This window comes from Panicum virgatum, chromosome 6K, assembly GCF_016808335.1.
Source record: "Panicum virgatum strain AP13 chromosome 6K, P.virgatum_v5, whole genome shotgun sequence".
NCBI lineage: Eukaryota > Viridiplantae > Streptophyta > Magnoliopsida > Poales > Poaceae > Panicum > Panicum virgatum.
The window spans coordinates 20342669-20414757 of NC_053141.1; the positions used below are offsets into that span (position 1 = coordinate 20342669).

Below are 72089 nucleotides of genomic sequence, written 5' to 3' on the forward strand. Positions count from 1 at the left end.
GGTCCAATCTGCAGTAGTGAATTAATTGGTCCAAACTTGGCTGTAGAAGAGTGCTTCAGCCGTGGATTCGGCACCTCCCACGACTTCCCCTCACTTTCTCCCAATTTTTAAACTTTACATAGCCAGCACCAAGCTTCTAAGGAGCCTCCAACTTAATGGTGAGAAGAGTGAATGTGGGATGTGTCTCCATTTTAGCCCCCCTTCTACTATTTATAGAAGGAAGCCATGGGGTGCTCGGTCGAGGAATGGAGTGCATTCACCTTGAACCGCCCTTGAAAGCCAATAAGGAAGGAATACGTGGAATGGGAAGGTCGGTGGCGCCAAGAACCAGTTGGCTGACCGGGTTCTATGGCCAACTGACCTTAGCTTTTGCTGAGTGGCCGCCATGTGGACCCTCATGTCAGTTCTGGATGAATGGGCACTTGCACGTGTCGGTTTCCTGCTCTGAAGGGCCCACAGATCCTCGCGCTTGCGCCTGATTGGTCAAGAAGGTGTTGCCTCGGATCGATGACGTGTCACCCTACTGACGGGTTGGGTTTCCTTCTCATGTGAGGCTGTCAAGTGGGCCCTTTTATCCTTGTGCTTGCTTGTCATTGGTTGGGCATTTATACCTTGGATCATACTTGCTAGTTTCCTGCATTTTTTCCCAAATTCGCCTACACACATTTTCAGACCAGCATCTACAGAATTTGTTAATAAATCAACCTATTCTAACATTTATTCCCTTTGATCCTCGTATTTGCGCGATATTTGACGGTAAAAATGGGTCAAAATAGACCGTCAAAAGAGGAGAGCCACGGGCGCCGATAGCGAGATGGGCATACAGAGCGGGAGGGAGGCACATTCGAGAGTCTGGGGCCTTGGGATGGGATTATAGGAGGCGCTCCATTAGGTTTTGGAGCTGAGGTGTTTGGCTAGAAAATTGTTTGGAGTTGGTGGAGCGTAGCTCCAAAGCCATGCCATATATTCTTAGGTGCACAGCGTCGAGCTCTTTCGGATGCAAATCTGCTTTATTTATTCATGTGCTACTGTTAGTACTTTGTAACATCATGAATAAAATCTGCAAGCGCACGGATACGGTAGCTTTCACCCAAAAGTATTCCAGGGTATCGTAGCCACTGGGGAATATGAGTACACTATCTACGGGTTCAGGCTCATCCAAGGACACACACTAGTGCAGGAGGGATAGGACAGAGAGGACATCCTAAGATTTAGAATCTATGTTTAGAGGAAGAGATAATTCGCCGTTGTACTTCGAGCTAATGGTTTCGACCAGCTTAAACAAGCCGATAGCCCCAATAATAATGCTCTATCCAATATCCGAACGTGGAGGATTACTAGGGCTCGAACAGTGCTGTCACCACCTGCCGGCTACCTCTACAAACCGTGGGACTACCAGACAACTGAGTGGTATAGTCTAGCTTAGACACCACGTCTATGCTATTCCCTACTAATTCTAGCCCTGGCCAAGACTACCCTTTTCTATCCAGGGTCTTAAGCTAGGATCAAATGCTTTGTCCTTGCGTCTTGCTCTATAAAAAAAATGAGAGGAATTGCCATGCTGACAACATTGAGTCTTCATCAACAAAACGTCATGGTAAGTACTCTCAATGTCTTACTTTTGACATTAAACAAAGCCCTGGCAGGAGGTCGCCCGAGGATCACCAGGTTCATACTCATGTTTGCCCTTGTTTGAATAAAACTCAATCATGCTTCCATGCTTCCTTTATCTATTTTTCCTATATACTCTAGTTTGAATGTGTGTTGTGAAACACATTCATAGGCGTTTCAAATTAAGCATGGTGTTTGGGTTAAAATGTCCTCTTCAGTCAAACTAGACCTTGTGTCAAGTTTGATTGATGTTCTGGAGTTAATACTTGTATAGATATTGGTTGCATATGTGGACTAACCTTTGCAGGAAATTCATCAATTCCAAATGGGTGAGTCGTTGAGCTGAATTCAAATGGAAAGGTAAGACAAGGTTTTGGATTAATGTTGCACAACATACTCATGTTGATGCAATCTTAGTTCCACCTTGCTTGAGTAAGTATCTTGGTGAGATTAAATTTTAGTTTCAATAAATTTTTAGGAACTCTCTGGTTCTTAAAACCAGTAGAGCCATTAGTTTGTTTCCGTATTTTTGTTTTTGAATAAGTACCAGGTACAAGAATAAGTGCGGGGGAGATCTCTCGGAACTTTCAAGCATATACACTCGAGATCTCCCACAACACGTGCACAACACCGAACGAACCAGAATGCAAAAGGCCAAGACGAATCAAAGCTAGTATTTGGTAGTGGAACCTCAGATTTGGCTGACTAGCACTAGCCCCGTTCGTTCTTCATTGCGACGGTTTGTTCACTCTACCCCTCGTTCTCTCCACAACCTATGAGTTTAAATGGAAGCCATTGCTTAATCATTAAAATTAAACTCAAGGTATCCTCTGGTTCTGTGCTTCTCACTGATTGGCTTGCATACTTTTTATTCTTTGCTAAGCCCGAGCTTGTGAATCATATCTTAGGGAACCCATAATTGTTAAGTTGTGGACTAGTGAGATATGATTTGATGGAAGAATCTTTGCTTTCTCTGCTTATATGTCTGGGATTTTTTATCAAAAAAACCTCCATAGCTTTACAACTCCACGTGTTTGTCCTACCAAAGCAATATGTTGACCTTCGTGACACAAAACTTTATACATATGTGCCTTGTTGTTTGCATTGAGCTTCATCAAACTTTGTGACCCTAGTGAGATGTCTTTCATGCTTGTTTAATCAAGATCACATGCACTCCAACAGCTAAACTTCTACACTTGAAGTTAGCTATGCCATTTCATCCATCCACAAAATAAAACTCTATGTTTAATGATCTCCCTATCTAGTATCATTGAAATGAGGCATGGGATATTTTTTTTAAAAAAAGATGGCATGCCCAAGAAGCATGACCCAAAAAAAATTGGACACATGAAGGTCCAAGAAACAAAAAGAATATATACAGGAATATAGCCATGTCCTCATCCAAATAAAAGGAAAGCGATCCATAAAAGGAGTATTCCATTTCCACCATCCACCTTCCACACATGTGTACAATCTTGATCAACTTGTTTGATTTGTCATCTCCATGGATCCGTTGTCTGATTTTGCAATATATGTGACACAAGTGCATGCTTCCATTTCTTCTACTATGAGCTCCACATAAGACATCTTTAGAAGTAGAATGAAAAGAGGCAATGCCTTGGTGAGGATATATTCACACACTGAGCGACATGAGAGATCCTATGGAGAAGTAAAGCTATGGGTGGTCTTTGCAAAAATATTTTCAAAACCCCAGTCATATAGCAGGAAAGTGGAGGAGACTGAAGTCAATATCGTTCCGCTCTTCAACTGCCCAAACCTTTATGGTAGACACATCAAAATTCATAGGTAAAGGTAATGCTTAGAATAATTTGTATGCAGGTGCCACATCATATGATGTTGGGTCCGCCTTAGTTCTAGCCTTTACACGAGGACGAGCAAAGAACTAAGTGTGGGGGATCTTGTTGACGGTCTCTATTGATCCATTTTGACAGTCAACTATCGTGCAAAAGTCGAGCATCGGAAGGAATAAATACTAGCATAGGGTTATTTATTGACAGATGCTGGTCTGAGAATGTGTGTAGGTGAATTTGGGCAAAAAATGCATGACACTAGCAAGAATTATTCATAGCGTAAGCCCCGACCTCCAGCAAAAGCAAGTCCAAGGGCCAAAAGGGCCCATTTGCCAGCCTCACATGAGAAAGAGACGCAGCCCATGAGCAATACCATGTTAGCAATCCGAGGCAAACTCCTCTCGACCAATCAGATGTAGGCACGAGACTCCATGGACCCAAATACAGCAGCTAAACCGACTTATCAGAAGCAATACCACATGCTAAAGACCAAGGAACCCACGTGTCAACACCTGGACGAAAGCTGAAGGCGGTTGGCAGCTCGGCCTGGTCGGCCGACCGCACTGGTCGGCCGACGGCCCAGTGGACCCCACTGCCTCAAGCTTCGACGTGGCGCTTCCTCATTGGTGGAGATCATCGGTTTGGGAAGGATTGGCTGTAGCACGGCGATGCAAGGCCCCTGGCTCCCTCCTATATATATGAAAGGAGGGGGAAAGAAATGGATACACACACCACACACAACCCAACTCACCTCTCTTCCTTTGGAGCTTGGAGGTCCTCATCCTAGATGCTTTAGGCAGCCTAGGAGGTGAAAGGTTAGGAGGAGAGTGAGGAGGAGTCGGGGGAAGTGCCGGGTTTGTCGGCACTCTTCTCAGCGTACCTCGACAGATGCTTATTCGCTTATAAGTGTTTCGTTGCAAGTTATTATTTCTGCCTTATATAAGTTGAGTGTATGCTTACTGTAATATTTGATCCTAGCTTAAGACTCCGGATAGAGAAGGATAATCTTGGCCAGGGTTAGGATTAGTACGAAATAGCGTAGATGTGGTGTCTAGGCTAGATTATACCACTCAGTTGTCTGATAGTCCCACGGTTTGTTGAGGTAGCCGGCAGGTGGTGACAGCCCTGTCCGAGCCCTAGTAACCCTCCAAGTCTGGATATTGGATAGGGCATTACGACTGGAGCTATTGGCTTGTATAAGCCAGTTGAAACCGGTAGCTCGAAGTATAACAGCGAAGTATCTCTTCATCTGAACATAGATTCTAAATCTTAGGAAGTCCTCTCTATCCTATCCCTCCTACACCAGTGTGTGTGTCCTTGGATGAGCCTGAACCCGTAGATAGTGTACTCACATTCTTCAGTGGATACGATACCCTGGAATACTCCCGGGTGAAAGCTACAGCGGTATCCGTGCGCTTCGGATTTTATTCTTGACGTTACAAAGTACCAACAATGATGACGTCTTCTTCTTCTTGCGCCACACTTGGTCTTCTTTGGTGGTGTAGATGGCGCAGGAGTAGGATCCTCGGGTGTAGGATTCACTCTACTAATGGTGTGAAAACCAATCCAAAATCACACCAAACCATTTCATTATTAATATACTTCAGAAACCAAACCAAGTTCATCCACTTGCTATTCCACCCAAGCCAATCCAAACTAATTCCTATTTACTCCCGAAGCAAACCAAACCAATAGTTTCAATCCAAACAAACCGGTTTCGAACTACTGTATCTAATTCTCTCGAACTAGTTTAGTGCCTCCGCTCTTGACATGGGGCCCATGTGTAGTTTTAGCCACACTGCTTTGCACAGAGTAGCTACCAGCCATACTGAGTCATCTCCAACAAGTTTCAGTCAATTTCGATAAAATTTTATAGTGTGAACGCGAGGTTTTATTTCCAGGGTCCGACTCTTGACGTGGGGCCCACATGTAGGTTTAGCAAAACTGCTTTTCACGGAGTAGCTGCCAGTCATACTGAGTCATCTCCAACAAATTTCAGTCAATTTCGATAAAATTTTATAGTGTGAACGCGAGGTTTTATTTCTAAGGTCCGACTCTTGACGTGAGGCCCACGTGTAGTTTTAGTCACACTACTTTGCACAGAGTAGGTGCCAGTCATACTAAGTCATCTCCAACAAGTTTCAGTCAATTCCGATAAAATTTTATAGTGTGAACACGAGGTTTTATTTCCAGGGTCCGACTCTTGACGTGGGGCCCACGTGTAGTTTTAGCCATATAGCTTTGCACAGAGTAGCTGCCAGTCATAATGAGTCATCTCCAATAAGTTTCAGTCAATTGCGATAAAATTTTATAGTGTGAATGCGAGGTTTTATTTCCAGAGTCCGGCTCTTTGCGTAGGGCCCACGTATAGATCTAACCGCACTGCCTTACAAAAGTATCTGCGAGTCATACTGAGTCATCTCCAATAAGTTTTAGTCAATTTCGATAAAATTTTATAGTGTGAACATGAGGTTTTATAGTGTGAACGTGGGGCCAATACACGAATGCACTAGATCACGCAGTGAGCGACGGCACAGTTGCATCGCCGATGCTCAGACCGGTTAGACCGGGTAGGGTAACCGGTCAGACCGGTTCGTCGATGTTGTTGACGATCCTTAAGTCAGAAATAAAGCTGTCAACTCCTGCATCTTTTCTTAACATTCAAACCACCAAAAGTAGTTATAGGGCTTATTGCTAACCATTTCCACATGTTTTGGTAATTCTTGGATTGCAAGCACCCATACACGGAATAAGACAAAAACATATAAAAGACGCGACACAAATGCACAGAATATCTAATCCTGCGTCACACTTACAAAGAAGGGCCCACAAGTCAGAGAAAACCAATGAACAAAGCCCCGACACCGACGTAATACTCAAGAGGGCCCACCTAGCAGTCACTCATCCAAAGGCAGCAAAGAAAGGCGGCCAGGTGGGGCCGGCCGAACCCCTGATTCGGCTGAACCTGGACGGGTTCCCGGCCCCCTCAGCCTTGGAAGGAAGGTCTCCACCGCCATCCCAACGTCGGTTATCAACGTTCCCGTGCTTATCTCAACCAGAAACCGACGTCTTCACACTATATAAGGGCCTCCACTCACCCTCTCAATGTATCCATTCTCTCTCATTCTCATACACAATGAGGAAAAGTAGTAGTAGTGCTCGACTTGTATCATTAGAGTAGGGAGTGTGCGAGGTGGAGGATTGGAGAAGAGCCGGACGTGTCGGCCTCTCTTCATCTTGTACTTCAACGGATACGAGCATTTGAGTAAGTATCCGGAGTTCATCTTCTGTTAAGTTCTTGGTTTAGTATTCTTAAGTTATTCTTTCGTTTACGGGTTCATCATCCATTCTCGTAACAGATACTCTAGTAGAGGGCCCATGATAAAGACGGGTAAACCCTGCGCAACGCTAGAGTAAGTGATCGAAGGCTTAAGCATGGTGTTTAGGCTCTAGATTACCTTTGTTCACCTCATGCTCCACAGTATTGCGGGGTAGACTGCGGGTGGTGACAGCCCGTCGGTCCACTATGAAGCTGCTTCGTAGTTAGTGCACTCCCACCTGTCCGGGTACGGCGTAGAGCAACAAGCCAGAGAGCCCTAACATACCTGGGTCAGACCGGTGCCGAAAGTAAACGAGTGACGAACCTAAGTCTACCTTACCTTGATTCTTATCCTTAGATAAACCATACTACCCGAAGCTCTTCTACTTCTCGTTCTCCTGGGTTATTCTATCTAGAAGATCAGTGCACCTCCATTCCCTGTGAAATTATGATACCCTGAATACTCTCTGGGTGAAGTGCTACAACGGTATCTTCTGTGCGCTTGCGGATCTTATCTGTGAACGTTAAGAAATACCAACAAGCATTTCTGGCGCTGTTGCCGGGGAACGGTTGCTGTAGTTATCTTCGAACCTAGTTTGCCCATGTGTCTTTTCTTTTACCTTTTCTTTTCTTTTATCCTTTCTTTTATTTTATCCTTATACCATGTCATCCTCTGCTATCCACCAACTCTCTACCTCCGAGGATGAGTTCTCAGAGCCATCAACCTCTCCGAGGCCTTTCACGACTTCTGGCTATGAACTCCATCCTCGCGTCATTGCCATGGTTCGGGCACAAACCATCTCTGGTTTAAAAATCGAAGATCCCGACCTTCATTTGCAAGTGTTCAAGGAACTGTGTTTGTGCTTGGTAATACCAGGCATGTCACAAGAAACCTTGAGCTGGAAATTGTTCCCTTTATCTCTCATGGGGAAGGCGGAACAATGGTACACTCACAACGTGAGGGGTATGATCCAAGATTGGGGAGAGCTTTGAGATGACTTCTGCCTCTCGTTCTCTTCTTCATCCCATGAAGCCTCTCTTTGAAGTGAAATCCTTGCATTTGAACAATTAGAGAAGGAGTCCATAGGTGCAGCATGGGCGAGATTCTCATGCCTTTTAGCTTCATGCCCAGACTGGTCTATACCTGATGATGTATCCTTGCACATCTTTTACTCGGGTTTAGACATGGACTCATCCGACGATCTCGATATCGCCGCTGGAGGATCGTTTGCACGTAGAACTCCAACAGAAGGAAGGGAAATCCTAGATCGCATTTTAAGAAACTCTTCTATTCTTTCCTATCCTTGCAAGCCCCAACAAGAGTTCCAGTTGCACCATGAGAGTCCCTCATCAGCCGAATCCAACCCTTCACCTTCTACATCCCTAGATTCATTTGTTGAGCCCTCTCCCGAACCACGAACATCGAAGGAAAAAGAAACTCACCCTTCGAAGTTCTCTTCCAAATTCGAGGATTATCTTTATGAAATTCTTACAAACACCTCGATTTACAACGAGTTCCTAACCACAAATGAGGAATGGTTGGAGGCAGTGAAACGCCCTTCTGAAGCATTTCGAATTAGCTCACCTTCCACAACCAGTTCTTGTTCAATAAGAGGAACTACCATAGAAGCCCTTCATGATCACACTGCCGAGGCTTGCATCATGTCCAAATTTCTCGCAGAAACCTTCATAGGAAGCATGCCTCTAGCCCTGACCGACAGACTCTTTCGAAGTCCTTCAGGACTATTCTTTGAATGTCGGGGGATCGCACGGGCAGTGCCGGTCAAGATAGACAAAATCGAGGTTCGCTTAGACTTCCATGTCTACCCGATCGTCGATTTCGAACTTCTTATAGGCGCCCCTTTAGAAAACCTTCTCCAAGAAAAACCATCACAAGGGAGCCTTAGTTATGAATCCGGGGAAACTTCTCCTATCTCTTACCCAGAAAATGCAATGGCAGAGCATCATGATGATTGCAACCCATTAGAAAAGATGATGCTTGTGTCACCATTCATCTCTCCAAACATTGCTTCTCCTCCCAATCCTCTCAATGACGCACTTCTCAAAGAGGACATCAGGGAGGAATTGTCAAATAGAATAATAGACTTTTCTGAAGCAGTTTGGATTGAGTCACCCTCCACGATCATTCCATGTTTCATAAGGGGAATCGCCATAGAAGCCCAGCTTATCCCCAACATGGAGGGTAATATCATGCCATGGCACTTGGCACACACTTTCTTAGGTAATGTTTCGCTAAAGCCATCCGGCAAACTCTTGAAAAGTTGTCCCTTTGGACACATTCTTGAGTGCCGAGGGATCGCAAGTGTCGTGCCAATTACTATAGACAAAGTCGAGGTCAACCTTGACTTTCACATCTTTGATGTCCTTGATTTTGATCTTCTCATAGGCTGCCCTCAGTACAACCTTCATCATACACCTCTAGGGAGCCTACATGAGTAGCTTGGGAAAATGACTTCTGCCACACCTTGCTTAGAAAATCCTTTGGCGAAGCCTTTCCCAAACAGAACCCGCTCAAGATGATGGTGCAAACGTCATCATCCTTGATCGAGATTGATCCTCTTCCTTCTAGCCACATTATGTTGTTCTCGATCATGATCGGGATACAACCGCAATCTTCCACGACGAACCTCTTGTGATAGAGAATCCTTGGGCTAAGGAATTTAGTGAGGCACTATCTGTGGAGTGCGAAGAAAAAGATTCCATAGACGAGCATGGTAGCTTCATCCTTGAAACACCACCACCATGCTCTGTTAGCACCCCTCCAGAGAGAGCCACTTGTTATACCACAAATGCTTTCGCGAGCTGCAACCTCCTAACTTTCTCTAGCAAAATGTTTAGAAGGATGGTTGTAGACACCTTTGTTTATCATAAGCATTGTAAATTTCATGGTTGCATTATCACACTAACCTTGCAGCTTAAGCATAATCGACGGATGGTGGTGAAGGCGGGGGCTACATCACCAATTGTTAGCTGCAGGAAGAAGCCCCCGCGGTCGAGCTCGTGACCTTAAACGAAGCGCTGCCGGGAGACAACCCGAATTATCAAAAAGAAAATAAAGAATATAATATATATATGTTCTCTATTTAGCACCCAGTGTGCTGAATAAGTTATTCAGCGCCCCTCCCCCAACTCCGAAACCGGAAAAATGTGATTCCAAAACCGGAAAATTCTTCTTTAAACCGGAAAAAAATAAGCATCCATTCCGCAACCGAAAAATTAGGAGGTTCAAACCGGAAATTGTTCTGTGTGACCGGAAAATTTAGCTCATCCATTCCACAACCGAAAAATTAGGAGGTTCAAACCAGAAATTGTTCTGTTTGACCGAAAAATTTAGCTGAGTCATGGCCATCCATTCTGCAACCGAAAAATGAAGCTCCTAAAGTCGACTGCCAAGTTCAAACAAACCTACGAGAAATAAACGACGGCATTAGAAGACATCAACATGAACCTTGACAAATAATCATTCGTTTCCACCTTATTTTGTTTTCTTGTTGCAAAAAAGTCAACATTCTTCTATCCATGTTGTCAGTTTAAATAACTTATCTAGCCTCAATGTGATCCCACACCCAACGTGCTTGATATATTCATAATCTTTTTGTTAGAAATTTTGATTTTCTGACCACGGCCGATACTCTTTTCGAGGCAAATGGATTTCTTATGTAGTCCAACATGCTTGATATATTCATAATTTTCTTGTTACAAATTTTAATTTTTCGGTTACAATAGCACGTTTACGGTTATTGAATCTTTATTTTCCTGTTTCAGCCTATTTCGAGTAATTTTTTGGGTAAAGCTCAATTTTCTAGTCTAAGAAATACATTTTCTGGTTTCAGATCCCTCAATAAAGGTGTGTCATGTTATTTTTCGGTTAACATTACAAGTTTCCGGTTTTGAGATTCCATTTTCCGGTTCCAAACCCCTATTCATGTATTTTTCTGGTTGAACAAAGAATTTTCCGGTTCCAAATCCCTGTTTATGTATTTCCCCGGTTGAACAAAGAATTTTCCGGTTTTGAGATTCCATTTTCTAGTTTCGGGATTCGATTTTCCGGTTTGGGGGGGGGGGGCACTGGATAATAATCCAACACCCAGCGCTCTAAATAGCTCCCCCCATATTATATATATATATATATATATATATATATATATATATATATATATATATATATATATATATATATATATATATATATATATTAAAAACTTCCTTCCTCATAATAATAAGCATGAACATGTTTTCAGTTTAGTATGCACCTTCGGGTATTCTTGGCCCTAACTATGCAGGTTAAGATTAAGAAGAATAGGGACATACGATGGCCAGAAACATAGGGATTGCACCAACACTTCGGTACATCTGCGATGGAGCACACTCTGAAGGAGGCACCAACACCGCACACTTGATTTAGTGTCATATGACACAATCCAAGTGTGGGGGAGATTGGTAATCACCCCGCGATAAGATCCATCCGTACCAAGGTTGGTACTAGCCTACTCTCCTAAAGAATAAAAAAAGAGAGAGATGAAGAAAAAGAAGGAAAATAAAAAAAAGTGAGTGAAAAAAAGAGAAAAAAAATGAAGAAAAGAAAGAGAGAGAAAAATAAGAAAGAGAGAAAAAAAGAGGGTATATACAAAAAATGGGAGTGAGAAAGGAAGGGAGTGAGAGTGAGCCAGCTAGCTCTACACACATCAAAGGCTGTCCTGTGTGCACGCCTTCAAGATGTGGCATTACACTTCAGCAGAAAAATGTTTTACCGCCTAGCTCCACCCAACCTTGCTCTCACGCGCTTGCAGAACTTGCCATAACTCCCATCAACTGCTAGCTTTGCATAGCGTCGCTAGCGGCCCCAATGCACGCAAAGAAGAGGAATGTTCCTCTTACGATCCGGGGCTTTGTTACTCCACCCCATTTGGCACACGCTCATATTGCAAAGAAGGGAGACGTACTTTGCACCTCCAATCCCAAAGCATTGTGCCAACGGATCATGCCACCAAGGTCTATGGTTTCTACACACTAGCCATGTGTACGACCTGACCTTGATTATTCACCTGAGTTGGCATGGTGCCCTCCTCCGTTTCGGCCCGCATCAAAAGGGAGGAGCCATTGACAACCAGATGCGACCATGCCACCACTGCAGCAACTCCAAGACATTACATCCATATATGCTGTGGTAAGTATGCTCAAGTATGTGCTAAGGTAAGTGAATGTTCATCAATCCTTCACTCATATTTATCTCCTTTTGAATGTAGCTTGATTTTACAAAATGCATGCAACCTTTGCCTATTTTTTGGTATGCTCTGGTTTTAGCCTAGTGCTTGGGATCTTTTGATTAAATGAGACTTCATGTCAAATTTGATTAATGAACCACTAGAGTTCATACTTTCATATGCATTGGATGTATATATATTGCGGACTAACCCTTGCAGGGAAAACTTCAAACAGATAGGGAAGTCCTGAAGCTAAATTCATACTGGAGGTAAATCAAGGCTCGAGATGTATGTTGACGGCTCTTAAGTACAAAATTTAGGCCGTCAACTCCTGCATAAACACATGAAATGCAAACATCAACATAGTGGTAGGGGTTTATTACTGACCATTTCCACGAGTGTTGGTAATTATTTGTATGTAGGTGAAATAAGGCTGAAAACACACTTCATGAGCAGGGAAACACACTTCTTAGTTCAAGGCAAAAGGCGCAACCAATCAGAGCATGAGATTCAAGCTGAAACGGATCAAAACAAGCCCAAATACCCAAGCAAACAAGTGTAGGACGGGCCATGCCCCATGGGTTTAGGACAAGGGACACCAGGACAGCCCAAATGTCAAGTTTGGGGGCGGTTGGAGACTCGGGCAGGCCGACCGACCTACCAGGTCGGCCCCACCGCCTCACCCTTGACGGATGGCAGCTACTCACTGGCTCCCTAGGTCAGTTCCAAGGGGTAGTGCTACAATCCTCGGCTGAAGAGGCCATGACTCCCTCCTATATATATGAGGGGAGGGGTTCCATTTGAGACACACCACCAAGTGGAGTTTCACACCCATCCAAGTTCTCTCTCAAGCCTTCTCTTGGTTTAGAGTTTTCTTAGAGTAGGGAGAGGGTAGAGGTACTTAGGAGGGGCACCGGTCTTTGGCACTCTTCTCCATTGTTGTACCTCTACGAGAGTGAGGGAGTAATTCGGGAGAAGTGCCGGGGTGTCGGCTCTCTGCTCCCAGCTTGTACATCTACGAATGTTGCTACATTCTTTAGTATTTAGTAAGTATTCGTGGTTCCTATCTCTAGTATTTTACTTGGTATAATAGATGCTAGTAGTGCTTGTAGTTGAGTGAGATCAGTTCTCTTACTCGCGGGATCGTCGCTCTGTATTCGTATAAAGTGTTGTAGTTTGCTACGGCTCGAGATACGTAGTTAGACTGCAGTAGTAATCAATAGCGTAGACGTGGTGTCTAGGCTAGGGGTTATCCTTCGTTTGCCTTATATCCCAGGGTTTGTTAGAGGTGGACCGTAGGTGGTGACAACCCTATTGGTCCTTTGTAATTCTCCACGTTCGGATATAGTGTAGAGCTGTTGGCCGGAGTCGACTAGCAGACCAGTTGTAAGCCAGTGCCCGAAGCGAGTATTGTGCCCGAGATATCGACCTTTAACTCAGCAGTAGTGCTATCTTAGGAAATCTCTCTTCCCTTCTACCTATCTTGGTGTGTCCTTGGACCGATTAGAATAGAAGAGAGTGCACACACATTCCCTGTGGATTCGATAACCCTTGGAATACTCTGAGGTGAAAGCTACAACGGTATCTGCGCACTTGCGGATTTATTCGTGACGCTAAAATACCCAACAATGTACTTCAAAAGAAAAAAAATGCACAACGTACAAAGGAGTCACAAATCACCTTTCATGGTGCACCGTGAGTATTTTGACAAAATGCTCCTTTACGCTCATGCAGTTTTATCCTAGCCTTGTTTGAGTTTTGCTAAAAAGATCAAAATTTAGTGAACAGCAATAAATACCCTTGAAAAAATAGTATATCTCTCTCTTGAAAAAAAATGATGAAATAAAATAATGGCAAACAATCTGGGATCCGTGGCTTTTGAACCTTTAGATCTGATTTTCCTTAAAGCATGGAAGTGATCAACTAATCTCAAGGCAATAATGAAATCCGTTCAAAACTTCTTTAAACATGTCTTGAGTATTTGTTGTTTACTAACCTTTTGCAGGGAATAAAAAGAAAATAACCTTCGAGCAACATGCGACAACCCAACACTCATACAATGCTACTTGGTTCCATGGAGGACATATGCACGAGGAACTGAGCAGAACAAAATGCAAAGCTTTGCTTTACAAAAGCTTAGCTATTGCATTATCGTTCATGCTTGGTAAGTTCTATCAGGTAAGTAATCTCACAACTCGTGCATCCTCATGCCATGCTTTCATCCTGCTAAGTTACCCATCATGCCTAGTTTGCCAAAAAAATAATAATAAATAAATAAAAAAAGTAAAATAAAAGAGATTTAGGCATTCTTGTTCAATAAAAGTTTAGACTCCCCGGTATTTACAACCGGCAGAGTCCTTGCTTGTTTCCACCTTTTGTTCTTTTGTTGAATAAAGGCAGGTATAAGAATAAGTGTGGGGGAGATTTCTCAAAAGCACAAGGAGCAAACTCACTTGAGATAACTCCCCCAACATCACGCACGTCCAAGACAGAACCTGACGGCCCATAAAAGGAATTGACGGACCCCAGGGTCCACCGAACTCCCAATGAGGGTTGTACAACCTCGCTTCATCCATCATGCTGGTTTGCATCCTAAACTCACACCTCCCTGTTCAAATAAATTTTGATCCAAAATTTCAACTCCAAATAAAATGCAAAGAAGGGCCTTGCACTCCATGCGCTTTCATGAATAAACATGCATACTCTTTATTCCTTGCATTCTCTCTGGTTCTTGTGAGCAATAGTCTTCATAGGGAACCCATGCTATCTAAGTAATTGACTAATGTGATATGATTGGATCAATGGAACCATGCTCTTTCTTGCAAAGTACCCAGGATTTCTTGTCAAAAATATATACCAAAAAAATGCAATGGCTTGTCTCCTCAATTTACAAGTTCCTACCAAGGCCAAAGTTAGATTTTCATGATCAAACCCTCATATGCAGTTTGACTTTGCTTTGAGTTTTGTCAAATTCTTTGACCCTTGTTAGAGACTTGTCATACTTTCATGATCAAGATCACGTACACGTCCACCCACATGCTATACTTCTACCACTGGAAGATAGCAATCATTTCCATCCACTCACAAATTAAAACTCCAAGTTCTATCATGTCTCTCTCTCTCCAAGGTTACCATCAAGGATATGGGCTATACAAAAAGAAATAAAAGATGCATACCCAAAGAAGGTATGCCACATGCCCAAAAGGCATGACAAAGAAAAAAAGAGAAAAGATGCATACCAAAGAAGGTATGCCACATGTCCACAAGACATGTCAAAAAAAAGAGAAGAAAAAATATATAAATATAGCCTATGTCCAAGAAAAAAATACAAGGAGAGAGATAGATCATGCAAAGGAGTTCATCCACTATCCACCAAAAATATTCCACACACTTGCACCTCTTGATCAAGTTGTATGACTCATTTCTGCTTGGATCTTGTTTTTGGCTTAACAACATAAGCAAAGCAAACATGCCTCTTTAACCCTACCCTAAGCTCCACATAAGCCTGATTAGATGGTAGGAGAAAACAAGGCAACAACTTTGCCTTGGTGAGGATCCGAAATAAAAAGAGTGATTCGAGAGAATAATTTGAGGAGCAAGTCTATGCTTTTGCTTTCAAAAATAAAAACCCAAGTTTATGAGCAGGAAGAGCTAGGAACCTGAAGTCTGCTTCTTTCCGTTCTTCAATTACCCAAGAAAGCATGGTAGCCACTTAAAAATTCACAGAAAATGGAAGAAGCTTGGAATAACTTTTATGCAGGTTATGTTCAAGGAGTGGCATCCACCTTGGTCCTCGCCTCTTCAATCGAGGATGAGCAAAGGCTAAGTGTGGGGGTGTTGATGACGATCCTTACGTCAGAAATAAAGTCGGCAACTCCTGCATTATTCTTAACATTCAAACCACCAAAAGTAGTTATAGGGCTTATTGCTAACCATTTCCACAAGTTTTGGTGATTCTTGGATTGCAGGCACCCATACACGGAATAAGACAAAAACATATAAAAGACGCGAAACAAATGCATAGAATATCTAATCCTGCATCACACTTACAAAGAAGGGCCCACAAGTCAGAGAAACCAATGAACAAAGCCCCGGCACCGACGTAATACTCAAGAGGGCCCACCTAGCAGTCACTCATCCAAAGGCGGCAGAGAAAGGCGGCCAGGTGGGGCCGGCCGAACCTGGACGGGTTCCCGGCCCCCTCAGCCTTGGAAGGAAGGTCGCCACCGCCATCCCAACATCGGTTATCAACGTTCCAGTGCTTATCTCAACCAGAAACCGACCTCTTCACACTATATAAGGGCCTCCACACACCCTCTCAATGTATCCATTCTCTCTCATTCTCATACACAAGGAAGAAAAGTAGTAGTAGTGCTCCACTTGTATCATTAGAGTAGGGAGTGTGCGAGGTGGAGGATTAGAGAAGAACCAGCGTGTCAGCCTCTCTTCATCTTGTACTTCAACGGATACGAGCATTTGAGTAAGTATTCGGAGTTCATCTTCTGTTAAGTTCTTGGTTTAGTATTCTTAAATTATTCTTTCGTTTACGGGTTCATCGTCCGTTCTCGTAACAGATACTCTAGTAGAGGGCCCCTAATAAAGATGGGTAAACCCTGCGCAACGCTAGAGTAAGTAATCGAAGGCTTAAGCGTGGTGTTTAGGCTCTAGATTACTTTTGTTTTCCTCATGCTCCACAGTATTGCAGGGTAGACTGCGGGTGGTGACAGCCCCGTCGGTCCTCTACGAAGCTGCTTCGTGGTTAGTTCACTCCCCCCTGTCCAGGTACGGCGTAGAGCAACAAGCCGGAGGGCCCTAACATACCTGGGTCAGACCGATGCCCGAAGTAAACGAGTGATGAACCTAAGTCTACCTTACCTTGATTCTTATACTTAGATAAACCACACTACCCGAAGCTCTCCTACTTCTCGTTCTCCTGGGTTATTCTAGCTAGAAGATCAGTGCACCTCCGTTCCCTGTGAAATTATGATACCCTGAATACTCTCCGGGGGAAGTGCTACAACAGTATCTTTCGTGCGCTTGCGGATCTTATCTGTGAACGTTAAGAAATACCAACAGATGTAGAACTGCGAAGTTCGACGAACGCTCGCCCGGGAGGGACCCCGTCAGGGCAAGCGCACGTAGGGTTTTTCTAGGATCGGCAGACCACCTAGAACGCTTTCAGATGCCGTGGAGACGAAGGAAGAATAGCAGATGAGGGTTGGAAGAGCTAGGGTTTGGAGATGAAAGTAAATGCAATAAAAGATAACGAAAAGTAATGTATTATTCTATTTTTGATCTATTGGATACCCTCAATCGGCTGTGACCCTTTATATTTATAGGGTGGGATAGACTTATCCCACAAGAAATTCTGTTTACAGATCTAAATATATAAAAATCTCTACTTGTTCTTAGACTCTGCTTGGATCGGTCAGACCCACCGGTCAGACCGGTTGGTCGTGCCAGACCGGCTACAGCACCACAGACCGGTCAGACCGCCTGGGATGACCAGTCAGACCGGTTGGTCTGGTCTGCTGCCAATTTTGATTGTGAACAGATTATATCATTAACTTCTTCTATTTGTATACCTTGTGCTTCCGATGCATTCTCAGTTTAAGCTTCTTGTGCAGGCTCTTCAATTTCATTGCCATCTCCTCCTTCTACAGTACCATTGGTCTGTTCTTGCCCAGAAACAGCACTGAAAAATCTCTTTATGCTTACAACTGGAAACACTAAATGATATCAAAATTTGCAAATATTGTATAGCAACATGTGCAATATGGTATGGATTGTCCAATTCCATAATCCAACTCTCACCTTTTAATTTTTTCTCAATCCTGCTGCCATTTGAAATTGGGCATCGCTGACTGTTACAGACAGCTGCAGCACCATTAGGATGAGGGCCTTGAGGAGGATTAGACGGCTCCCCATCAGGCTCCATCACGCGCTGCGGCGCTAGCCGCTGGCCCTGCTTGGTAGATTGGCTCTGCTCTCCGAGCCTCCATGACTCCGTCCGTGCAGGCTCTGGCCTCTGGGCGAGTGGGCGAGGAACTGGCGATGGCGAGTGGCAACTAGCCGCTGACGAGGAGAGGAACTGAGGCAACGAGACTAGAGATGGAGGCGGAAAAGAAGATCGAGGGACGCGCGACACGCCGCCGCCTCCGAGTGTGACGTTTCGTCTTCATTGAATCGTTATCTTCTTCCTTGGTTCCTCAAGAGTTGGACTGATGAGCTCACGAACAGGCTCCATGGCTCCAGGGAGCGGGGGGGTCGTCGCCGGCGAGGTATGGTGGCCGCCATAGCTCGCCATACTGGTGGCTCTGCCACTGAGCATTCCCTAGCATTTATTAGTGGGGTTTTAATTTTTTAGTTGTAAATGAAATAAAATGGGATAAGCCCATAAATTCAAACAAAAATGACTGCTCCAGGCCGGAGTCGAGCTTTCCTTTGCAAATAATTGAACTCAACCAACAATGCAAAATGTCAAAACCTGTCTCAATGCTGAACATACAGGCTATAGTTTCGCTTTATTAATTTGTTGACATTATAATTAACTAAGCAATTATGCCCGTAAGTTGCAACAGACAAAATTAGTATAAGTATCTGATACCTATTAGTATCTGTGCGTTAATTTGTAGGGATCCACATGATAGAGTCGTGGACGGAGGGGGCTGGTCCAACTCGCATACAGGATGGACTAATACTCATCTGTCAATGACACGAGACGAACCAAACCAAAAATTTAGGTGGAAGCCTTACTCGCATTAGATATAGATATAGATATAGATATATATTGGTGGAATTGCACTAAATGCTACTAGATCTATGCTGATAAAGTTTGCTTCCTCATGAGGATATGTCGAGAGTGTTGCGTACACATGCACATGTAGACTCCACCCTATAATGCTGCTGGTTCTGTGTGGGCATGCTATCTTTGTTCACTCTTTACACTTGTACTAAGTTACTGTTAGCAGCATTTTTATTTGTGGATACAGTTAGACGTATTTGTAGACTTTTCTGCTTCTAATTTCTGCTAAACTCAAAAACATATGAAAGCTGAATAATAGGTACCCGGTGATTGTGGTAAGCATCGATCGTTGATCACTAGTCTTTCCATGACCGAACGAATGACAAGAGTTATAAAGCACAATAAATACGTTCACTCCTGAGTCCTGAGAATATATATTATGCAATGTTTACAAGATTGGTACTGTATGCTTGGTGTGATTAATTACATGATCCTATATGTTTATATGAATGCTTAACATTGGATTGCTGGTTGGTTTATATATGGCAGTCGGCATATCTTCAAAGAGTGTCGAAAGGTCAGTAAAGTGGTGCCCGCTGTTACAAATCTATACCGACGGCACTTACGGCAAGTTAAATTTTTGTGTCGGTATAACTCAAAGCTGACGGATCACTACTAGAAAAATGAGCTTTCATCCTTTTGATTAGTACCCGTTAACTTTTGGTCCAATACTAATGTTGTCCGAAGCCATTTTAGTATGGGGCCAAGACACCGGCCGATACTAAATGCCGAATTTCAGTACATGTTGGTATTTTGGATTGGTACTAAAATGGCGCAGCCATTTAGTACCGGTCAATGATAACAGTCGGGACTAAATAATGACATTTAGTACCAGCCGGTCTTTTGGTCTGGTACTAAATGGTTCACCACGAGTTACTTCAAAAGAAATGCATCTCCTACCAGCCACATGTGATGCATAAGTTGGATGGTAAGAAAGCTACACGTGAGGCCGGAGATTGAGTTCAAATTCTCATGACCAGGCACGCGTATTTACGCTTGAAAAATTAGCGTGACTTGTGACCGGTGCTAACTGCGCCATATGACCGGTACTAACTGCGCCATATGACCGGTACTAATGCTCGTTTTTCTAGCTATGGATTTTGTGTTGGTATAGTGAAAAGAGTTATAAAGCACTTTAAGTATGCCTAATTACCCCCTCCTAAAAAACAGAGCTCCAGATATCAAAATTTGTGTCATGGAAGTATTTTTTTTCTTATTGTAGCAAAACTCTAACATCATTTGCACGTACCCAAACCATGTCGAAATTATATTCATGAAGAGTTGAAAATAATGAGGTGAAGTGCATATATAATTCATATTTTCCCAAAACAATAAAAGAAAAGAACATGTAACCGTATACACAATTACAATTTTTTTCTAATTTGAGGGAGATGTCGTCCTTTGTTTCGTAGCTCATGTGCTAAACCGAGTGACATATGACTTGTCCAATCTAACACTGGTTCTATTTGTTGCCAATAAATATGTTTTATCAATACGTGTTTCATTAAGTGCATGATCTAGAAATCCTAATTATTACCTGTTTGTAAGCAGCTTCTGTAAATTGAGTTGGCTCTGTAAAAATTGAAAAACTGGGCTGACATATTGATTCAACAGCCGCTCTATTCAACTCCATTCGGTATCAGGCTCCCATTTCGGCTGCCTTCACTAGCTTTCTTTCGCGAGCACCGCGGCACGCCATTGATATCCCTCCTGTGCCATAGCGCCGATCCACTGAATGTGTTCACCACACCACAGCAGGGTCGCGGCGGGAGAAGGCGGCGCGAGGCCCGGCGGCGGGAGGTCCGGACCAGCGGCACGAGGCCAGGACGGGAGGCGCCGGCCGCGCCAGAAGCAGGCCAGGCGCGTGCCGCCGGCAGGAATCGGTGGAGCGAGGCCGTGTGGAGGGAGGTGCGGGCCGGCGGCGCAAGGCTAGGGGTAGGAGGCACCGGGTCGCGGCAGACGGAGGCCGGGCACATGCCGCGCGGCAGGAACTGGCGGTGCGAGGCCGCGCAGGGCGCGGGCTGTGGAGGGAGGCTCGGGCCGTGGTTGGAGTCCGCGGGAGGCGCAGATTGGCGGCAGAATGCGCTGGCCGGTGAGCGAGGTTTTGCGGGGGAGGGGAGGGGAAGGAGGCAAAGGAAGGAGGAGCGGTGGGGGGAGACCGTTGGATTTTGGCCTGAAAAACAGGATGCGTGTGACAGAGAATGATGGGGGAGGGGATCGGGGGGGGGGGGGGAGTGACATATGACTTGTCCAATCTAACACTGGTTCTATTTGTTGCCAATAAATATGTTTTATCAACCCGTGTTTCATTAAGTGCATGATCTAGAAATCCTAATTATTACCTGTTTGTAAGCAGCTTCTGTAAATTGAGTTGGCTCTGTAAAATTGAAAAACTGGGCTGACATATTGATTCAACAGCCGCTCTATTCAACTCCATTCGTTATCAGGCTCCCATTTCGGCTGCCTTCAGTAGCTTTCTTTCGCGAGCACCGTGGCACGCCATTGATATCCCTCCTGTGCCATAGCGCCGATCCACTGAATGTGTTCACCACACCACAGCAGGGTTGCGGCGGGAGAAGGTGGCACGAGGCCCGGCGGCGGGAGGTGCGGACCAGCGGCACGAGGCCCGGACGGGAGGCGCCGGCTGCGCCAGAAGCAGGCCAGGCGCGTGCCGCCGGCAGGAATCGGTGGAGCGAGGCCGTGTGGAGGGAGGTGCGGGCCGGCGGCGCAAGGCTAGGGGCAGGAGGAACCGGGTCGCGGCAGACGGAGGCCGGGCACATGCCGCGCGGCAGGAACTGGCGGTGCGAGGCCGCGCAGGGCGCGGGCTGTGGAGGGAGGCTCGGGCCGTGGTTGGAGTCCGCGGGAGGCGCATATTGGCGCAGAATGCGCTGGCCGGTGAGCGAGGTTTTGCGGGGGAGGGGAGGGGAAGGAGGCAAAGGAAGGAGGAGCGGTGGGGGGAGACCGTTGGATTTTGGCGTGAAAAACAGAATGCGTGTGCAGAGAATGATGGGGGAGGGGATCGGGGGGGGGAGTGACATATGACTTGTCCAATCTAACACTGGTTCTATTTGTTGCCAATAAATATGTTTTATCAACACGTGTTTCATTAAGTGCATGATCTAGAAATCCTAATTTTTACCTGTTTGTAAGCAGCTTCTGTAAATTGAGTTGGCTCTGTAAAAATTGAAAAACTGGGCTGACATATTGATTCAACAGCCGCTCTATTCAACTCCATTCGTTATCAGGCTCCCATTTCGGCTGCCTTCACTAGCTTTCTTTCGCGAGCACCGCGGCACGCCATTGATAACCCTCCTGTGCCATAGCGCCGATCCACTGAATGTGTTCACCACACCACAGCAGGGTCGCGGCGGGAGAAGGTGGCGCGAGGCCCGGCGGCGGGAGGTGCGGACCAGCGGCACGAGGCCAGGACGGGAGGCGCGGGCCGCGCCAGAAGCAGGCCAGGCGCGTGCCGCCGGCAGGAATCGGTGGAGCGAGGCCGTGTGGAGGGAGGTGCGGGCCGGCGGCGCAAGGCTAGGGGCAGGAGGCACCAGGTCGCGGCAGACGGAGGCCGGGCACATGCCGCGCGGCAGGAACTGGGGGTGCGAGGCCGCGCAGGGCACGGGCGGTGGAGGGAGGCTCGGGCCGTGGTTGGAGTCCGCGGGAGGCGCAGATTGGCGGCAGAATGCGCTGGCCGGTGAGCGAGGTTTTGCGGGGGAGGGGAGGGGAAGGAGGCAAAGGAAGGAGGAGCGGTGGGGGGAGACCGTTGGATTTTGGCGTGAAAAACAGGATGCGTGTGCAGAGAATGATGGGGAAGGGGATCCGGGGGGGAGTGACATATGACTTGTCCAATCTAACACTGGTTCTATTTGTTGCCAATAAATATGTTTTATCAACACGTGTTTCATTAAGTGCATGATCTAGAAATCCTAATTATTACCTGTTTGTAAGCAGCTTCTGTAAATTGAGTTGGCTCTGTAAAAATTGAAAAACTGGGCTGACATATTGATTCAACAACCGCTCTATTCAACTCCATTCGTTATCAGGCTCCCATTTCGGCTGCCTTCACTAGCTTTCTTTCGCGAGCACCGCGGCACGCCATTGATAACCCTCCTGTGCCATAGTGCCGATCCACTGAATGTGTTCACCACACCACAGCAGGGTCGCGGCGGGAGAAGGTGGCGCGAGGCCCGGCAGCGGGAGGTGCGGACCAGCGGCACGAGGCCAGGACGGGAGGCGCGGGCCGCGCCAGAAGCAGGCCAGGCGCGTGCCGCCGGCAGGAATCGGTGGAGCGAGGCCGTGTGGAGGGAGGTGCGGGCCGGCGGCGCAAGGCTAGGGGCAGGAGGCACCGGGTCGCGGTAGACGGAGGCCGGGCACATGCCGCGCGGCTGGAACTGGCGGTGCGAGGCCGCGCAGGGCGCGGGCTGTGGAGGGAGACTCGGGCCGTGGTTGGAGTCCGCGGGAGGCGCAGATTGGCGGCAGAATGCGCTGGCCGGTGAGCGAGGTTTTGCGGGGGAGGGGAGGGGAGGGGAAGGAGGCAAAGGAAGGAGGAGCGGTGGGGGGAGACCGTTGGATTTTGGCGTGAAAAACAGGATGCGTGTGCAGAGAATGATGGGGGAGGGGATCCGGGGGGGAGTGACATATGACTTGTCCAATCTAACACTGGTTCTATTTGTTGCCAATAAATATGTTTTATCAACACGTGTTTCATTAAGTGCATGATCTAGAAATCCTAATTATTACCTGTTTGTAAGCAGCTTCTGTAAATTGAGTTGGCTCTGTAAAAATTAAAAAACTGGGCTGACATATTGATTCAACAGCCGCTCTATTCAACTCCATTCGTTATCAGGCTCCCATTTCGGCTGCCTTCACTAGCTTTCTTTCGCGAGCACCGCGGCACGCCATTGATAACCCTCCTGTGCCACAGCGCCGATCCACTGAATGTGTTCACCACACCACAGCAGGGTCGCGGCGGGAGAAGGTGGCGCGAGGCCCGGCGGCGGGAGGTGCGGACCAGCGGCACGAGGCCAGGACGGGAGGCGCCGGCCGCGCCAGAAGCAGGCCAGGCGCGTGCCGCCGGCAGGAATCGGTGGAGCGAGGCCGTGTGGAGGGAGGTGCGGGCCGGCGGCGCAAGGCTAGGGGCAGGAGGCACCGGGTCGCGGTAGACGGATGCCGGGCACATGCCGCGCGGCTGGAACTGGCGGTGCGAGGCCGCGCAGGGCGCGGGCTGTGGAGGGAGGCTCGGGCCGTGGTTGGAGTCCGCGGGAGGCGCAGATTGGCGGCAGAATGCGCTGGCCGGTGAGCGAGGTTTTGCGGGGGAGGGGAGGGGAAGGAGGCAAAGGAAGGAGGAGCGGTGGGGGGAGACCGTTGGATTTTGGCGTGAAAAACAGGATGCGTGTGCAGAGAATGATGGGGGAGGGGATGGGGGGAGTGACATATGACTTGTCCAATCTAACACTGGTTCTATTTGTTGCCAATAAATATGTTTTTATCAACACATGTTTCATTAAGTGCATGATCTAGAAATCCTAATTATTACCTGTTTGTAAGCAGCTTCTGTAAATTGAGTTGGCTCTCTAAAAATTGAAAAACTGGGCTGACATATTGATTCAACAGCCGCTCTATTCAACTCCATTCGTTATCAGGCTCCCATTTCGGCTGCCTTCACTAGCTTTCTTTCGCGAGCACCGCGGCACGCCATTGATATCCCTCCTGTGCCATAGCGCCGATCCACTGAATGTGTTCACCACACCACAGCAGGGTCGCGGCGGGAGAAGGTGGCACGAGGCCCGGCGGCGGGAGGTGCCGACCAGCGGCGGGAGGTGCCGACCAGCGGCACGAGGCCAGGACGGGAGGCGCCGGCTGCGCCAGAAGCAGGCCAGGCGCGTGCCGCCGGCAGGAATCGGTGGAGCGAGGCCGTGTGGAGGGAGGTGCGGGCCGGCGGCGCAAGGCTAGGGGCAAGAGGCACCGGGTCGCGGCAGACGGAGGCCGGGCACATGCCGCGCGGCAGGAACTGGCGGTGCGAGGCCGCGCAGGGCGCGGGCTGTGGAGGGAGGCTCGGGCCGTGGTTGGAGTCCGCGGGAGGCGCAGATTGGCGGCAGAATGCGCTGGCCGGTGAGCGAGGTTTTGCGGGGGAGGGGAGGGGAAGGAGGCAAAGGAAGGAGGAGCGGTGGAGGGAGACCGTTGGATTTTGGCGTGAAAAACAGGATGCGTGTGCAGAGAATGATGGGGGAGGGGATGGGGTGGGGGGGGGGTAAGCTAGCGGAGGACCTGAGATACCGCGGGATAGTGATTGGAGGAAAAAGGAGAGGCTGCTGGATTGGATTCGTGCGTACGGGTGAAACAAATTTTTGCCGTAAACATCAATATGTACGAAACCATATCTTAAGCTTTCGTGCAACTTACTATGTGGTCATACATTTGGTTCTTCGTTTAAGCTTGCTAAAGCACATGGCTAGGATGCTCCTGCCACTGTCGGTCACGCAGAGCATCATGGCCCCGTAGCTCTAGCAACCATTTTTTAATGAACCAAAATACCAATCTTTCTTTCAGTTCCTTCACTATAAGTTTATCTCCGCTCAAATACTTACCTTGTTGATCATCCCGAAGCACCTTAAACTAAAGCTAAAGTTAATCAAGGGAAAAGTTGCTACTACGTAAAATAATAAGAGAAAGGGTAATAGAAATGACAGTTCTGATTTCTCATTCACCGGTAAAGAAAAGAAACAAGATTATATGGATCAAATGAAAAAGCATACCTGAGTTAGGAAAGGGTCATACACGTACAATGGAAGTATGCTATGCAAGTATATAAAGTAAAGAAATCATGTTTGCTTGATCATACAGTATTACAAACACAAGAATATCTCGAGATGCAGTTAGCTACATGAACCGAGCATGCTTCTCTGCTGCTTACTTCTATCGCTATCAGTAGATCAATTGAAAACACGCATCAGCTTCATGTATCCTAGATTCAAATATCCTATCTGTAAAGAAAGGAAAACATAACAAAGCAATGTGTGCGTGACTGCCATAAATTTATTTATTTATTTATTTACACATAAATTGATCTCTCTTATTAATAAAATATTACTATCTTATTTTGCCCTACCAAATTGCAACAGCATCAGAGCTGCCAATGCTGCCACCATGGCCAATGCTGCCACCATGGCCCCACATGCTTCCCTAATGAGACAATAATATGAAGTACTCCAATCATATAGTTCAGACAAAATGCCGCAAATCAAGCAAGCAGTATATTAAAACATAACTAATGGAATGAGTAATCCACCTGCAGGAGAAAATGCTTGGCTAATTCATCTTCCCCTTCTTCTGCGCATCTGCAAATATCACGCAGGAAGTCAATCATAATCTAAACTGAACCTAAAAGGCAATTAATAACCTGCCTCATATATCTGACCGGTTGCACTCACCTTGGTGCCAAATTTTAGGAGGAAAGACACCTCGGTGAGCATCTGATCTCATCAGGGTCACACAGATTGGCACGTCCCAACATACATTTAGTAATAGACTTTTGCATATTCGATGGCATAGTATGGAGACCTCTTTGATAACAGTGTAGGAACCTGAAATACATGGGCAGGAAAATAATCCATGTACACAATTTGGAGAACTAAAATATGCACTGTCAAATATTTTAAATGAAACAAAACTGAATTAATAAATGGTTAAAATCTTGGTCAAGCTATCCTTTTCATTGTCAGTCATGGACATAACTGAACTCACTGCCGACAAAGTAATATATATGTCTACTGTCTACCTAGCATGTAGTAAAATTCCAAGCGGCCACACATGTAGTAAAATCTGAAGTAAATATTAATCTGGCGGAGTTAATTATCTGCAGGTTCATGGATGTGAGTTAGTATTTTACATTTTTACTGCTTCGGTGCTTCCAAAGAAAGAACTAAACAGCTGTTCATGGATGGAGGAGATTATTTCAGTGCTTCCAAAGAAAGTTGAAAGCAAACACATATGTGCATGCATCACTGCATCTTTCTGCATATACAAAGTAATATTTCAAAATAATGGCTACCAATACACTACCTCCTTATCAATTGTTTTGGTTCAATACAGCCCAGTTCTGCATCCTTGCCGGCTTCGTGGGCACCTGCACATAGGCAGCAATGGCTTCTGTGCGTAAGCAATTCATTCACGTGGCTGCAAGAACTCTGAAGATCATGAAAGGGCGGATGGAACTTACCAAGGTAAATTTCTTACCAAGGTAAATTTCGTTGGTGAGGGCCCATTGACATCGGAGGTGTCGAAGGTGACCCTGGTGCGAAACTGGGATGAAGCTAGAGGTACCCCTCGAGGTCGAGGGCGCCAGCAGCTGGAGCGAGGACGATACAGATGAGGCGTGCAACGATTGGAATTACGGAGAGGGTGGCGCATCCACCCGGCACCTCAGTGGATCTGTCCTGCTAGCCGGCGCCGGCGGTTAGAGCGGGGACGATGACAACCAGTTGCGAATCGAATTACAACAAATCAAATCGAACGTGAGGGGGACGGTGGAGCTTGGAGGCGCTGGATTACTCACCAAGTCGGGCGGTGGGGAGCTTGGAGGCGCCGCGGTCTCGGAGCCGGCGGGCCGTGGGGTCTCGCGCCGGAGCCGGCGTCGAGTGGCGGGAGGGAGGCGCGACGAGCCCGCGTCGAGTTGGGGGAAGGTGATGCGAGGGGGACGGCCTCTTCCTCTCCACCGGCGTGGAGGGCGGCACCAGGCTTGAAGAGAGGAGGGGCGCCCCGGCCGCAGAGGAAGTGGCGCACGGCGACGAGCGGGCTTCGTGGGCGGCGGCGGCGGCGCGAGAGGGAGGAGAGAGCCGCGACGGGGATGGCTGCGCCGCCGCGGCGAGAGAGCCAGCGCGAGGGGCAGGTGCTAGGGATGTGGCCGCGACGGCGAAGCACGGGGGTGGGCGCGCGGCGAACGGCGGAGGAGTGCGCGAGGCGGAGGCAGGGAGGCTCAGGGCGGAGGAACCGTCCGTCGGGGGCGTGGGGAGGAGCAGGGGAGCGCGAGACGGGTCGGGAGGGTTTGGACGGTTGAGATCAAGGGTTCACGATCAGATGGCTGAGATGCGATGGCAGACCCACGGGGCAGGCAGACCCACGGGGGAGGGCAGACTCACTTTGTTATTTTTATGTATAAGAGAAGTAGGAGATTTACCCAGTCAAATGGATTTACATATGTTTTGGAGTTGCTCAGTGGCCAAATCTCTATTACCTGTAGATCCATTTTCAAAGCCACTAGATTGGCGTCGAGTACATCATGCTCAGTTTTATTTTTATTTTATTATAATAGTATAACAAAGACGTATTGAAGAAATCGATATCCTCATAAATGCCCTGCCAATTTTTTTTCATTTTTCTGTCACAACCCAAATTTATGCATCAAAAATTCAGCTATTGTTTTTCCGTAATTTTGATGATTTTGCTACCAACCCCACCCCAGCCACACTACTTTTTTTACTCAATGTATAACATTATACATGTGCATGTCTTTGCTTTTAGGAAAATAGCATATTAACTAACTTTAATCGATGTTGTCTTAGTTTATTCATCACAAATTAAAGAAAATAATTTCAGCTAAATTTGGCCAAATTTTACCAACCCACTACCATTTTTACTGATTTACTTAACCATGATATACACCAATGCATGCTCTGTTCTCTTGGGAAAATATTTTTTACACTTCTCACGAAACTCAGTAATTTCTACTAAAAAACCCATATCTCTGCAAAAAAAGGAGTTGGTTCTATGTATATATTACTGCAAACACACTGGGGTTAGCTGGATTATATCGAAATTTCATCCAAAATTTCAAACCAAGCATGTTAACGATGCACCCACACTAAGATTAAATTCAAACCAAGTCAGTTTTGTCTACTCCGCTCTGAGAGTATCAGGTGACTACTGAACACTCTGAGCAGCACTAAATTTCTTCACTTTTCTTGGTTCATACTTCATAATCAAAGCACGCGTAGTCAATAAGAACGGGTTGCTGAACACATTCACTGGATCGGTTCTTCCAGGTTGCAGCTCGATCTATTCCTCCACCTCGAAGTGGAAGGCCATAACGCCATGGCTCCTCTTTGCGCGTCCACCACCATCACCTTCCTGCTCATCCTCCTCATCCACTCCGTGCACTCCCCGGCCGCCGCATTCTACCTACCCGGAAGCTATCCTCAGCGGTACCGCCCCGGCGACACCCTGGCCGCCAAGGTAAATTCCCTGACCTCGCCGTCGTCGAAGCTCCCCTACCCCTACTACTCCCTCCCCTTCTGCACCCCGCAAGACGGCGTCCGCCACGCCGCCGAGAGCCTCGGCGAGCTCCTCCTCGGTGATCGCATCGAGACATCGCCGTACCTTTTCTCCATGCTAAACAACACCACCACCCCGTTGTTCCTCTGCCGCACCGACCCACTGGCCCCCCACACAGCCGAGCTCATCAAGTCCCGCATCGACGACGCCACCAGGTCAACCTCCTCCTCGACACGCTCCCCGTCATGCGCTACGTGAAGAACCCAATCGCGCCCGACGTGCTCCTCCGGTCCACCGGCTTCCCCATCGGCGTACGCGCCGACGACGGCGAGTACTACGTCTACAACCACCACAAGCTCACCGTGCTGGTGAACAAGCAGAATGGCACCACCAGAGTGGAGACCTTGATGGCGACCGCCGACGGGTCCGAGCTGATGGGCTTCAACGGTGGCAAGGAGGGCGGCGGCTACACGGTCGTCGGGTTCGAGGTCGTCCCGTGCAGCGTGGATCACGACTTAGCGGCTGTCAAGGACAAGAACATGTACGACGAGATCGCGTCGAAGGCTGCCGCCGGGTGCGACCCGTCGGTGGTCGGCATGCGCGTGCATGACAACCGGTCTCTGGTCTTCTCCTACGAGGTGACCTTCGTGGAAAGCAGCATCGGGTGGCCATCGCGCTGGGATGCATACCTCGAGATTGGCGGCGCCAAGGTTCACTGGTTCTCCATCCTCAACTCCATCGTGGTGGTCACGTTCCTGGCCGCGATCGTGCTCGTCATCCTCCTCCGCACCGTGCGGCGCGACCTCGCGCAGTACGAGGAGCTCGGCAGCGAGTCGGGAGCGCAGGCGGACGAGCTGGCAGGGTGGAAGCTCGTGGCAGGTGACGTGTTCAGGGAGCCCAACCACCCGGTCCTCCTCTGCGTGCTGGTCGGCGACGGCGTGCGCATCCTGGGCATGGGTGTGGTTACCATCATCTTCGCCGCGCTCGGGTTCATGTCGCCCGCGTGCCGCGGTGCGCTGATCACAGGCATGCTCTGCTTCTACCTCGTCCTAGGCGTGGCCGCCGGGTACATAGCTGTGGCCGTATGGAAGACTATCCGACAGGGCGACATCGCCGGGTGGAAGTCCGTGGCCTGGCGCGCCTCCTTTGCCTTCCCTGGAGTCGGGTTCGCCGTGCTCAACTGCGTGCTCTGGTACAACGGCAGTACCGGCGCCGTGCCATTCCTGCTGTTCCTCTTCATCCTCCTCCTGTGGTTCTTCGTGTCCGTTCCGCTCACCCTCGCCGGCGGCCTCCCTCATAGCATCCCGTGTCCGTCACATCGATTTTCCCATCAAGACCAACAAGATCGCGCGCCAGGTAAATGATCCTTCTCATTTGTTCAAAAGCTTCAAAGTCTTTCACAAATGCCGAGCGTTTTACTGACATTGCAAGAAAAAAATGGCAGGTGCCGGCGGCGCAGTGCTCGCCGTGGGTGTTCGTGGCGGTGGCGGGAACGCTGCCGTTCGGGACGCTGTTCATCGAGCTCTTCTTCATCATGTCGAGCCTGTGGCTGGGCCGCGTCTCCTACGTGTTCGGGTTCCTGCTGGTGGTGCTGGCGCTGCTGGTGACGGTGTGCGCCGAGGTGTCGGTGGTGCTGACGTACATGGGCCTGTGCGTGGAGGACTGGCGGTGGTGGCGGCGCGCCTTCTTCGCCTCCGGCTCCGTCGCGCTCTACGTCCTGGGCTACGCCGTCTACTACCTGGTGTTCGACCTGCACAGCCTCGCGGGGCCAGTGTCCGCCGCGCTCTACGTAGGGTACTCCCTGCTCATGGCACTCGCCGTCATGCTCGCCACCGGCGCCGTTGGGCTTGGCGCGTCCTTCTGCTTCGTCCACTACCTCTTCTCCACCGTCGAGCTAGACTGATTCCTATCGTACGAGTAGCCATGTGCCGATGATGACCCATTCGGGCCGTATGTGTCGTGCTTTGACTTTCTTAAAAAACAAATAAGAGTGTCGTGATATTTTTATTTTTGGTATGATTAGATCGTGTACGGTAATTTTTTTAATCGAAACGATTTTTAGCTACAAATTGTGGAAATCAGATCAATGGTTGTAGAAATCAAAGATTCTAAATCAAGTTAAAAGTCCCGAATCGAAGCTAGAACACAAATTGTAGGATAACCATATCGTAAAGCTGGTAGCCTGGTACAATGAATATAGACCATAAATTATACAAGATTGTGTATCATCGTATTATCTACATATATAATTTTTTTTAATAAATTTAGACGATTTTTTTGTCGTGATTTGCACAAATTTTTACGAAGATTATAGTTTCCACCAAATATGTACCACGCACCTAATGACAGACAAGTTAGACCTCCAAATTTACTGCAACTTCAAACATGAGGGCTCCCTAGAGTCCCCTTAACAATGGAGAGTAGAGGAGCTCCCTACTCCCTAGGAAGGAATATGGAGACCTCCCATAACAGAGGATCTGCTGGAGTACATATTTTCAACTTAATCTTCAAAATTAATTTGAGATTGATGCTATTTAGAGGGTCTGGAGTTGCTCCTAATATACACTCCAACCAATCTAAGTAATACAAATTCTTACACGTACTGAATGAAAAGTACAAACACAAATGTACCATACATAGATACACCAAGACACCAGGTATGCACAATACAAGGGCTCAGCACATCAGAAGCCAGACTGAGAAACAAAGCTCACATCTCAAAAACAGTAGCAGTGTTGCAGACGCCTGGAATCAGTACATTACCCAAAACAAGCAAATGGTACAAATCCGAGTACAAAATAATTAAAAACTTGCTTCAGAGGTTGAAAAAAACAGGTGAAAAGCAATGTCAACAGAAGGTAAATCATGTGCTACAGCTAGGGGCATCAGAACCCGTTTCACCATCTCAAGGTGCTCCAAGGGCTGCGCTCTCCCAGCGAACACATACGTGATCTAAGGCAAACGCCTGTAACAAGTACAACAAGCAAGATTCATCTAAAGAGAAAATGGTATAAGTTAATATTTGTCCTTGGCTCCCAGTCCACGGGACTTGGGTCGCCTTACAGCAGTCAAGGGGGTGGCAATGCCCTGGCCATCCCTCCCAAGCCCGGAGCCTGGGACAAACCCCATTTTCGCCATCATTTTGGATCCAAAACCCTTTGTGTGTCTCTCAAAGGAGCCAACACCACTCGTCTCCAGTGTCCACACATTTCGCCTTGACTCTGGCCTCACTTTACTTGGCTCTGATCTTACTTTGATGGGTTCTGTCCTTGCCTTAATTGCCTCAGCCTCACTGTCAAACTCTACACCGAGTCCAAGACATTTGGGACGATGGATGGCTTGTATTGGCTTTACCATACCTTGGCCATCTTTGCCAAGGCCAGTACCCTCAATGAATCCCATTTTTGCCATCATTTTCGAACCGAAGCCCTTGGTGTGCATCTCAAAGGAGCCCAGCTGGGTGGAGTTGCTTTCAGCAGCTTTTTTTCCACATGAAGTATCACCACCAATTGAGTCAACAGCTATTGTCTCAGTAACTGACTCTGCCATGGTGCCACATGAGACAAAAGATACAGGACGCTCTGCAAATGAGACCTTCTTCTTGGAAGATGATTTCTTTCCACTGGATTCTTGATGTTTTGCTAACTTTCCCGGAGCTGAAAGGCCCTTCTGTCCTGCTGGGCCTTTACAGTTCTCCCAGTTCACAGAAAAGCCCTGAGGTTCAGTCCCCAAAAGCTGAAATCAATGACACAAATCAGTTAGATGATAGATTGAATCAATTAGAAGTCAAGGAGATTAGCATCAAGAAGGGATTAGTTTTTTTTTTTTTTTGGGGGGGGGGACAATTTGATATTCCAGTGATATAATACAAGTACAGATTGTATCACCTTCAAAAATGAATAAAAGTGTGGAAAATAGTGAACAAGAGTTTGGACAGGAGGCAAAGTTTCTCTGAAAAAATTCTTAAGATAGCCCTACCTTTTCAAGTCGAATTTGGCCATCTGCTGATGGCAAGGAAGACTGTCCAGTTAATGTCACAGTGACAAATCTGCAAAGCAGAATTATTGACTTATACGCAGAGTATAAGCTATATAAGTGCAAATAAACAGTGAAAATGTTGGCTCCAAATCATGAATTTGATCCTTAATGATAATAAAAGTTTGTACATTTCAAATTTATGAGATAACAAAATGAACAGAAAAAATTTCCTAAAAGAATTTTAAATAAAAAACGGTGGAAATAATACTTGTTTGACTCTATTAGTAACATAATTCAAGGAAGAATAAGCAGCCATGGGTACATCCAATCCAACAGAGATTTATTAAATATCTCACTACTAAAAAGAATGAATTGGCGACTCGTACGTCCTGCGATGGTAGCGCTGCGCCTCCCCGTCAGTCTGCCGTCCATCATTTTGCGCCGTCCATCGCTCAGTCAACTTGCTAAACAGGATTTGGAGCCGTCCATCGCAAGCCAGTCAACCACGCGGCGGATTTACCTCACGCTCCCCCGATCAGTCTGCCATCCGCGAATATAGTCCGTTCGTGGTGCGGCCATCTATAGTTGTAGCCGTCCATCACCCGCTGATCGGCTTGCCATACTTTCAGCCTCGCCTCTCCGACGACCCGATCCGATCCGTCGCCATGTGGTCATCGCCCTCGGTCTCGCCATCTCCCTAGGTCTCGGCCCTGCGATCCCTCACCCCCGAGCCGTCATCCTCGTCTTAGGCCCTGCGGTCGAGCTCGCCCTCGGCCCCGCGATCCCTCGCCATCGCCGTCGCATCCTTCACCGAGCCGGCGCTACAAACCCTCTACGTCGGCGTCGCCTCCCCCGATACCTTGCCATCGCCGGCGATCCGCTCCGATCCGTCCTCATTTTATTGAGTTGTGTTGTGCCGCACTTCATTCATGAATCACCACCGTCAACCTCCGCAAGTTCGCGGATCTCACGCAAGAGTCAATCTTTCCTCGTCAATGGCCACTATCCACGCAATCAGATGGCGCTACTTGAATTCCAACCAGGCTGACAGATGTGCCAGAGACGGCGAGATGAGGGCGGCGAGAACGGTGGCCCATGCCCCCATGAAGGAGAGGGTGTGTTAGCCATGCCTCTGCAGGCCGGAGCCAAATCAAGTTGGCAGCATGCCTCCACATCGTCCACTGCGCCGTCTTCTGTATCTACCAAGAAGCTATATTGATGTAAGCATTTTCATTTCCTCTTCTTTGGATTTCTTTCTTGGCATTTCACTTGCCTTTGTGTTTTGTGTTTGGGTTTCTGGAGCATAGTGCTTACTTTGTTAGAAAAAAGTTATTCTTCTCCATGCTACTACGGAAAAAAGCTGAAGATTTGCTTTCATGTCTTCTAATTCTGTTTTGTACAATAGGCAAGGCTCTAACTATTCCATGGAGAAGAGCAGCAGGGCGTCCCAGTCGGAGGCAAGCAAAAGTTTTGGGGGACAGACCGAAACAGTACAATTATCTATGTAATAAAATCATTGGTGGGTTGATTCTGATCCGAATATTTGTAGCATCGTAGATCATGAAAAGGGATGCTATGACACACTCATGAGATTACATGTAACTCTGCTTGTTCTTCGAATCGATGTATTAAAGATTGTAAATTGTGAATGGGATGTATTAAAGACTGTAATTGTGAACATTGGACAAATATCTATTAAAATACTCTCCTTTGTGACCATGGTGCCAAAATTCATCGCCATACGATGCATAGTACGATTCTTTATGAACCCGTAGCAACGCACGGGCACAAACCTAGTGAATGATAAAAAAGAATAGTGCAACTGGAATTCAAATTGAAGGTACAGTCAGGTCATGGGAGGTGCAAAGTCCTGTAGCTCACTCCCATAACGAAGCTGGCAATATAACCAGGTTATGGTAGTAGCTACATGCAGGGACACATCGCTTACGTATTTGTCCTTATCAGACAGTATGCGCAATGAACACGACAAGAATGTCAGTGTCATATATTTCGTATCAGTGCCCATGCAACAAAGGGAGTGGTTTGAGCCAGCCACTAAACCCTTTACCATCATCCACACAGGACGAATGGCTCATTGCAGGAGAGGTCATGCACCTTCCTACCTCAAGAGTTGACTTAGTTGATGTAGCAAAATTGAAGTCATAAACAGTTATTTGTGTGAATTAGTAAGGTGTAAGCAGGGATGGTAGCCACAACTGCTCAGGAACCTTTTCTGCTAGTGCATGGCCACTATCCTTGCAGGCCTGCAGGCCTCTGACCAGGGATAAACTCACACGCAGTGATATGTGCGATTGGTGTCCTCTTAACTGCGCTGCAACATAAATCTCAAGGATTTTTAAAATGTTAAAAATGGAAAGAATGCATTGCCATGAACAAAACTCCAAATTTGTAGCCATAAAAGTATTTCTAGGGTTTACGAATTATTTAGTACAAGATGATATGAATATATATGAACTCAAATCAGTTACCTTTTCTTGCCTGAACCTTGACATCCGCTCTTCAATTGATAAATAGATGCAAGGCGTTGTACCTGCAGAAGTAAACCAGAACTCAGAACATACATCATGCAAACAGGAATAAGAATGTATACATACATAACAAAATCAGTGTGGAATTAATATGGTACTTTCATGATTTTGCAGGTGCAAAATTGAGCGGAACTGGTCATTACTGACTGGTTTAATGGCATATGTTTTCATGTTACATCTGTTGTACAGTACATTTTTAATGTGTATCAATATAAGTATAAAGAGCATGCAACATGATCTGACTTCAATAATCAATAATTGATTTAAAAGAAGTAATTATCATAAACTGCCACCGCAGGCTCCAAAGAGATTTTGGATGATAAACTACCATGCATACCTGAGAACAGTCTTGAGTGTGCATTGGTTGAAAGCATACCATATCAACCTGATCCACAACCATTTTCCTCAACTTCTGCAGACAGAAAAAGCAACAGACCACTAGTGAAAGGAGCTTCTGTGAATAATAAAAAAAGAAGGAACAGCTATCACACACAAAAAAAATGGTAATATGTGCAGGTAACCAAACAACAGAGAAGCAACATGATGACATTGAAAATTCATTCTTAAGGATTTTCTCTGCAACGCATATATTTTACAAAGAAAACAGCAGAAATAGAAAATTGCAACAGGCAAAGTAAAAACTTGATGATACAAAAGGTGAATAATTGATAATAAATAAATATATTAAAAATTGAAATCTTAGTATTTAACAAGGCAATTATTACTACTTTCCTATATTTACTAAAGCAAATTTTGACCAAGTTCAGTTCAACCAAAGCACAGTGACTCACCGTATTTATTTGCCCCAGGTCAACTCCTCTAGTTAGCATTCGTTGTTGACGCTTCTTTGCAATGAGTTCCTTCCTATGCTTCCTTTTTTCACCTGAATCACATAATAAGCTAAGTTTACAACCCAGCAAAAAGCAAATGCATTGAAATGAAATGATGTGAGAGTAAATAGAGGTAATATGGTATTATAATTGTAAAACAGAAAACATAAATGTAGAAGATAATCATAAATCATCTTGCATGAATAGGTATTATAATTGTAAAACAGAAAACATAAATGTAGAAGGTAATCATAAATCATCTTGCATGAATAGGTATAGATTCTTTAAGTTTACCAGGCTTTAGTTTGATATGAATTTTTCTATTCATTGAATCAATAGACCACAAAGTTACAACCTCAGCTAACTGTGCCATATCTATGTGCATACAGCATACTAAAATCATAATTGATGAACAATGTAGCACACTTAAATAAATCTAACAAACATGCTTTCTAGAACTTCTCATGAAAGGCACCAATGAGAAATGTGTTCCAATGCTATAACAATAAACATCTCCATCCATAACAGTATCTTCCAATGCTACAACAATAAACCTCTCCATTCATAGCAATATCAAACTGCCAGCGTTCTGATTTTACAGCAGGTATCTCATAAAAAGGGGATTTCTTTAACCACTTCCAAAGGGAAGTTTCAAATTAAAGCTTGGGGTTTCACTACCCTATCTCACTCTTCAATGATGAGAGACCTACAGATGATCCTTAACATCGTATAATAAAATTTATAAGATCCTTAACTTTGAATTCATAGGGTGCTAATATAAAATCCATAACTTTGAATTCACAGGATGCTAATATATTCTTATTCTCCAGTACACCTAGTGCTTCGAAGTATGTAAGCAATGCCTCTAAGATGGTTTCTACAATTCTACCAGGCTAACACATTCTCAAAATCATCTATATTCTCATTTTCACAAAAATTAACAAACAACTTGCTGCAGCAAACAAGGGAAAAGACAGCGCAAAATGGAAAGCCTAATACCTGGCATGCTATGATATTTTTTGCTCTTCCTACCCTCATTAGGCCAGGAACGTGAGAGCTGAGAGGATGATGATCCAGTTTTCGACCCCTTCCCTGACCTGCTGGCCATGCGTACATCCTTCACCAAGAACATATCCTCCAGTCCCATCACTCGCATACTTGGCAAATCCCTATTGCAAACCATTCCCTTTCCCTTCCGCCGTTCGGCCGAGTTTGGCCTCTTCATCCCATACTGCTCGGATGCAGTCATTATTGCATAGCCCTCAAGCTTCCCCTTCCCCTTTTTCACAAAGCCATCCTCATCCTCGTCGTCATCTGTATCCATCTGCTCTGCAGGTTCTGCATCACCCAAATTCATACCGGCAATCCACTTACTGCTCAACAGCTCCTCACTTCCACCAATCCCTTCCATGTAATCAGTGACAACCTCATCATCAACAGAAGAGGAATCCCCAATGCTCAAATCCTCATCTGATTCTGATTCTGACCCTGATGATTCACCATCGGTCTCTGAATCCCCCTCAACCTCACTACCTTCCTCGTCGCTTTCACCATCATCATTCTCAAATCTCTCCCTGTCACCTGATTCGGATTCTGAAACTTCGTTAGAGCTGCTCATCTCCTCTGATTCCGGTGACGAGATGTCCTCCGTGTAGATCCTGACTCCCCCAATCAACAAAAATCCCGGATTGCGATTCACCTTCTGTTGCTGCTTCCGCTTGGGCGTCTTGAAGGAGGCATCTTCCTCCTCCAGCTCCTCCAATTCGAGCTCCATCTCCTCGTTGCCGCTGTCCAAGAAACCTAGCCCAACATGCACAGCCTCAGCGGGCCCCTCCTCGTCCGCATCTTCGTCCTCGTGAAACCCGAGCCCGCCGACGAACTCGGGGCCGCACGAGTACAGCGGGACGGAGGCCGCGGCCGGATCGGCGCATGGGGCGGTAAAGATGGTCACCTCCAGCGCCTGCGCCCCCCGCTCGGAGTTGTAGCTGAACGGGACGGCGTGGCAGGCGCCGCCATCCGCGGTGTCGCCGCAGCGCCGGCCGCCCTCTCCCCCGCCCCGCCCCCGCCCTCGGCCGCCTGAGGCCGGCGAGGAGAAGGCGGCAGCGACGGAGGACGGGGATACGAAGGATGGGAGCTCGGGGACGGGGCGGCGCCTCCCGGCGCCAGCGCCGCGGCGGGGCCCGCCGGCGGTGGGGTTGCGCGCGTGGCGGCGCTTGCCGCCGGCCATGGGCGGCTAGGGTTGCGGAACGAGATTCGTGCGGCGGGCGCGGGCGGAACCGACTCGCGTGCCGCGGCGCGTATTTGTAGCGGTCGCGGGGCAGGGGTGCGGGTGGGTCGGGGAGGAAACGGAGCGGAGTAGGCGTAGGGTAGGTTTCGTAGCGGGCAAGCCGCTTTTGATGCCGCGGCGGATAGGGCACATGCGGTCCTCCCAGTGTTATCGAAATTGCATTTATTTCAAAACTGAAGGATATTTAGATCCACAAATTAATTAATTGTGTCACATAAAATTTAAATTATCATTTTAAGCTATAATGAGGTGGATCGTGGTTATAAATTTTAATGTTAAATTGTTCAGTCAACTCTTATATTTTTTTGAAATTTCTTTGTATCAGAATATTTATCTCCAATTTTTTATTTCTGATTTCTTTATAAATTTTTGGTATATGAGTTTTATTTTCCTACAAAATTTTTATACAGATCTTTTGTATTTGAATGTAATTGTAAAAGTAAATTTGTTATGACTATATTGTTGTACTCCCTCCGTTCCAAATTATAAGTCATTCCAAGAATCTTGGAGAGTCAAAGTTTTTCAAGTTTGACCAAATTTATATGACAAGATAATAATATTTATGATACCAATTAAATATCATTAGATTCTTTTTTAGCTATATTTTCATATATAGTGCACCTATTTGATGTCATAAACTTTTATATTTCTCTCAATAATTTTGGTCAAATTTTGAGATGGTTTGACTCTCCAAGATTCTTGGAATGACTTATAATTTGGAACGGAGGGAGTATATAATTTTGTATATTGGAATAAAATATATAACTTTCAATTTAGGTGACCTGAAAAAAAACCTTTGATTGTGATCAAAAGGCAATGCAGTGTGCAACAAGCAGTCGGGTCCTGACAAGTGAAATACTCACTGTCGCTCAACTTCTATCACAATCAGGGATGGAAATCATGACTAAGAAATCCGATCATATTAAACCACCTCTCGGAGTCAGCATAAAAGCCATACAACTGCAGGAAGGTGACCTATCCAAGACAGCCGTGATCGGAGCTGGGCTGGAGGACAAATAGGAAATCGTGCCCGTTAGTTTCCTTCAGGCAAACCGAAATATTTTCGCATGGAAACTAGCAGACATGCCAAGTGGTTAGTTAACCCCGTTCTAGTCCAAAAGAAAAACAACAATGAATGGAGAATGTGTGTCGATTACACAGATCTCAACAAAAACTGCCCAAAAGATCCCTTTGGTCCGCCTTGAATAGACCAAGTCATTTACTCAATCCGGCTGCACCCTACTCTCTTTCCTCGACTGCTATTCGGGGTACCACTAGATAGCAATCAAGGAAGATGACCAGATCAAAACTGCTTTCATCACTCCCTATGGCGCATACTGCTATAAGACCATGTCATTTAGTCTGAAGATTGCAGGCGCAACTTACCAAAGGGCGATATAGCTTTGCTTTACAAACCATCTACATCGCAATGTAGAAGCTTATGTGGATGACGTGTGTTGGTATTTCTTAACTCTTACAGAGAAGTCCGCAAGCGCACGGAAATATCGTTGTAGCACTTCACCCGAGAGTACTCAGGGTATCGTATTTTCCACGAGTAACGGGTGTGTAACTGTCTTCTAACTAGGTTACCCTGAAGAAGATGAGAGATAGAGAGACCTTAGGATAGTATAGTTCTGACCTACGGATGGGTTCAAGGGAAGATAAACTTATGTTTTCACTCATTTACTTCGGGCACATGTCTGAACCTGGTCTGCTAAGGCACCTTAGGATAGTATAGTTCTGACCTACGGATGGGTTCAAGGGAAGATAAACTTATGTTTTCACTCATTTACTTCGGGCACCTGTCTGAACCTGGTCTGCTAAGGCCCTCCGACTATTTCTCTACTAGCCAAGCCCGAACATGGGGGAATGCACTAACCGCGCAGACTATATCCGTAGCGGACGGACAGGGCTGTCACCACATGCCGTCTCCCCCTCAACACCGTGGAGCTCGGAGCAAACAAAGGTAATCTAAGGCCCAAACGCCGCACCTATGCATTCGACTACTACTCTAGATTTGCATAGGGTTATCCCGTCCTTATCAGGGGCTCGCTTCTAGAGTACCCATAACTAGAACGGACAATGAACCCGCAAACAAATGAGAACAAAAGAATAACTTAACTAGAACTCACCGAATAGAGGAACCCGGATATGTACTCCAAACGTACCATATCCGTCGAGGTACAAGGCCGAAGAGACACCAACAAGTCTGGCTCTTCTCTGCACTTCTTCCTCACACACTTCCTAGGCTAAAGATACAAATGTGGAGCCTCTCTACTCTTCTCCTTCACATAAGAAATGGTGTATGGTGAATGAGTTAGGGGGTGAGGGAGGCCCTTTATATAGTGGTAAAGGAGGAGTAGGGGCTACTCCACGTCGCGATATACAAGGAAACACCACGGCACCGCCTTGAGGAAGAGTAGGAGGCACTCCACGTCAAAGATAGTCTTGCTCCTCAATGAGGCAAAGTTGTTGCCTTCTTTCCTCCTATCAACTAAAAAGGCCTTTGTGGAGCTTAGGGTAGGAGTGGAGAGGTATGTTTGCTTTGCTTGTTGACGGGGGCAAGGACCCGGGGTCCCCAATGGGAACGTTTCCGACGGAAGTCAGGCTGACCAACCAGCCCACGAAGGGCCCAAGCGGACGGCGACGAGCAGCCACAGCCCATCCGGCTCCTAACCGCTCGAAGAGAAAAAAGGGGCACAGGGCAGCCGCCCAACCGGGAACGCGCCCATATATACTCACTCTGTACTGCACCACCCGAGATGTGTCCACCAAAGAGGCGACTCGGGTCAGGGGTGTGCCGGCAATGCCAGCCCGATTCTGTCGTACGCACCGCCCACTCCCGCGAATCATGTCCGTGCACCCGAACAGGACCCTATGACGGGGTCACAGTGTAGACTATGCCACCTACCCATACTCGTAACAGTAGACGGGAGGGGGACGTTAACTCATCCACCCCGCACGCCATCATCATGACCACGCTGACACCACTCCACTACGCTGGACGACTATGATCGGGTGAGGCTGCCTGATAGCAGCAGAGCGTCCCTCAACGGGCGTGCCGCGCTCAGGTCAAAGGCCGCGCAGGGAAGGACGTGCGGAGACGGTACGGACTGACAGATGACGAGACGACCGTCGAGCCCCGACCAAGCGAGGAGACTGTTGACGGCTCTTAAGTACCAAATTTAGGCCGTCAATTCCTGCATAAACACATAAAATGTAAACATCATGAAGCATCCCCATATAAGTAGAGACTAAATGTGATACAAATATCAGTCCCAGGAGGCTGATAACACATTTATTCAACAAATAGTTCAGTTATCGTACAAACCTCCGTGGAGGCGGACACTCGATACAAACGATGATAAGCAGTAAAAGGCTACGGTGATACACCAGACCACGACCCAGGCGGGTTCCAGCTCGGGCTCAGAGTAACGCGTAGCAGAAGCATCTTGCAGAGGGCTAACACCACAGGCAGCGTTGGGTGCAGACGCAACCTCTACTCGACATCTTCAACGACGAAGTCCGGATCTTCCTCTGAAGCAACCACAAATATATATCGGGTGAGTACAAAAGTACTCAACAAGTACAACCCCATCCATGGAGGGGGATAACACAGAATATGCGCAGGATAAATCAAGGATAAGACTGAGGTTTATTTGCAGCAAAGCTAGATTTTACACATGCAAGGGTTTATTTTTGAAAAGAGTTTTTTCAAAGCAATTCTTTAGTAAACAAATAATGAGTGGGGTTGATACTACACAAAGGATCCAAATTTTAATGCTACCGGACTCCTCATCTGCCGTAGCTCACCGTACAACTACCGGACACCTTCCAAAAACAACTCACACCATGAAAAATCATCCATCCCAGAATCTAGTTATGTGACCAAACCGTAACTCACCCAGTACCGTGGGCACGGCTATTTGAATAGATTTTAACTCTGCAGAGGTGTACAACTTTACCCACAAGTGGGGTACCACAACACGATCACCTTAGTGTCGGTGCAGATCCCAACAAAGCCATTACCCACCATAGCTAGACTTGACTAGCCAACACAGGATCCACCAAGGGGCCATTGACCTATCACTGAGATTTAACCGAAGCATACATCACTACAATCTTATCCCGTCTCCTTGATCACCCGTTGCTCTCAGCTCTCTTGATGGCTAACAGACTGTGGGGTTTATGCTAAGCCGTTGCCACACACAACGGTCGAGTGGTTTGCACGATAGTTGAGTTAGGCAAGATGACATATCAACTCGGTCCTTAATTGTGACAAGATGGACATCTCCCAACCTTACTCGACCACAACGGTACGAGCTCACCAAATGACAATTCACACTGAAATGTCATCCATCCATCTCATCTTAATTAACATTCCTTTCTTTCATTTCTCAAATATCCCATTTTCCCTTCACAAAATACTCACGCATTTTTCCTTTGATAAAACATGTTGTAACCATATTTGAGTGTAATAAAATGAGCACAAGATCCTAAGCATTCTAGCAGTGCTTATCATCCAAACAGAGCGTATTATATTTAGATATAAGCATAGGTTATCAAGGAATGATCATAGCAATCAAGGGGTGGCTATCCAATGGGTTTCAGCAATAAAATCATACGCAATTTTGTAAAACAGGCTGATAGGTTGTGTTTATAAAACTGGGTTAAATATGCAATCAAAGGATGGAATTGGACTTGCCGTCTTCAAAGCCTTCCGGGTGCTCCTGCTCGCGGTACGATTCTTCAGGCTTCGGCTCATGGTACTGCTCGGCAAACTCCTCAACGGGTTTTCCCTCGGTCACACCGACATCTACGGCGCACACAAACAAACACACAATGAAGAAAAAGAAATAAAGGTTTTACCGTTGAGCTCGAATAAGGAGAAATAAAGAAATAAAGGTAGGAAGAATATTTTTAGGAGATTTTTGGATAACATTGGCTGAAATAATGTTGGAAATGGCGTGGTTGAGTTTCAGGATAATTGGAGGATTTTTTACGCATGAAATGATAAGTAGAAGAGGGATTTAGGGGCTAAACGGGGGTTCAAGGATTTATTTGTAAATAGTTTTGAGAGTGAAAGGACTTGAATAGAATTTTGGAAAATATCCGGGCTACTCTAGAAAGGGGCAAGGGTCTATTTGGAATTATGTTTATATGGTGGAGGGACTAGTTCTCTAAAGAAATAAAAGAGAAGGGCTTCTTTGGAAAAGAACTAGAGAGGGGGGATTCTTTACAGAAAAGGAAAAAGGGAGGGGGCTCAGGGAAAAATCGCCCCCTTTCTTCTTCCTCTCGATAGGAACAGAGGAGGGGAGGGCAGGGGCGCCGTTGGTGGCCGATTTCGGCGGCCCAGGGCATGGCTGCGGTCGGGGTTAGGGGGAAAATGGAGAGGGGAGCGAGGGGGTTCGATTCCCCTCCTCACCTTGGGCTGGGGGGAAGCAAGGAGGCGGCACCACGAGGGCCGGCGGGAGGCGGCGGTGCTGTAAGGCCGGGGAGGGTGCTAGCGGCTGCGAGGTGAGGTGGTGGAGGTGGAGAGCTGCGAGAGGGGCCTATTTATAGGCCGAGGTGGGGGCGAGGAGGAGGGGGCTGCGGTGGTGGCCGGCGAGCTTCAAGGACGGGCAGTAATGGCAGCGGGGCCGGTCTCGGTGTTGGTGGTCATTTTCAGTGATTTCTACCGCCAACATTCCTTCGAATTTCAGGCTCTCAGGACCATAATACATCAATTTTCACTAACATTAATGAGTTCCATGAGTTTTGATGATTATTTGATTTCAGGAACACAACATACGAATTTGAGCCAAAATGGGAGAAAACCCAGGCCAGCCGGCCTACCACTGTGCCATTTCGTCATGCAACTCCTCAGAAGCGGTCCTGAGCACATTATCAAGAAAAGCTCAAGTGCTTGACACAAGAACAATCAATCAAGACCGAAAGGCATGCACCAAGTCCAATTGGGTCCACATTTCAGTGACAAACCACTCAACCAAGACCCAAACCGACTTGAGGAGCATCACAAGACCCTGGATCAATGTGACACGGCAACGGAGGGCCGAGATGTGCCAGAGCCAGGCCGACCGGCCTCGGTGAGGCCGGCCGGCCAAGGAAACACGTGGAAAACGCCGAGCAGTTCACAACCGACTCAAGGAAAGAATCCAGGCCATCCAGTGAAGGTCGGCGCCAGATGGCGCAATCCCCAGGCCGGCCGGCCTAGGGGAGGCTGGCCGGCCCCACCTGTCATCCACTGGAGCTCCCCCTTGGCGTGGAAGTTAAGCTCAACCGCCTTACCGGCTTACAACCGACGCCAACCTCTGAACCGACCCTGAAGCACTATAAATAGGGCTCCACCTCTCACTTGTAACACACACCATCCATTAGAGAAGAGTGTTCACTCTTGTGCTCTCTTTGTATTAGAATAGGGAGAGAGTGAGGTGAGAGCTTTGATGCAAACCAAGCTTAAAGGAGCGGTCTCGAGTTCTCTCGGTCTTACTCCATATTTTGTACCCACCTCGGAGGAATATATCTTTGAGTAAGTTTTCGTCTCAACTTTAGTTTCTCGCTAGCTTTACTTTCTACTTTAGTTACTTGTTTAATTACTTTCTTTGATCTACGGGATCCTGAGTCTGCGTAAGTAGCAAGTTCTACTAATCTGAGGTTGCTTTCTATCTAAGTACATTGTAGGAGCAAGTAGCTTGATAGTTGTGGGCGTGGTGCCCAGGCTTGGTTAGCTATCTCAGGTTGTGTTCCACCCCACGATTCCGTTGTGGTAGGCGGCAGGTGGTGATAGCCCTGTCCGTCCCTCGTAGTCCACCACGTTCGGGTGTTTTCATAGCAGCAGTGCCGATTGCTGTTGGACTCCCTTCTCACCCCAGTTTGAGTCCTTCCCTGAGGCCACCGAAGCAGATCGAGTTAGTAGTTAGCTTGTCACTAGGTAGAGTAGTAAGTTATTTGGAGTTAGGCCCTCTTCCCTCTTACCTTTTCTCTCTTGGTGTGTCTGGTTGAGTAGTTCTAGATTTGGTCAAAGCTTTACCATTCCTTGGATTCGATATCCCAGGTATACTCCCTGGTGAAGGCTACATCGGTCTCTGTACGCTTGCGGAGTAATTCGTTTAGGCTAAGGAGTGCCAACAAGCTTTCTGGCGCCGTTGCCGGGGAACGGTAGCAACACTAGATTTAGAGTTAGTCAGCCGTACGACTTCCCATCTTATCCCATGGAGTTTTCTCCTAGTTATCCGGTGGTTTCATTTAGTTAGTATTTGGAACCACCACCATCCTGCCATCCCATAATATTTGATGGTTACGAGATTCGTCCCAGTCTCGTAGCCATAGTTCGCGCTTAGTCCTTCTCTGGTAGAAAGGATGAATGCCCCTATGCTCACTTGCAGGTTGTAGCGAAAATGGCCTCTCATGCCATATTTCAATATAATGTTTTGGCGATTGATGACACACATAACACTTGGACTAAAATGTGTGTTAAGATGATCATTATCAGGCTTATAGGTCCAAAGGATGAAAAGATACAAAACCCCGAAGAAATCAGGTCGAAAGGACCAAGACAGAGGTAATTTGCTATCACCGGTTGAACCGGCGCTGGGCAAATTACACTCATCGGTGCAATGGGCTCAGAGAAGACCAAGTCAGCTGCATGCACCGGATGAACCGACGATGGATAAGGTGAAGGCGTCGGTGCAATGGACCCAGAAGCTGAGGCTAGGGTTTAGCACCGAATGAACCGATGATGGGAAGATTGAATACGTCGGTGCAATGGCAGAAGAAGAACAAGGAAGATGCATACATCGGTTGAACCGATGATGCACCGGTCAATTGCATCGGTGCAGTTGTCCAGAGACTCCACTTTTCGGGGGTATATGAAGATTACACGCACCGGTTAAACCGACGTTGAAGTTCAAGAGCGTCGGTGCATTGATCAAGTAGCCGTTGGAGCAGTAACGGCTAGTTGCTGGAAAAAATACACTCACCGGTTAAACCGGGGATGACAAAAAGTTAGCGTCGGATCAACCGGCATTAAAGGATTTCGTCAGCCTTTTCCCAACGGCTAGTTTGAGGGGTTGGACTATATATATGCCACCCCACGGCTCATTTCAGGTTGCTGGAGTTGCTGAAAGTCTACTACACCTGAAGAACATCTCCAACCACCATAGAGCTTTATTGTACATCATATAGGCTTAAGCACACTTGTGAGAGTGCTTAGTGCTTGTAATAGGGAATAGTTCTTGTGAGAGCTCCCTTGAGAGAAGTCTTGCTGCGGCAAGCATCTTGTGTACTCGTCGTGTGACCCTCCGACTTGGTGTGGAGCGGCAACGACACTTTGTGTGGGGAAGGAGACCCCTCTTGGTGAGAAGCTCCAATAGTGAAGACGGTGCCATTGATGACGCTTCGAGAGAGACGGTGGCAGTGGCCTTGTCTTGGTGACTTGGGGTCACTTAGCCTTTGCTTGCCGGAAGCCTTGGTGGCGAACGCAAGACGGTGATCAAGCGAAGAGACTTGGCTTCACACTTGTCTTGTTGGACAAGTGGCCGTGGACGTAGGGAGGGACTTGGTGTCCTAACCGAACCACGTTAAACCGTGTGTCTTGGTGTCTTCACGGGAGTTTGCATATTCTCTCCCTTACCTCTTTACTTGCGTATTACATTTCCGCATTTACTCTACCTTGCGTGCCTTTATTTTCCTAGTTAGTTTGATTAGGATTGGCTATAGGTTGCAAGTCTTTTAGGGGTAAGTAGAGAGTAGCATTGATAAACCTTAGTCATAACTAGTATGTTGTTGTCGGTCGAAACCTACCGGCGAGTAGCGACAGGCAACACGAAGAGCCGGGAGGTCGCCGGGGCGCTGGCAGGCATTGCTCCCTCGTCAACGGCCCGCAATTCCAGCACACGCCGCGGCTTGTGAAGACGCAGGGCGTGCCACCTGACCTATACCCGATCAGGAAGGTGCGAACGTGCTTGCAACGATTTGCCTGCATACACAAACACGTGGAAACATAAGTCCGAGCCGTGGTCTGCTCCCCGGGACGACTCTTGCATCAGCTTTAAAGAGCCGATCGAGTCCCGGTGTCAGATTGGATCTGTTTGTATCCGGATATTGATGAATAAAGCAAATAACTGTAAAGTTGCTTCAATTAAATCTAGCTAATCTAATCCACGACGGTAAAAGCTTCACTGCTAGATCGGAACATCCTACACGTGATTGGGCCTAATGAGCGTACTAAATAACTAAACCTTGACCAGAACAGAGGCCAAAGAACTAGCAAGAGCTGATTCCCAGAACAATTTCCTGTTAAGACTAAGGCAGAGCATCTAATACGTCACCGGATCATCCAATCCGTTTGCAAGGCCTAACCTGGCAGATATTACGCCAATTCTTAAATATAGGAACAAACCATAACATATTAGATCTACTAGATGGAAAAGAAGCAGGGTGTTGTCTCCGTGCAACTAATTCTACACAACAAGAATTAGCATAGGATTGAAACGTGACTGCACGGAAACAACATGATATTCGTAGATGATAAGCAACAAAGCACAATAGATCTACTAAAAACCATGCTACGAACATCAGGATAACTAGCATTACTCGCCATAAAAAATGCTTCAGTACGAGTAATACCAAAGTAAAAGCAAGAACAACGCTGCCCTGATCGCAAGAAGTGATCAGGGCAGCATGGCGTTTACTTGGATGAAACCCTAAGATTAGGGGTGGCGGTGCGCCGAGAGTTATTGATTGCAAGACGTGATGACGTCCTCCTCTTTACGAATATCATAGGGTACATATTTATAGTCCGGAGACTTGGGAAACAATCTAAACTAATGTGTCCATATCGGACTCTATCTCTAACTCAATCTGAACTAAATCTTATGATACACGGCCCACATGGCCCAAATGCTCATGCAAGAGCCGATTCATAAGCCTTCTTCAATCTCTTCATTAAGCCCAACTCACTCGCGGCCCATTAATTAACCCTGTTAATTTATGGCGATAACACATGCCCCCTGGTTTTGGCAATGATAATTCCAAAACCACTCCATCGCTTCATCTTCCCATTAATGCTCATTAAAAACCGTTGCTGCAACCACCAAAAAAGACGCAACGTCTCTGCAACTGGCTCCTCGTAGAATGTGAAACTGCCGATCCGTCTTCCATCTTTTTGCTATTTAATCTCATCCCGAATCGGCTCTCTTCACGACAAACTCATCTTCCTCCCAAACCAAGTAGCACAGAAAAAATCCCAATCCTCCAGCAGCCAGTAGCCATGGCAATCTCCTCCTCTTCCAGCTCCAACTCCTTCGGAGATTCTTCCTCCTCCTCTTCTCCTTCTTCTTCTTCCCTCTCCCTTCTTCCATCGACTCCATCCCGGAGAGCCGAGAGCCGATTCCTGAGTGGAACCGACAGCAGCGTACGAAGCGCTGGCTCCTTTGCATTGGGATGCAGAGGAGTTCGACTTCGGGGTCGTCTCCGAGGAGGACGAGCCCGAAACCGAGGGGGAAGACCTCCAGTTCCTGTTCCAGGAGGAACTGGAGAGCATCAGCGACGACGCTTTCTCTTGGGACGGAGTCGACTCCTCCTCGGAAGAGGAGATCGACTCCTCCTCTGGTGACGACGAGCTGATGGGCGGAAAGCCCTTCCGGTTCCTCGGGTCCTCCACGGAGAACAGCGAGGAAGAGAGCAGCGGCGGCGGCGGTCGGAGCAGCGGCGGTGGGTCTGAGGGCGGCAGCAGCGCCTTCGATAGCGACGACGACGACGACGACGACGACGACAGCGACGGCGGAGATGTACCGGCCCGGAGCCACAAATGCCGTAGGTACTAGGTACCTATGAGCAGTAGACGTAGTACTGTAGGAGTAGGATTGTAAAGCTGAAGGATTATTCCTTTGTCAAATCGGCTTTCCTCTGTAAAAAACCATCTTTTAATGAAATTCATTGTCTTTCAATTCTATGTGTTTGGATTATTCCCAAAAAAGAAAGCCGATGGCATCGCATCAGGCTTCACTAATGTCCAAGAGCCGACGGAATTCAAAATTGGAAGCAATCCACATAAGAACAGAACACCACTTCCACTCCGAATCTGACTCGTAATAGACACTCCAAGTCTGAGCATAATTCGAGAATCCATAAACTCGAGCAAAGACTCGCAAGCATCCAGAATTCGAACCAGAACCCGCAGAATCAACCAAATCCTAAGTCAGCAGATCTGAACCATGGCGGACTCTGCAGCTCAGACAACAAATTCTGCAATCGATGATGCGGCAATCTGCGGCCTGAAGGTAATATTCAGCCTATCCCTTTGACTCTTTTCAGCTTGTTGAGCCTCCAACAAATTAAACTCTGAAACATGACACCAAATGTAAATTTCTGAATCTCTGAACTTCAGGTGTCAGACATCCTTCTGCCGCATCCTTCTAATCCCAAATCCTATTGTCTTGGCCCACGAGCTTACGAAAATCCCTTAGATTTGATCTCTTGTGAAGCAAATAGGATCCCTTTCATAAGTCAAAGCATTGATTTGAACCTCTGGGCCGACTGCTTAAGAGCCTGGCCTAACCCTCCTGAGAGCTGGACTGCATGGTACAGCAGAGTAGTAAAAACTTATATGCCCTTGTGGCAGGAATTGAACATAGCCGATGCACTTAGCTTATCATTATCACCCCTTGACAAAGATAGGCTCAAGAAACATTTAGTATTGCCTGTTAACCTGAATTCCTGAACTAATAGATAGGCTCAAGAAACATTTAGTATTGCCTGTTAACCTGAAACTTGTAACTGTTTAAAACATCTTAAGTCTATGGTCACACATCGGCTGTCTCGCTTCTCATATATTATCTTTTTTTTTCTTTTTTTTACTGGCCAACTCAACGTGTTGGCCTCTCATGATTTTTTTTACTGGCCAACTCAACGTGTTGTCCTATTACACTGCAGCCAGATGGATCTCATCAGCTCTTGTTAGTCGCCTTCCCACATGCTCGGAAAATATCTCTTGAGGTGTTGGCCATTAACCGCCACAGGAAACTTGACACCATCCAACTCTTCAAGCATGTAGGCATTTCTAGGCAAAACCTGATCAACCTTGTACGGCCCGTGCCAAGTTGGAGACCACTTGCCATATTTTCTATCTTTGGTTCCCAATGGTAACACTGCCTCTCAAACTAAATCTCCAACCTGGAATTCTTTCGGCCTGACCTTCTTGTTATATGCACGAGCAACTTTAGCCTTATTTTCCTTAATCTTCTCCAGCGACCAAAGTCTTAGCTCTGTAAGATCCTCCACATTATCGCTCATCAAGGCTGCATACTGTTCAACCGATAGATCATTCTGAAACTCAACACGTCTCGATCCAGCTGTAATCTCCCATGGTAACACATCATCTTGGCCGTAGACTAAATGGTATGGTGACGTCTTGATGGATCCGTGACACGAAATACGATATGCCCACAAAGCCTCTGACAACACCTCATGCCAGCGCCTAGGATATTCATCGATCTTTCTTTTAATCAGCTTGATCAGGCTCTGGTTGGATGCTTCAGCCTGTCCATTAGCCTGGGCATAATATGGAGATGATCTGATCAGCTTGAACCCCGTGTCATCGGCAAACTTTCTGAATTCCTCCGATATAAAGACCGATCCTCCATCGGTCGTAATGGTTTGAGGAATCCCAAACCTATGAATGATGTGCTCTTTAACAAAACTGATCACATCTTTCGATGCCACCGACCTCATGGGTACCGCCTCCACCCATTTTGTGAAGTAGTCCGTGACAGCTAACACCCATTGGTGACCTTTGCTAGATGGCGGATTAATCTGGCCAATCATGTCCATGGCCCAACCCCTGAACGGCCATGGCTTAATGATAGGATTCATTACTGACGCCGGCACCATCTGAATCTTGCCGAATCTCTGACATGCCTGACATCCCTTGTAATATTTAAAACAATTCTGAAGCATGGTAGGCCAGTAATAACCCAATCGTCTAATCAGCCATTTCATCTTGTGAGCCGATTGATGAGTACCGCAGGCTCCTTCATGAACCTCATGCAAGAGCCGATTCGACTCCGAAGGCCCCAAACATTTAAGCAGCAGTCCTTCCAAAGTCCTGTAGAACATGTCTTCCCCTATCAGAATATACTTCATAGCTTTGAGCCTTATCCTTCTGGGTGCCCCCCCCGAGCCGAATCCTTCAAATAATTGAAGATATCGGCTCTCCAGTCTCCAGGTTCCAGAAACTGAACCTCCACATCGACTCCATCGGCTATTTCCTTGTATCTAGAAGCCATCTGTGCCAAATCTTTGGCTTCACTATTCAAAGTCCTCCGTATCCAGTGGAAATTAATGTACCTGAATTGTGACATCAACTCACGGCATTGCATCCATATCGGAAAAAGAGACTCGCTCTCACATTTATATTCTTCCGTGAGCTGAGAGATCACAAGCTTCGAATCCCCAAATATTTCCACTGCTTCTGCACCAGCTTGCAAGAGTAATTCCATTCCCTTTCGAACGGCTTCATACTCTACTAAATTATTGGTGCATGGAGTAGCCATTCTGATGGAAAAAGAATATGTCGTCCCACGAGGCGATACCAATAGAATTCCCACGCCGCACCCATCATCACAAGCCGATCCGTCAAAGAACATGGCCCAGGCACATACAAATAGTGCAGACACGTCAGTGTTGACCCTATCTGCAATGAGATCCGCCAGTGCCTGCCCCTTGACTGCCTTTGCAGGTTGATATCGGATATCGAATTCTGACAATGCAAACATCCACTTTCCCAGTCAGCCTTTCAAAATAGGAGCCGACAGCATATGCTTGATGACATCCGATTTACATATGACAATCGTTTCCGCCGAGAGCAAAACATGTCGAAGCTTTGTATATGTCGAAGAATAAACAAAGACAAAGCTTTTCGATCTCAGGATACCTGGTCTCGGCGTCTAACATGCGCCTGCTGAGGTAGAAGACAACCCTCTCCTGGTCGTCATGCTTCTGTATCAGAACCGAGGCGATGGAATTGTCGCCCACGGACAAGTACACGTAGAAGGCCTGTCTTGTCGTGGAGGAACCAAAACTGGGGGCTTCGATAAATATTCCTTGATTTCGTCGAAAGCTTGCCGCTGCTCTGGCCACCAATGAAATTCATCATCGGACTTGATCTTCACCAGACCCATGAACGGCTCGATACGCCCAGACAGATTGGATATAAATCGTCTGACAAAGTTAATTTTGCCGATGAGTTTCTGTAGTTCCTTCTTCGTAGTAGGCGGTTTCATTGTCTTTACCGCTTCTTGACTCTTCATGCCGATCTCGATTCCCCGCTCGTGCACCAGGAATCCTAAGAACTGACCGGCTGACATGCCAAAGGCACATTTCTTTGGGTTCATTTTGAGCCCAAACTTCCGAGTTCGCTCCAAAACCTTACGCAGATCTTCCAGATGCCCCCAGCTGACATGGACTTGACCACGACATCATCAATGTAGATTTCTACCAGCTTGCCGATGAGATCATGAAAGATGTAATTCATGGCGCGTTGATACATTGCACCGGCATTTTTCAATCTAAAGGTCATAACCAAGTACTCGAACAAGTCGACAGCTCCTGGTACTCTGAACGCAGTCTTGCTTATGTCTTCTAGGGCCATGAAGATCTGGTTGTAGCCGGCGTTGCCATCCATAAAGCTCAACATTTTGTGACCAGCAGCGGCATTGATAAATATTTCTGCCACGGGCATCGGATATTCTCCTTTGGTGTCGCTCTGTTGAGGTCTCTAAAGTCCACGCTGTCGGGTATCACGATTAGGGACACCCTAATCGGGGTACTAAGATTACTCTAAAAAGTGCAAACACATGTTAAGGCAGCCAGGCCCACGAAGGCCCATGACCTCCTTCCAATCTGGAAGAAAGGAAAGGACTCAAAGGAGCCCAGCATACGGCCCATTCGCATCCCCCTCGGACCCGTGGGGCAATCTCCGCCTCGCTCGAGGGCTCCCATCGAGACCCTCGATTGCGCCTCGCGTTTCCGTCTCGCTCGAGGGTAGCGAACCTATCCTCGAGCGAGCAGCTCATCTCCGCCTCGCTCGAGGGTAGGGAAACTGCCGCTCACCCGCCCGTCGTTCGAAGGCATTAAAGGCCAACCACTCCTCCACGGCTTCCAGGACAGACGGTGTCAGGCCGCCATCCCTCACAGTGGAAGTGACCGGGGTCCCATCCGCCAACTCCGGTCACTGCTCCGCCATCCCGGGTACTGTGGCAATACTGTGGGACCTGCGACACGAGACGGGACGCGCTCGGCACTGTTCCCGTTACTATTCTGACTACCCCGGCCGTCCGGACCCACCTCCTGCTTGGGAAGGAGTCCGGCGACGTCACGTGCCCCTCCAGAGAGGTGCGCTCAGCACACACAGGCGGAGTCCCGGACCTCCTAGTGCGCACGCCCACACTCCGACCAAGGAGTCCAGGACCGCCGCGTGCCCCACTACCGCTGGTGCATGCAGGACCCTGGCCTGCAGGGCCCACAGGATGCCACCGCGCCGCATATAGAAGACCATACACCAGCGACGACTACGCCGCCTGCAGGGGCTAGAAGGACGCCGGCGCGATCTCCACAGGACCAAGGACGATATCCAGGACGACTGCCACGCACGACGCCATGCCCTACAGTGTACTTCCTACAGTGTTTGACTACTGTACCCCCGCAATTCTGGGGGAAAACGACGACTTCCATACTCCCCTGCTCATGTACACCACCCCTCCTTGTGACTATAAAAGGAGGAGGCGGGCTTCCTTTAAGCTCTCTCGCTCGCTTTCGGGACCTCTTTTTGGGACGTTCTGGACATCAGCGACCACAGTCACCCACACTTGCATTCATCGTCGCCTCTCAGCACCACTGAGCACTCACCTCAACCGACTCCTCTTCTAGCAGAGACTTGGGAGCCTCCCTCCCTCTCTCGCCTCGCTTGTACCCCCTACTACGAGCACTCCGGGTGCAAGATACTACAGTGCCCTCGCACAACCCCTTTGCTGGACGTACGGCCCCATGGCCGGAACCAGGATAAACCCGTGTGTTACTGTGTTGCCTCTTGCATCAACATCTGGGATGAGGGAACACTCAGCATTTACTAGTTGGGATCCGGGCCCCCGGGTCGGGACACCGATAGTTGGCGCGCCAGGTAGGGGACACTGCGTGACATTCTCTCTTTTTTGTTCCCATTTGATCTCCAGGGATGGCGGGAAGATCCAACCCATACCCCATGGGTGTCTCGGATCCGCTCCCAGCGGGATTCGTGATCTGGTTCGGGAGTCTCGAGTTCAGAGCAACCGACAATGGTTACCTCATGCAGCTCCTCTCACCCAGACGCAACCCCATCACTCTGACTGCACCAGCCCAGCGCAACAGGCGCTCGGGCACCCGTTCGCGACAAGCACGCGCGGAGCGGCGCCGTGCGGCGCGCCACAGCTCTCCCACGTGGGTTGAGGCTGGCATGTCGCAACTCAACATCGCGGCCGACGGGGCCATCGCTTCGTCATCACGTGCCTCGGCGCCGTCCGCGCCGACACCGTCATCTATCGCGGCACCAGTGCCTCCCAGGGGGGGCTCGACCTCGCCGTCACCTTTTCCCTTCGGGATGCGCAACGCTGCCACCCACGCCTTGTCAATCAGCACTAACTTCACCGAGTATGAGGACCTGCCGGGTCATCATCTTCTATTGATCCGCAGCCTCATCGCCTCGTCTCCAGACGAATCCTACCCCGAAATGGCGAGCTCGATCGCCGACGACGTCAATTTCTTCATGAACAACTTCACGGCTGAGGAGGCCGAGGACTACTCCGGGGTCCGCAACCCCGACGCTCTCTGCTCGTTCCAGCTAGCGATGGCTTACTGCCTCACTTGCTCCGAAGACTCCAGCGAAGGTGATTACGATCCTACCCGGGAGTGCTTCATGGTCCAGCTTGCAGATGGGCAAGACGACAACGCTCCGGGTGATGACGGGAATGGCGGGGCAGACGCGCAGGCGATCCAACCGGTGGTGCCGCCTGTAGCCCCTGCTTCTTCGTCAAGCTCGGCGGCGCGGCAAGCACAACTGGTGCAGCTTAAGGAGCTTCAAGCCAAGCTCGACGAGCAGCGCCAGCAAACCCAGGAGTTGCGCATCGCACTCGAGCAGCAACGCACCGCGCGTGGTGCACATGCCCAGGTGGCGGGACGTGTTGCCCGGGAGCGCATCCTGGCCGACGACAACGTCGACAAACCCCCAGAACTGAAGACGGCCGGTGAGAAACTCATCGCTGCGGCCTACCTGCTCCAAGCCATGCCCGAGCCATCGACGCCTTCGGGCCGCAACCTGCGCCGCGAGGCACAGGTACTCATCGAGCAAGCTGCCGTGCAGTAGATCGAGAGCTCTGCGTCTCGCATGCGCTCGAAAGGTCCGGAACAGCCTGGTGGGACTGCTCGCCAGGAACGCGAGGCTTCGGTGCACACTCCGCCAGGAGGAAAGGGGAAGGGAGCCGCGGCACACGACGCAAAGGCACCCTCCATGCACGATCACATCGGGAAGGCTCCTGTAAAGGAGAGACTCCGTGACACACGCGGGCATGCCGGTGACGGCGACGCCCGCTACATCATCGACGGCAGGAAGTACACTCCTCGACGGGGTGGACGCTTCGACCCCGAGCACGACAGGGGTGAGTCACCGGAGCCTCTGGGCACCCGGGTATTCAGCCGAGAGATTCGAACTGCTTCTTTTCCCCCGCGCTTTCGACAACCCAACACCCTCGTCAAGTACTCGGGCGAAACTGATCCTGCAGTCTGGCTTAACGACTACCGCCTAGCATACCGACTAGGCGGTGCAACGGAAGACTGGTCCTCATCCGCAACCTCCCCCTTCATCTTGCTGACGCCACACGAACGTGGCTCGAGCACTTGCCCGTGGACCAGATCCACAACTGGGCCGACTTGGTCCAGATCTTCGTGGGGAACTTCCAGCGCACATACGTGCGCCCTGGCAACTCCTGGGACCTCAAAGGGTGTCGCCAGAAGCCCCGTGAGTCCCTGCGTGACTACGTGCGACGCTTCTCCAAGCAATGCACCGAGCTCCGCAGCGTCACCCACGTTGAGGTCATCAACGCCTTCCTTGAGGGTATGACGTGCAGGAACCTGGTGCATGAGCTCGCGAGAAGCCGTCCCGCCAACACCAACGAGCTGTTCGACGCTGCCACCAACTACGCCGCCGGCGAGGAGGCTGTTGGTGCTATCTTCGACGACAAGCTGAGCAAGCGCAAGGACGATGCGCCCGCGGAGGGCAGCAACGTCAAGCCCAACGCCCCCGCCAAGAAACAGAAGCAGGGGAGGAAGGGAAAGAAGCCGGTCCCACCGAACCAGCGCGGATTGGGGCAGGCAGAGGACTCCGAGGAGGCCTTCGCTGCCGCCCCGGACCGCAAAGGACCTCGAGGCCCCCCTCGAGGTGGAGGTGGCCTGTTCGACGACATGCTTAAGAAGCCGTGTCCTTACCACAAGCGCTCGGTCAACCACACCCTTGAGCAGTGCGAGATGCTCAAGAAATACTACAACTGCGTCGCGCATCGTGGCGAGGGCAAGAAAGGGGATGCTGGAGACAAAGATGGAGATGACGAGTTCCCCCCGATGGAGAACGCCTTCTTCATCTTTGGAGGAGCAACGACAAACATGACCTCTCGGCAGCGCAAGCGTGAGCGCCGGTAAGTCTTCTCCGTCACCAAGGCCACACCATCCTACCTCGACTAGTCGAAGGACACCATCTCCTTTGGCCGCGAGGACCACCCTGACTACGTCCCGCATCCGGGACGGTATCCGCTCGTTGTCGACCCCATCATCGGCAACACCCGCTTCTCCAAGGTACTCATGGACTGACGCAGCAGCCTAAACATCATGTACGCCCACACCTTGGAGATCATGGGGATCAGACTGAACAAGCTTCGCCCCAGCAAGTTGCCTTTTCATGGCGTTGCACCGGGGAAGCGCATCCAACCCCTCGGCCAGATAGACCTGTCTGTCTGCTTCGGCACGGCAGCCAACTTCCGCAAGGAAGTACTCACCTTTGAGGTGGTGGGGGTTCGGGGATCTTATCATGCCATTCTTGGTCATCCCTGCTATGCCAAGTTCATGGCCGTCCCCAACTATACCTACCTCAAGCTGAAGATGCCGGTCTGAAGGGCGTCATCACCATCGGCTCTTCGTTCGAGCACGCCTACGAGTGCGCCGTCGAGTGCGTTGAGCACGCGGAGGCTCAAGCGGAGGACGAGACCCTCGTAGCCACCCTTGACAAGATGGCAAGCGAGGCCTTGGACTCCATGCACCGACACGCTAGGAGCTTCAAACCCGCTGAGGGTATCAAGAAGGTGCCCCTCGACCCGAGCCACCCCGACGACAAGGCGTTGCAGATCAGCGCCACCCTCGACAGCAAATAGGAAATGGTGCTCGTCGATTTTCTCCGCGCCAACGCTGACATCTTCGCGTGGAGCCCCTCGGATATGCCTGGCATACCGAGGGAGGTCGCCGAGCACTCCCTTGATGTCCGACCCAACTCCAAGCCGGTGAAGTAGCGCCTGCGACGCTTCGACGAGCTCAAGCGCCGTGCGATCGGCGAGGAGTTGCAGAAACTTCTGGCGGCCGAATTCATCAAGGAGGTATTCCATCCCGAGTGGCTAGCTAATCCAGTATTAGTGAAGAAAAAGAGCGGAAACTGGTGGATGTGTGTAGATTACACTAGTTTAAATAAGACATGTCCGAAGGTTCCCTTTTCTTTGCCACGAATTGATCAGATTGTAGATTCTACTGCGGGGTGTGAACTTTTATCCTTCCTTGATGCTTACTCCGGTTACCACCAAATCAAGATGAAAGAGTCCAACCAGCTCGCGACTTCTTTCATCACGCCTTTTGGCATGTACTGCTACGTTACGATGCCCTTTGGCCTCAGAAACACTGGAGCTACCTATCAACGGTGCATGCTCCACGTTTTCGGAGTCCATCTCAGGCGCAGCATAGAGGCATATGTCGACGATATCGTTGTAAAATCCAGGAAGGCGGACGACCTGGTTGCCGATCTCAGGATCGCCTTCGATTGCCTATGGGCCAAAGGGGTAAAACTCAACCCCGAGAAGTGCGTGTTCGGGGTGCCTCGAGGCATGCTCTTGGGCTTCATTGTCTCCCAGCGGGGCATCGAACCCAACCCTGACAAAGTCTCGGCCATCACACGGATGGGACCGATCCGAGACCTAAAGGGGGTACAGAGGGTCATGGGATGCCTAGCGTCCCTCAGCCGGTTCATCTCGCGCCTCGACGAGAAAGGCTTGCCCCTGTATCGACTCTTGAGGAAGACCGAGCGCTTCACGTGGACCCCCGAAGCTCAAGAAGCCCTCGAAAGGCTGAAGGCATTGCTCACTCACGCTCCCATTCTCACACCACCCACGAACGGCGAGCCCCTCTATCTGTACGTAGCTGCGACGACCCAAGTGGTCAGCGCGGTGATCGTGGTCGAAAGACAAGAGGAGGGCCATGCTCTGCCCGTCCAACGGCCGGTGTACTACGTCAGCGAGGTGTTGTCTAAAACTAAGACACGCTATCCGCAGATTTGGAAGCTGCTCTACGCAGTGGTTCTGGCTTGGCGCAAGCTGCGCCACTACTTCGAGGCCCATCCCGTCACCGTGGTCTCGTCTTTTCCTGTGGGAGAGATAGCCCGCAACCGGGAAGCCGAGGGTAGAATTGCCAAATGGTCTGTGGAGCTGATGGGAGAGACTCTCACCTACGCCCCCCGCAAAGCGATCAAGTCCCAAATCTTGGCGGACTTCGTGGCTGAATGGACGGACATTCAGCTACCCCCACTGCAAATCCAGGCTGAATGCTGGACAGTGTACTTCGACGGGTTGGTGATGAAAATCGGCGCCGGTGCCGGCCTCCTCTTCATCTCACCCCTCGGAGAACACGTGCGATACGTGATACGCTTGCATTTCCCTGCATCTAACAATATGGCAGAGTACGAGGCCCTCCTCGGTGGCCTCCGCATCGCCATTGAGCTCGGCGTCAAATGCCTCAATGTGCGTGGAGACTCTCAACTCGTCGTCGACCAAGTGATGAAGGAATCTAGCTGCCATGACCCGAAGATGGAGGCATACTGCAAAGCAGTGCGCCGCCTCGAGGACAAATTCGATGGCCTAGAACTCAACCATGTCCCACGCAAGTACAACGAGGACGCCGACGAACTAGCCAAGATCACGTCGGGGCGTGCCACCGTCCCCCCGAACATCTTCGCTCGCGACATCACCAAGCCCTCCGTCGAATTCACGGAGCCGGGCCGCTCGTCCACCGAGCCCTCCGGTGGGAACCCCCCGGCGGACGGGGTCGACCCCATGAACATTGACTTCGGGACCACCTCTGCGGACGAGGCCGAAGCAATGGAAGTCGACGAGGCCCCCACTTCGCAAGATTGGTGCGTCTAGTACCTTGACTGGCTAATTCGAGGGGTCCTACCCTCGAACCGTGCTCAGGCTCGGCGCCTCGCTAGGCGGGCCAAGTCCTTCGTCCTAATCAACAACGAGCTACACAAGCGCAGTCCCTCGGGTGTCCTGCAACGATGCATCCCCATCCCTGAGGGCAAGGAGCTAATCCGCGACATCCATGCTGGCATCTGCGGCCATCACGCCGCGCCGCGCACCCTCATGGGTAACGCATTTCAGCAAGGTTTTTACTGGCCCATTCGTGCGGACCTGCGAGGGTTGCCAGTTCTATGCTCGAAAAACACACCTCCCCGCGCACGTCCTGTAGACCATCCCCATTACATGGCCTTTCGCTGTGTGGGGATTCGACCTCGTTGGTCCGCTGTAGAAGGCGCCCGGGGGCTTCACCCACTTGCTGGTGGCAGTCGACAAATTCTCCAAGTGGATCGAGGCTCGACCCATCGGCAAGATCAAGTCCGAGCAAGCAGTTCTATTCTTCACCGACATCGTCTTCAGGTTCGGGGTCCCGAACTCGATCGTCACCGACAACGGCACCCAGTTCACAGGCAAGAAGTTCTTGGCGTTCTGCGACAGTTTCCACATACGTGTGGACTGGTCGGCTGTGGCACACCCACAGACGAACGGGCAAGTGGAGCGTGCTAATGGCATGATCCTCCAAGGACTGAAGCCAAGGATCTTCAACAAGCTGAACAAATTTGGCCGAAGATGGCTCACGGAGCTACCCTCGGTCATTTGGAGCCTGAGGACGACCCCGAGGAGAGCCACTGGCATTACCCCGTTCTTCCTCGTCTATGGCGCCGAGGCCATACTCCCCACGGACTTGGAGTACGGGTTGCCGAGGCTCAAGGCATACCAAGAGCAGCAGAACCAGCGAGCTCGCGAAGACTCGCTGGATCGAGTGGACGAGGCTCGAGATGTGGCGCTCCTACACACTGCGCGCTACCAGCTTATTTTTGGGAACCTTCCGGACCCTCGAGGGCTCGGATGCGCACAAACACTGAGGTACGCTTGGCTTTACCCTCGGCAAAGCCAAGCCTCCCTCGGGGCCTACTACGGGGGAAACCCCCGAACGTCCCCAAAAATCGCCAACGTTTATTCGAAATATTTCTGTCTCGACCCTAAGCTTCTCGTATACTTGGAAAAAATGGACGTGAGGCATAGGCAACTACGGTACGGGGTCGGCCGAGTCGTGGGGCCGCCTACGCCTCCGGGATACGGCACCCCCCTCACCTCCCCACGCCTACGTTGCTTATGGACGCGAAATCCCTCACAGAAGTTTATCTAAGTCGCATACGAGAATACAAAAATAAAGTAAAGAAAACATAGGCTCGAACACACAAAGCCTCGATGGGCCACACAGGCGATTTCAACAATAACGAAATTCTTTATTCATAAGTATGAAGTGCGATAAATGCTAATCTATTACATGGGCTTCGAGGCCCAGACTTCCTACAGGCTACCATCCCCCCCTCGCGGGTCTTCTGCGGCGTCGAATTCTGCAATGGGAGGGATGTCCGCTTCGAGCTTATCGGCGAGGATTGTGGCGAACTACTCCGCGGCTGCGTCGGCCTCGTCCATGATGGCCGACACGGCGTCCGCATCGGCGTTATCGGGAACGACGTACCCCGACGACACCCTCTGGAGATCCATCAGGTAGTGTGTCGAGGCCACGGCGAGGGCCCTGAAAGCATCTAGGCCCCTAATTCGAGTTTTGGTAATTAATGACAACGGTTTGTGGATTAACGATTTCATTTGAGAAGATGAGTATAGGTTGATTCACGAATGAAAGACATTTGGTTGTGAACGTATGGAGTTTTGGAGATGATGAGCAAAGCTCGGGCTCAAGGCAAAGGTATAAAATAGGGCTTTTACATTTTACCGGTCACAAGGCGTTTAGTGGATGAAAAGTGACCGGATTTGTTGGATAGTTAGCCGTACTATCAAGAGGGGTTGTGTACTCATGCTTGACGGGTCTTTAGTGCCATTTTGCTCAAAATATCTAGTTGCATGCATGAGGGCTAACGGCGTTTTGAAAAGTTTTGAAATAGACTAAGTTCGAGAGCTCTCTGAGTAACGGCGGACAGTCCGCACCTGAGGGGCGGACAGTCCGCGCCCGTTTCAGAGAGCTTGCAGAGGCTCTGGTGGGCTGGCGGACTGTCCGGCCCAGAGGGGCGGACAGTCCGCGATCGTTCCAGAGAGCTTGCAGAGGCTCTGGTGGGCTGGCGGACAGTCCGGCCCAGGTGGGCGGACGGTCCGCTACTGTTTTTCATTTTTTACCAGAAAGGGTGTCTCTCTGGTGTGGGCTTCAAAGTTAAACTGCGGACGGTCCGCTCCTGAGGCGCGGACGGTCCGCAGGCTAATCTCAAAATTGTTCCAGAGACGTTGTTAGTCTCTGGTGGGGTTGGAACTCTTAACTGCGGACGGTCCGCCACTGGGGCGCGGACGGTCCGCCAGGGCTTAACGGCTAGTTCTGACATGCATTAAATGCACTCTGACTCACTGGTTTATAACGGCGGACAGTCCGGTTTTTGAATCGCGGACGGTCCGCGACTTCGCAGAAAAGAGTGTAACGGCTAGTTTTTGGAGGGATGTCTATATATACCCAATGCCCGGCCATTGGGTGACCCTCTTGGCCATTTGGATAGCATTCTTGACACATTAGAGCTAAGGCATCCCTCTCTCACACACACTTGCTTAGAGATTGCATTTTTAAGAGTGTGAGAGCTTCCTAGTGCATTGCATCAAGAGTTTGAGCTTTGTGGCATTAGGGAAACTTCAAGCAAGCGTCATCAACTTGTTACTCTTGGGAGTTGCCGCTCCCTAGACGGCTTGGAGAAGTGGATTTCGTGGAGCACCTCCAAGGAGATTGTTGAGGAGCCCCGATTTCGGTTGTGAGAGGTCTTGTGCTCACCTCACCGGAGTGGTGAAGAGCAACTCTAGTGGAATCGAGGTGTGGAGCGGTTCCTTGATTCAAGCCGGCTCAAGATCAAGAGGTTCTTGATAGAGGAGCGGTTGATTCTTGGAATCCACCTCAACGTGGATTAGGGGTGACCGGCAAGTCATCGACACCACGGGATATATTCTTGTGTCAAGCTCGGTTACTACTCTTGCTCTCTTTTATTCTTGTCTTTACTTTGAGCAATTTACTTTACTAGAGCTTAATTCGTGTCTTGTCACCCTAGGTTGCAAACCCATCTAGAGATTGTAATAGCTTGACATAGGGCTTTCCTTTGTTACTAATTAAATTTCTCTAGTGTTGTTGGGTTTAGTTTTTAAACCGCCTATTCACCCCCCCTCTAGTCGGTGTTCTTGATCCTACAAGTGGTACCAGAGCTAAGTACTCCATTAATTAAGGATTTAACCATCTTGGAGTAGAACAATGACTAGTGATCATGGGATTCATGTTGGGAAGCCACCGTTCTTTGATGGGAACAATTATGATTATTGGAAGACTAGGATGTCGGCTCATCTCAAAGCCATGAGTAGAAAGCTATGGAGAGTAGTAAATGATGGATATGTCATTTTGGACCCAAAGAGTTTGACACCCCTAGATGAGGAAAATGAGACACTAAATGATCAAGGGGTTAATGTGCTCTTTAGTGCTCTTGATGTAAATGAATTCAATAGAGTCAAGAGCCTCACCAATGCAAATGACATATGGAAGAAGCTCATGGAAATTCATGAGGGTACATCAACGGTGAAGGAGGCCAAGCTATACTTGCTTAAAGGAAATTTTAGTGAATTCACCATGAAGAAGGATGAGAGCATAGCCGAGATGTTCAACCGGCTAAATGACATTGTAAATGATCTCAAGGGACTTGGATTTGAGGTACCGGATGGGGATTTCAACCACAAGTTTCTTAGATGTCTTCCGGAAAGATATGACACAATTGTGACCTTACTTGTAAGGTCAAATGTGAAGACCGCAACTCCCACACAAATATTGGGAGAAATTCTCACCCATGACATGTTCAAGAAATCTCAAGATGAAGCTCATGGTGGAGAAATTGATATGAAAAAGAAAAGTGTGGCATTCAAAGCTCAAGATAGCAAAAATGAAGAAGAAAGTGGATGCCAAGAAGAAGAATCGGATGAGGAGATGGCTCTTTTTGTCAAGAGATTCAATAGAATGATGAGCAAGAAGAGCTTTGGCAAGAGAGGTCAATCATCAAGAAAAAATCCTTTTGTGGACAAGACTTGCTTTAATTGTGGTGAAGTAGGTCATATCATTGTCAATTGTCCAAACAAGAAAAAGGACAAGAAAAATGATGAAAAGAAGAAGAAGAAGTTCATCAAGAAGAAAAAGAATGGCCAAGCTTATTTTGTTGAATGGGATTCCGATGCAAGCTCCGATGATGATGATGATGATGATGACAAGCCATCCAAGGGAGTTGCCGGGATCGCCATCAAGGAGGCTCCATCACTCTTCTCTACACCACATTGTCTTATGGCAAAGGGTGGTGCAAAGGTACAACAAGATGATGAAATTGATGAACTTTCATATGATGATCTTGTTGAAATGCTTAATGATGCCGATGAATTCATGACAAAGGAAAAGGCTAAGTTGAGGGACTTGAAGTTGAAGTTTACTTCTCTTCAAGATTCCTATGAGGAGCTAAAGACTTCTCATGAGAATCTCAAAGAAACTCATGAGAAGCTTGAGGAAGCTCACAATACCTTGCTTAGTCATGAAAGAAAAGCAACATTGAGCATTGGTGTTAGTTGTGATTTAATTGATGATAAATCTTGTGGCTCTAGCTCTACTAGTTCTTTGTGCACCAACCTAGACAACTCATATTGCAATAAATCTCTCATTATGGAAAATGATTTGTTAAAGAAAGAGGTTACTTGCTTGACTAATGATTTGAGAAAATGCTATGATAGTAGAGCAAAATTTAATCATTGTTGGGCAAGCCAAAAGTTCACCTTGAACAAGCAAGGGTTTGGATATATTCCTAAGAAAGGGAAGAAGGCTTTTGTGCAAACCAAAACTACCTTTGTGAAGAGTAGTGGCAAGCCATATTGTGAAAAATGCAAGAAGGTTGGCCATGTTGAGAAGAATTGCACCAACAAGAAAGTCATATCCTTTGATTCAAGTTACATGCTTATGAAAAATTCAAATGGCAATGTTAGTGCAAAATTTGTTGGGATACCTATAAATGGTGCTAAAAAGAATGCCATTTGGGTGCCAAAAGTCTTGGTCACTAATGTGGTCACTAACGCTCAAGGACCCAAGAAAGTTTGGGTACCTAAAAGAGTTACTTCCTCTTTGTAGGTGAATTACAAGTCCGGAGGAAGACATTGGGTGCTTGATAGTGGATGCACTCAACATATGACCGGAGATCAAATGATGTTTTCCTCTCTAGATGAGAATGTGGGTGGCTATAGTGACATCATTTTTGGTGACAATAGCCGGGGCAAAGTCAAAGGAGTTGGTACAATTCCTATCTCAAGCAATCATTCTCTCTCAAATGTATTGTTAGTTGATTCTCTCAAGTTTAATCTCTTAGCGGTCACTCAACTTTGTGATTTTGGATATAAGTGTAGTTTCACTAAAGATGATGTTGTAGTGACTAGCTTGGATGGAAAAGATCACATCTTTACGGGATTTAGACATGAGGATGTATATCTTGTGGATTTTGCAACTAAAGAGGCAAATTTGTCCACTTGCTTATTCACTCAATCATCTTTGGGTTGGTTATGGCATAGAAGGCTTGGTCATGTTGGCATGAAACAACTCAACCGACTTTTGAAGCATGATTTAGTAGTTGGCTTGAAGAATGTGAAGTTTGATAAAGATAAGCTTTGTAGTGCATGTCAAGCCGGAAAGCAAGTTGCAAATACTCATCCCACTAAGAGTGTCATGTCAACCGAGAGACCTTTGGAATTATTGCACATGGATTTATTTGGTCCTACAACTTATAGAAGTATTGGTGGAAATTGCTATTGTCTTGTGGTAGTAGATGATTACTCAAGATATACATGGGTTTTCTTTCTTCATGACAAGGCCGATACATATGACACTTTCAAGAAATTCTTTACAAGGGCCGAAAATGAATTTGAGCTTAAGGTGAAGAAAGTAAGGAGTGACAATGGAAGTGAGTTTAGAAACACAAGAGTTGAGGAATGGTGTGATGAGAAAGGAATCAAGCATGAATTCTCAACCAAGTACACTCCGGAACAAAATGGTCTTGTTGAGAGGAAAAATAGAACCTTGATTGATATGGCAAGATCAATGCTCTCCGAGTATAATGTTTCGGACAGTTTTTGGGCCGAAGCAATCAACACGGCTTGTCATGCCTCAAATAGATTGTATTGCCATAGATTTCATAACAAGACCCCATATGAGTTGCTCATTGGAAGGAAGCCAAATATATCATATTTTAGAGTGTTCGGTTGCAAATGCTATATTCTCAAGAAGGGAACTCGGTTATCAAAGTTTCAAAGCAAATGTGATGAGGGTTTTCTTCTTGGATATTCATCTAGTAGCAAGGCTTATCGGGTCTACAACAAAACACATGGCATTGTTGAAGAAGCATATGATGTTGAGTTTGATGAAACCAATGGGTCTCACAATGAACAAGAAAATCTTGATGATGTGAGAAGTGATGGTTTGAGGAATGCAATGAAAAATATGTCAATTGGTGATGTTAGACCAAGAGAAGAAGATGAAGATGAAGTTGGTCCTTCTATCTCTATTAGAGTTAATCCTTCAACTTCTATCTCAAATGATCAAGCACAACAAAATATACAAGATTCAAGTAATGATGATTCTCAAGTACAAGATCAAGTTGGTTCATCTAGTGCACCTTCTTCATCAACTCAAGAACCCATTATTCCTCAAAGAATTCATCATGTTCTTGCAAAGGATCATCCGGTGGATCAAATCATGGGTGATATTAGTAAGGGTGTCCAAACTCGATCTCGCATTGCTTCATTTTGTGAACATTATTCTTTTGTATCTTTTCTTGAACCTAACCGTGTAGATGAAGCATTGAGAGATCCGGATTGGGTGAATGCTATGCATGAAGAATTAAATAATTTCACCCGGAATCAAGTTTGGGATTTAGTTGAGAGGCCCAAGAATTATAATGTTATTGGCACTAAATGGGTCTTTAGAAACAAGCAAAATGAAGATGGAATGGTTGTAAGGAACAAGGCAAGATTGGTCGCTCAAGGCTTCACTCAAGTCGAAGGGTTGGATTTCGGTGAAACTTTTGCTCCCGTTGCTAGATTAGAAGCTATTAGAATTTTATTAGCTTATGCTTGCTCTCACAACATTAAACTTTTTCAAATGGATGTGAAAAGTGCTTTCTTGAATGGCAAAATTAGTGAACTTGTTTTTGTTGAGCAACCTCCCGGTTTTGAAGATCCCAAGAAGCCAAATCATGTATACAAGCTCTCTAAAGCTCTTTATGGTCTTAAGCAAGCTCCACGAGCTTGGTATGAAAGATTGAGGGATTTTCTTATCTCTAAGGGCTTCAAAATTGGTAAGGTTGATACTACCTTGTTCACTAAAGATATTGGTAAAGACTTGTTTGTTTGTCAAATTTACGTCGATGATATTATCTTTGGTTCAACTAACCCAAGTTTTTGTGAGGAATTTGGTGAAATGATGTCTAGGGAATTTGAGATGTCCATGATTGGTGAATTGAGTTTCTTTCTTGGACTTCAAATCAAGCAACTCAAGGAAGGCACCTTTGTGTGTCAATCAAAATATGTGAAGGATATCTTGAAGAAATTTGGAATGGAAGATGCAAAACCAATCAAGACTCCTATGGCCACAAATGGGCATCTCGACCTAGATGAGGGAGGTAACCCGGTTGACCAAAAGCTTTACCGTTCTATGATTGGTAGTTTGCTTTATTTGACCGCATCTAGGCCCGACATCATGTTTAGTGTTTGCATGTGTGCACGATTTCAAGCCGCACCTAGAGAATGTCATTTGACCGCCGTCAAGAGGATCTTGAGATACTTGAAATATTCTCCTAATATTGGCTTATGGTATCCCAAGGGTGCTCATTTTGATTTGGTTGGATTCTCGGATTCGGATTATGCGGGGTGCAAGGTTGATAGGAAGAGCACTTCCGGTGGTTGTCAATTTCTTGGAAGATCACTTGTATCATGGTCATCAAAGAAGCAAAATTCCGTGGCTCTTTCAACCGCCGAAGCGGAATATATCTCGGCCGGAAGTTGTTGTGCTCAATTATTATGGATGAAGCAAACTCTTCTAGATTATGGTGTGAAATTTGATGAAATTCTCTTGTTGTGTGATAATGAAAGTGCCGTGAAGATTGCCTCTAATCCGGTTCAACATTCAAGAACCAAGCATATTGATATCCGCCATCATTTTCTTAGAGATCATGTGAACAAGGGTGATATCAAGATTGATGGTATTGGCACGGATGATCAATTAGCCGATATTTTTACCAAGCCTTTGGATGAATCTCGGTTTTGCAAGTTGAGAAATGAGTTAAATATCATTGACTTCTCAAATGTGGCTTGAAAACTAGCACATGTGGCATATGGTTCTTTCATGCACTTCTTGTTTCATTTTTATGAATTTTTGAGGTATTTTTGAGCCATTTATGAGTTTTCATGATTCTACTCGATTTATTTTTGAATTCTTGTTGAAACTTGCTCATATAAGTCGTTTGAAGGTTTTCATGCAATATTTGAGATTTTTGGATTTTTGTATGAGCAATGATCCCAAATTGGAGTTGGAATTGAGAAAATTGGCAGAATTCAGACTTGTCAGATTTTTGGTAGCGCGGACGGTCCGCGGGTAATAGGCGGACAGTCCGCCGTTAATTGAACTTGTTCACCAGAGGCTCTGCAGAGAAGTTGTCAATCGCAGAAATTCATTGCGGACAGTCCGCAAAAGGACCGCGGACGGACAGAATTGTGGGGTCGGCCAGACTTGACTTATATTGGGTGTCCCCCTCACCTCCCCCACCAAACCGAACACATACTCCAAAAGTGTCTCTCTCTTTCTCTCTCAAGCACGTGGGGAAGACGACAAGGTCAAGCCCTTTTGGAGTGGTTCCCGGACGGTCCGAGCACATCCCCGGACTCTTCTCAAGATAGTGCATCATGTCCTCGCGGTATTTCAATGAATCCCTAACTCTTGTTCTTGGATTTCTTTATTGGAAAGAGTTAGGGTTAGATGCTCCGATCTATTTTTTGGCCATGGATTCTTGAAAATACTTGGGGGATCTTATTCCTAGTGATGAGGAGATACTATAGTTTAATTTTGGTTGGTGGATTTGAATCAAAACTCAAAATGTGGATGAATCAAAGATGAGGGCGATTTTGTGTTCCTGCGCAGAACAGATGGGTCGCGGACAGTCCGCCTGATGGACGCGGACAGTCCGCCGTGGTAGTTCATGAACCGCGGACGGTCCGCGTTCAGAAGTGCGGACGGTCCGCTAGTATCAGATTTTCAGATCAGTGCTGAATTGAGTTATATCATTAAGGATTCATTCTATTGCTTTAGTAATTGTTCTTATGGTTAAATCTTGATCTCAGGCCACCCCGGAAGATCATCAAGGTAGCTTCTAAAATCAAGAAGGCTATGTCTTCCAAAAGACAAAGAGACAGTGATGACTCGGATGATGTGGACTATGCTCCAAATGTCAGTGAGATGGCTGCAGCTTCTTCAGTAGGAGATGCAGGTGATGAGTCTTCAGAGGAAGAGACTGAAGGGGTTGATGATGATATTACAGATTTAATGGGGCTAGATCTACCTAGCCGTCAGTGGACTGCAGAGAGCTATGCCAATGCAAGAGCAGTGGATCAATTCAGCTTACCTCGTGACACCAACATTCTTTTCTTCAAAACCGAGGTACAAAAAGATGTTTACTTTGGTCATCTAGTTAAGAAAAATGTATTCAAACATCAGACCATTGACATAGGCTACATGAGACAACAACAAGTCATGACTGATCTAGTAGAAAGATTTCAGCAAATAGGGTTAGCTAATTTTCTGCAGCATAGGTGTGATTGGAATGAAACTGTGATACGCCAGTTCTATGCCACCCTAGAGATCAACATGGTTGAGGAAACTTTTAGGTGGACAACTGGGAAAAGAACCTATGGTGCTACATTTGCACAGTTTGCTGAAGCAAATGAATTGGATTATAATCTCATCACTAGTGAGCAAAGTATGAATATTGTGTTAGAAAACCCTCTAGATGAGAATGACTATCCCATGTTCTATGAGCCTGCACATCTTGGAATTGCTAGAACTTTTGGGGGCACTCAGGGTCTGAGGCATCATCCTGCAGTGATCAATAAGATTGCTAGAGTCACATTCATGCCTAAGAGTGGCAACAAGGACAAGATTAGAGGACACTATTGGAATGTGATATCTCATGTCATGAATGGAAATAGAATCAATGTCATTGCTCTTATCATGGATCAGCTTGCAGACTTGAGGCTTAACATGGAGATGAACTTGTACTTTGCTCCATACATTATGTCCATCATCAAGGTTAAGACTAGCTTCAGAGGGTTATGTGAAAGCAAGCACACTCCTTTCAGGCCATTCAAGAATGACAATGCTTTTCTCTTGAGGCCTTTGACTCCCTTCCCTGGAGATGATATGGATGCCGAAGCACAGGGGCAAGATGATAGTGATGATGATGCTCATATGGGAGCAGCTGCAGCTCAGCATGCCATGCCACCACCGCATCCTCCAGCACAGCAGCAGTGGGCTCCTCCAGCTGGCTACTTTGATCCATACTTTGCATCCATGCAGGAAAGCATGTCCTCTCAGATTGCGGGGTTGGCTAGTCAGATGCAGAATCAAATGAACCTCAACTTTCAGAACATGCAGCAGCAGATGTTCCAGCCCATGATGACTCAGATGCAGGGATTTCATGAGAGCTTACACTCAGATATAGCAGCCCTTGACTCACGTTTTGAGGATTTGCCCTCCTCTGAGCAGTTTGACCAGCTTGAGCAGAGACAGGAGCAGTTAGAGCAGCGCTTTGATGCTTTCAGCACAGCCTTCACAGGGTTTTCTGATCATTTCTACTCAGTGTTTCCAGCTCCAGTGCCGCCTCCAGAGTTCTATCCGCACCAGCCGTTCTACCCACCGCCACCTCCTCCACCAGCCGTTTGACTTTCTTGGCAATTGATGCCAAAGGGGGAGAAGGAGCTTTGGAGTGCTTGGATCTAGGGGGAGCTCATGGACTTCTTATGGAGATCATTCGTTTTCAGCTTCCGCTTGCCTCACATGTTTTATATATTTGTGTCTTTCATGAACTCTATTTGAGACTTGTGTTTGGATTTGAACCTTGGTTTGTAATGTGTGTTGAACTATGTTAGTTTGCGCTACTCTTATCTATTTATGTTCATCTTGTGGTTGTGAGGTCGTGCTAACCATGCTAAACTTTCATATCATATATCTATTGTATCTTGTATGCCTCGATTTCCACTTGTAGGGAAAACTCTGTCAAAATTCTCAAATATATATATGTGCTCTTGGTATTCATGAAAATTTATATGCACATATCAAGGGGGAGTTCTCTCTACTCATCGAACTTGGTGAATTTATTCATACCATATTCTGAAATTTTCAAGAAAATGAGTAAGTTCTTCCAAAGTTCAATTCCAAGTCCACCTTATGCCTAGTGTATAAAGTTGACTTGAAAACTTTTATCACTCCAAAATTTAATGTTGTCATCAATTACCAAAAAGGGGGAGATTGAAAGCATCTAGGCCCCTAATTCGAGTTTTGGTAATTAATGACAACGGTTTGTGGATTAACGATTTCATTTGAGAAGATGAGTATAGGTTGATTCACGAATGAAAGACATTTGGTTGTGAACGTATGGAGTTTTGGAGATGATGAGCAAAGCTCGGGCTCAAGGCAAAGGTATAAAATAGGGCTTTTACATTTTACCGG

At 47.6% G+C, this 72089-nt stretch overlaps 1 protein-coding gene, 1 long non-coding RNA gene and 1 pseudogene across 5 annotated transcripts; 1 reads left to right on the forward strand and 2 right to left on the reverse strand.

Moving 5' to 3' along the window:
• Positions 1-25510: 25510 nt before the first annotated feature.
• LOC120712036 lies at positions 25511-27795 on the reverse strand. 4 transcript variants are annotated; one of them, XR_005690614.1, is made up of 6 exons: positions 27326-27795; positions 26990-27206; positions 26833-26896; positions 26202-26354; positions 26060-26108; positions 25511-25953 (listed from the first exon to the last, which is right to left on the reverse strand). It is a non-coding gene; the product is annotated as an uncharacterized LOC120712036 (long non-coding RNA). The 4 variants fall into 4 exon arrangements; XR_005690616.1 differs by having other exon boundaries at positions 27007-27201; positions 27326-27794; XR_005690615.1 differs by having other exon boundaries at positions 27007-27209; positions 27326-27794.
• A 1028-nt stretch (positions 27796-28823) lies between these two features.
• LOC120639132 lies at positions 28824-31047 on the forward strand (annotated as a pseudogene).
• A 690-nt stretch (positions 31048-31737) lies between these two features.
• Positions 31738-38672, reverse strand: LOC120712037. Its single transcript, XM_039997722.1, has 6 exons — positions 37397-38672; positions 36359-36450; positions 35905-35979; positions 35508-35569; positions 33019-33088; positions 31738-32775 (listed from the first exon to the last, which is right to left on the reverse strand). Exons 1-6 carry the CDS (start codon positions 38622-38624, stop codon positions 32056-32058), a joined length of 2247 nt encoding a protein of 748 aa, XP_039853656.1. The 5' UTR covers positions 38625-38672; the 3' UTR covers positions 31738-32055.
• Between the last annotated feature and the right edge of the window lie 33417 nt (positions 38673-72089).

Bases quoted from the DNA above. Each gene is read 5' to 3' on its own strand.
- LOC120712037 (XM_039997722.1), bottom strand. From the start codon at position 38,624: ATGGCCGGCGGCAAGCGCCGCCACGCGCGCAACCCCACCGCCGGCGGG. The intron at 35,570-35,904 runs GTATGCATGGTA...TTACTTCTGCAG, and splicing joins ACACTCAAGACTGTTCTCAG to GTACAACGCCTTGCATCTAT. The intron at 32,776-33,018 runs GTAGGGCTATCT...CATTGATTTCAG, and splicing joins GCCAAATTCGACTTGAAAAG to CTTTTGGGGACTGAACCTCA.